The following is a 69,059-nucleotide window of genomic DNA, read 5'->3' as shown; positions in this document are numbered from 1 at the left end:
TCCATCTTTCTGCATCACCCACCAAGTCCAATCCAGTCCCTGAGCAAAGACAGGTGGGTTTGTCTTTGCTCGAGGCAGAATTAATCCCAACAGTCTTTCCTAGCACACCTCTCATGTGCACCACCAGAACTTTGTCCCCACCCGCTGTGCACAGGGCTTCGCATTGGGCATGGCCAGCTTGGTTGGTGGAATCTCTGCTATTAACTAACCATGCAGCCTTTGCCAAATGCAGCTCCCACTGCTTGAGGGTCCCATCCCCCCATTGCCTTCAATATGTTTGTGAAGAGTTCATTGCACTGCTGACCTTTCCTGGCCGCTGGTGCACGGTAGGGAATGTGATATACCCACTCAGTGCCAGGTTCTCTAGCCCAGGTGTTGATCAGGCTGTCCTTGAGATGAGTCCCTTTGTTGGTCTCAATTCTCTCACAGGTACTGTGCCTCCAAAGGACCTGTTTTTCAAGGCCCAGCATGGTGTTCTGGGCAGTGCCATGAGGCACAGGGTAGGTCTCCAACCATCCAGTGGTGGCTTCTACCATTGGGAGCATGTAGCACTTGCCTTGGCGGGCTTGAGGCAGCGTGATGTAGTCAATCTGCCAGGCCTCGCCATATTCTGTTTGAACCATGGCCCCCATACCAGAGGGGCTTCATCTGCTTAGCTTGCTTGATGGCAGCTTACGTCTCACAATCGTGGATAACCCGGGAGATGCTGCCCATGGTTACATCCAGCCCTGGCTCTCGTGCCCACCTAGAGGTGGCATCTCAGCCCCGATGGCCTGAGGCACCATGGGCCCATCGAGCTGGGAACAACTGTCCCTTGTGTTGCCAATCCAAACCTATCTGTAACACCTCGATTTTTGCAGCCTGATGCACCTCTTCATTCTTTCAGTGCTCCTCATTAGCTCAACTCTGGGGCACGTGGGCATCCACATGACAGACTTTCACAGGCAGCTTCTCTACCCGCCTGGCAATGTCTTGCCATTCGTCTGCAGCCCAGATTGCTTTTCCCCTATGCTGCCAATTGGCCTTTTTCCACCTTTCCAGCCAGGAAAGGCCTCCACAGAGCATTGTCTGGCATCCATGAGTCAGTGTAGAGAGACAGTGCTGGCCTCTTCTCTCCCTTAGCAATGTCCAGGGCCAAATGGAAGGCTTTGAGTTCAGCAAGTTGGCTCCATCCACCCTCTCCTTCAGTAGCTTCTGCAACCTGTGCCGTGGGGCTCCATTCAGCCGCTTTGCACTTTCAGTTTGTCCTTCCAATGTGACAGGAACTGTCAGTGAAAAGAGCACAGCGTGTTTCACCTTGTGGCGGTTGGTTCTAAGGTGGAGCTTCCTCAGCACACGACACCTGTTCCTGCCCCTCTTCTTCCAGTAGATCAATGTTGTCACCCTCAGGCCAATTCATAATTATCTCCAAGACCCAACAGCAGTTTGTGTATCCAATACTGGAGTACTGTGTGATGAGGGCAATCCATTTGCACCTGTGCCATGTGTTGCTGTACCTGGACAGCCCACAGGAGTCCCTGTGGCAGGCGGCCATCAGGTTCATCTATGAGCCACGAGCCTGGGCTTCCCCTACCCCAACCTACCCCATCCTGCCCCACCTGGCTCTGCCCCGCCCTGCCCAACCCAACCCCTCCCTGCCGCACCCAGCTCCACCCAACGCTGGCCTGCCACACCAAACCCCACTCCTCCCTTCCCTACCTCACCTTGTCCCACCCCATCCCAGCCCCACTCCGGCCCATCCCAGGCCTGCCCTACCATGCCCCACTCTGCCTCCCCCAGCTGTGCCCTGCCCTGTCAAACCCTGTCCCACCCTGCCCTGCTCCGCCCTGCTCCGCCCAAGCCTGTTCCTCCTCACCCCGCCGCAGCTCGGCCCCGGCCCCGGCCCCGGCTACTGCCCCGGCAGCGCCATCTGTGCCCGGCGCCGTGGAGCCCCGCCTGGCCTCGGCGCACGCTGCCGCCCTCTGGCAGCCGTGCCCTTGGGCGGCAGCGTGCGGCAAGGGCCTGGCCCGAGCCCTGCCGGGGCCAGGAGGCCGTGTGGCCACAGGGCTGGCAGCGCTGCTGGGCTGGCAGGGAGCTGGCGCCCTGACAGGCTCTGTGTTCTCAGGGATGGCCGGGCGGCACCTCAGGGGCTGCAAGCGACAGCTCCGCCACATCTGTCAGGGTGAGTGAGGCCAGCGGGCTGCCAGCCCCGGCTGCCGGGGGCAGCTGCAATCCCTGCCCCGCTGCCCATGGCTCTGCTCCCTGTGCGCAGCAGGGCTGCCGTGGCCACAGCACACGCACCCATTTCAGGCCCAGGTGGGGCAACAGTGTCCGCTAGCTTCGGGCTCATCCCCTTGCTCCCTGCTCCCTCCTGGCCATGGCCAGAGCCGGCTGGCATGGCCCTGCCTCGGGGGTCTCCTCGGCTCCCCAAAGATCCGGGATCTGACCGTGCCTCTGTTCCTCTCTCCCACAGCCCTTGAAGACAAGGCAGAGGACATCAGCCCTGCCACCAGAAGCCTGGCTCTCAAAAGAGCCTTTGTCCTCTGGGCTGTGGAGAGAGCTCCGGGCTCCATCTTGCAGAAGCTGCAAGATCAACTTCGCAGGGCCCGCAAGAAACGGCCTTGTCCCTGGGGCCAGAGCTGGCTGTGCTGCTGGAGCTCTGAGGAGAGCTGATTTGAGAGGCTCTCTGTCTGCTGGGACCTTCTGAGCTGGGGGGATTTTTCTTTTCTTTAAGATTGTTTTATTCCTTCTTTTTCTTTGTTCTTTAGGATATAAATATAGAATGTGTTCTAATAGCCAGACTCCCAGGAGCTCTCTTTGGTGCCCAGAGTCAACAGGGCACGGGGGAAGAGGGGAAAAGGGGTCCTTGTGCCAAGCGAGCAGCTCTGGTGTGTGGAGTGGGGAAGGAGAAATGGCCAGAAGCCCCTTGGCCTTGGGTGGTTCTGCTGAAGCCTTTGTGCTGGTGACAGAGCAGCCAGGCAGGGGCCGGAGCTGCAGGGATCCCTGCTGGACTGGTGCCTGGAGATGGCCACAAGCCCTCCTGCCCAGCCAGGAAGGGCCATGTGTGTCCTCCTGCCCGTGTCTTGCTGGCTGCATTGCTGACGCCTCTGAGGTGCCTCTCGATGCGGCTCCTCTGGAGCTCCCTCGGGCCTGCGCCGCTGCCGGGCAGCTTGGCCGGGCTGAGGGAGATCCTGAGGGGACGATGGGGCACTGGGAGGCCGTGAAGGGATGAGGTGCTGCGGAGGCCCTGACGGGACAAGGAGCTGGGAAGGCACGAGGGCCCTGTGGGAGGGAGTGGCTGGCAGGAGGCTCCAAAGGGACAGGAGGCCCCTGAGGGGCCGGGCTGCTGGGAAGCCCTGAGGAATTGGGTGTCAGCCTTGTTCCTGACAGCCGGGCGCTTCCCCAGAGAGGCTCCCACGCCTGGGGCAGAAGCCCTGGTGGCTGGGCCTCAGCAGGAGGGTGGGGACCCCCCGAGGTGTCCAGACTGGCCTGGCTGGGGACAAGGAGGGCAAGGGGGCCCTGCCGGGGCACGGTCACTGCTTGCTGCCAGGGCAGTGGGCAGAGCAGGGCTGGTGGCCAGCCCAGGCCCCCGCGGCTGCCCAGGCCATGGTGCTGAGGATGAGGCCCTGCTGACACAGAGCTCTGGGCCCGCAGAGCTTCTGCCTCTGTGGCCAGGGCGGCGATGTCTCCTCAAGCAGGGCTGCTGAGTCGCTGCTGCCAAAGCGGCTCTGGACGCCACAGAAACAGCACCAGAGCGCACACAGGAACAGCAGCACCCCCAACGCCGGCACCTGCTCCAGGAAGCGTCTGCACCAGCCGCCATTCCAAAGGGGCCATATTCTGGGCGCTATTGCATGTGATTTAGCAAAAGGCTTCAGCGCACTTGGCCACAATGGCTTTCTCTTGGCTTGCCAGCCTCACGGCAATGCTTGGCAGCTGCCGCTGCAGCCTGTGCCCCTGACTGACTACAGGTACTGTGCTTGAGGGCAGACTCGCCTTCCACAGGCAGGCGTCCCAAGGCAGCGGCATTGATGCCATCATGAGAGGGAAATGAGGCTGCACAGAAGCTGCCGTCCCTCTCCTTTTTGCAGGCACCTTAAAAACACCCGCATGAACTTCTAGAGCAAATCCTGGACTGGTTTGGAACAAAGGAAGCAGCAGCAGGCGCTGAAGAAAGGCAGGCACTTGTGGCCAACATTCAGGTCTGAAGGGAAAAACTTTGGTGTCTGCTGACGACATGGCTCGTTTCACAAGCTCAGGCTTTGCTGCTGGAAGATCCTGCTTTGCTCTTGCTGGAGCCCGTTCCCTACCAATGCAGGGGCTTCCATCGTTCCCGGATCAAGTCTGGTGGACCTGTGGGCAACAAGTCTGTCCCGTGTGCATCTGAGAGCAGAAAAGAGCAGGACATGGCTGCTTCCAGCACTTGTCTTAGCCGTCCTTCAGGGGGCTGGCAGCATCATCAAAGACACAGAACAGCTTCTCCTGCCAGAGTTATCCCTATCCTCTGCACTTCCCCAGGTGTCTGTCTTGATGTTCACCGGGGACCTCCCTGTTTGTGGCCGTCCTTTGCCATGCTCAGCAGGCAGCCAGTTGTGTTTGCACATGAGCTGCCACAGGAAGACACACAGTAAGTGGAGTGTTGAATAGCAGAGGCTGGGCCAATTCTTTCTCTTTCCGAGTGCAAGAAGGACAGAAAAGCACAAGGAAACATGACAGTGTTTTGGTGGAGTCTCTTTCTCCTGTGAAATTCTGTAGCTACTGGTCTTTCTGTGCTACTGCTAATCCCTTCCTTGAAAAGATCATTCCAGGACGGAGCAACATCATCTGACACGTACCAAGTGTTGCCACCAGTTGCTCCAGGTGCTCCTACCAAGAGCCCCTGTAGGATGGAGCCCAGGCCCCAGTGCACAAAGTCGGCTTTGGCTGCCCTCTGGCAGAGAAGCCCTCTGGAGGCACAGGTCCCTGGGGCAGGAGATGGGCACCAGCGCTGCCAGGGCCTCAGGGGGACTCTGCTTTGGCGGGGACTCTGCCACACCTGCTGATATCAGGGCTCCCTGGGCCCCAGGGCTCAGAGCAGCATTTGTGTCCTGGCTCACACATTCCTTGTCTCTGTCACACGGTCACACTTATCACCAGTGTCACTGAGTCCTGTTCAGACGATGTCTTTGCCTTTCAGAGTCACTTTGCATTGGCATGTGGGGCACTGATATGTAATACATTGTTTCCAAAATTTCTGCCGGACCCCTGTGGAACCAAACCCCCACCCCTCTGTTCACCTATCAGGGGTGCAGATATGGGTGCTGTTGGGGAAAGTATTGTTATAAATACATATTATAATATTGGCTTTTTGCAAATATTAAGATGGATTCTATATGTATATTAGAGTAACTTTGCTATAAAAATATAGGAGTTTTTCTGTTCTTAACTAAACCTTGACATAGTAGAGAAATAGGTGATATAGGATGCTTGTGTTAAACTGCCTGCTTGGTTGGGATAACATTCAATGAACATATGATGGAGACCCCTGCTGCTGACATGCCAATTATCAGCACCCTCTGTCTATAGAAAAATGGACCAAAGGCCAAACAGGAGGTGATAATAGGGGGGGACTAAAACCACAGCCATGAAATGCACATGCTCTGAAAAGGTGGATCCGAGGAGGAGCCATGCTAAACAATTCTTGGAACATGTAAACTAGTTTGGGGAAAAGTTTAAATATGCATGATTGGTTATGACTCTGCAGTAGACTGATGCAATCGAAAGGGTATGGAAAGGACATCTCTGAAATAGCAGGTGTGCTCTGGGCTGAATGCCAAGCATCTGGATGAAAAAACTTGGCTATAGTCTCTTTGTCTCTTATTGTCCTTTATTCAACTTTTAAATTTTTACTGGAGACTGAACCTCATTTTTCACAGTGGGGATGTGTAAAATGGGGCTTGGGGTGCTCAAATGCCTCAAGAAAGCACCAAAAAAACCCAAACACCACACTCCCCTCATGCCTGGGCTGCTGGTCCAGCAGCTCAAGTAGAAGAGTCCTCCAGGAGCTCAGGGAAGCAGCAGCCCTCGTGCTGAGGCACAGCCTGTGGAGAAAGGGGTCAGTGGCCCAAATGTGTGCTCTGGAAATCAGAGCTGGATTCCTAAATCCTATTGGAAGTGTCTGTAATAGACCTGTGGTGGCTGAGGGATGTACGTGGGAAGGGTTTGGCAGCCTGGAAGTGGACTTGTTGGTGCTCTGAGCTCTGTTGTGTCTGGGAGCCTGTTCCTTTGCCCTTGCCCAAGGGCAGAGTGTTGGTGAGGGCTGGAGTTGGAGGCTGTGTCTGCCCCGAGAGCCGGTACCGTGGGGCTGCAGGTGCTCCTGCCAGCGTGGGCTTGTCTGAGCCGGGCCTTGTGCCTCTTTCAGGAGCTTGGATGGGAGTTGAGCCAGGGAGGGCCTCTCCAACAGCCCCTGGAATGCTGGGCTTTGGGCCCCGGCAGCCATCACAAAGGCCGTGGAACGTTGTGGGTATGACCCTGGCAAGTGTCACAAAGGCCATGGAATGCTGGGGGTTGGATCCTGGCAACAATCAACAGCTCCTGGCTATTGGGGTTTGGACCCTGGAGCTGTCAACAGCTCGTGAACTTTGGGGCTTGGACCTTGCAAAGGCCAACGGCACTTTGATTGGGTGCTAGTGACCCTGCAAAGGCCAAGAACCTTTGGAAATTGGTGTTTGCATCCTGCAAAGGCCAAGGGCCTTTGGATATCTGGGTGTAGACCCTGCAAAGGCCAAGGGCCTTTGGTCGCTGCTGTTTCCTCACTGCTGGTGCCAAGGGGCAGATGGAGACCCGGAGGGTGAGTGACAAAGCCACTGCTCTCCTTGTGCCAAGCCCAGCAGCGACCTGGGTGGGCCTGGGCTGTGCCTCGGGGAACAGTTCCCTTTGGGATCTGCAAGGGATTAACTGTTGGCTGTTCCAGAGCTGGCAGCAGCTGTGGTGCTTGCCCTGGGAACAGGCCTGGGAGGGAATGGGGGGCTCCTGGCTATCCCAGAGCGCAGCCACATCTCCTCCACTCTCCTTGTCCCACTGGAGGCCGTGGGCACAAACAAGGGAGCAGCTTTTCATTGCCTTCCCCTCACCCAAATTACAGCGCAGCCTCAGCGCTTCCCAGAGTCAAGAATGAGTTTCTCCCTGACATCTCCAAAATGATCCCCAGTAGCCCAGAGGAGGTCACAAGGATGATAGGAAGATGCTGCAAGGGCTGGAGCACCTGTGCCAAGGGAAAAGGATGCAAGAGTTGGGGTTGTCCTGGCTAGAGAAGGTTCCAGGGTGACCTTAGAGTCCCTTCCAATGCATGAAAGGGCTGCAAGAGAGCTGGAGAGGGACTTAAGCCTGGGGCCTGCAGGGACAAGACAAGGCTTCCCAGCCAGACATGGCAAGGATGGATGGGATATTGGGAGGGGATTCTGCCCTCTGAGGGTGCTGAGGCCGTGGCACAGGTTGCCCAGAGAATCATTGGCTGCCCCTGGATCCCTGGGAGTGTTCATGGCCGGGTTGGAATGGGCTCTGGGCAGCTCCCCTTCTGGTGTTCTTAGAAGTGATCAGACACCTTGCAGCATGTTGGTTTGTGGTGCTGTCAAACTCCTGGGCTGAAAATATTGCCAAGAAGCAGAGGAGGAGCTCAGCTGGAAGTGCTGTGCTCTGGGACAGGCTGGGAAGCACTTAGAGGCAACTGCCTCAGGGGCAGCCATGCAGTCTGAGTGTGCTCTTGCCTGTGCACTTGCAGGGAGCTCGAGGGCTTTCTCACCAGGGACGTTCCTCCAGAGCCCCTCAGGTGAGTAAACTGTGCTGAGCTGGCTGGCCTTTTGAAACTGGTTCTCCATGAATGGACACTGGTTCTTGTGGGATCAGAGGAGGCATCTCAGTGCTACTTTGGAACAGGAACAGAATACCTGACTAACAGCTGGATGTGGCCTTTCAGGTGCTGGTAGACGGCGGTGACAGCATGGCCAATTCCATCATCTGCACCGACAATCCTGGGAACATCCTCTCAACTCTGACATCCACTGATGAACAGCATCCCTTTGACTTGGCTCGGGAAGCTACAGAGAATTGTGAGCGCATGTGGCAACAGTTTGATCAAGTAGAGGAGAGAACCCAGAGGATCAGAAGCCAATACCAGCTCATAGACTCTCTGTTAGCAGAAATCAGAAGGTGAGCATTTCCTCCTCCTCCTCCTCCTCCTGCATTCCAGAGGCAATCTGCTTCCAGGTCTGGGAGGTCAGAGGTGTCCTGGGTGAAGAAATCACCTGCCTACCATGTGTAGGCCTCAGTGTGGCTCTCGAGCATTGTCCTGTCTGGGTTTTTCATGCTCTACTGGGACTCCCAAGGCTGTCTGCGAGATGCAGAGACATGTTGGAATAGAATATTCCTTCTTCTCACCGTGCTGCTTCCTTGAATTCTGTTCTTTGCGTGCCCCTGCCCAGCCACTGCTTGTCACTGAAGGAAGGCAAAATCCTGCCTTCCTTTCCCTTTGCCTCTGGAGGTTTCCTTGGGAGGGAAAGAGCAAGGTCTTCCTTAGCCCACTGCCCCCAGCTCCATCCTGGAGTGCTGAAAATGGCATTGCTGACTCTACAGGCCTCTTGCTTCTTCTGACTGGGCCTTGTCTCCGCAGTGACTGTGCAAAGTTTGAGAAGTCCAAGGAAATGCTGCTGCAATGCACTGGAATCCCGGAGACAGCAGCCTTTTGTCTGCAGCAGCAGAACACCAAGCAGCAGAAGGAAGCGTCAGCCCAGGCAGAAGAGGCAGAGCAGCAGGACTGGATGGAGGTTGGTTTTGGAAATGAGATGGTTTTCCCTTGAAAACTCGTCTTGCCCCTTCTTGTACAGTGGAGGACTTGGCTGCACTCGAGGGAGAAGGGCCATCCTTGCAGAGGCAGCTGGAAGTCAAGAGGCAGACTTTGGAGGAATTGCAGCTTCAGAGGGATGTGCTGGAGCAAGGGAGGGATGATGGTAGCAGGGCTCTGAACACCTTATTGCTAGGCAGCACCTGTGGCAGTGGGAGTTGTGGCAGCCAGATCAGCCACATGCTCTTTCTGGCACTAGAAGACAGGCACACTGCTGTGCACACCTGGCTCAAGAGGGCACACGCATTTCTTAGCCAGGGATATGCAAGTTCATCAGCAAAGTGTGGCATGCTTCTGCAAAATGTGTTGCTTTGGGCAGCCACAGAGCCTCTAAAAGAGGGAAGGGAGCTGGGGAAACTTTGAGGCCAGAGCACAGGTGCTCCTTGTCCTCTGGCTGCCTGTGAGGTGGCACTGGCTGGCTCTGCACAGGGTTCCCGAGGAAGGGCTCCAGCTGTACCTTGTCCCACTTGCAGGTTTCCCAGGAGCAAGAGTCATCGAGCTGGTGTCTGGAGCAGCTGAGCCAGGAATCCTCTGGCCAAGGGCATGAAGTGGCCCAGGCGTGGCGAGAGGAGGAGCTGCTGGCCCAGAAGGCTGACCTTGAGGGCCGACTGGCAGCCAGCGAGGGGCTCCGACAAGACCTTGCCAGGCAGCTGGAGGAGACCAGGTAAAGGCAGGGAGTTGAAACTTTTCAGATGATTTTACATTCCATGGACACAAAATGGAAGAGTCTCAAGGAAAAAAAAAAAAAAAGCCACCATGTGAGGGTCATTTTTCTGGCACCAAAACCAGCAAAGCTCTTGTGAGCCTTGGGCTCCTGTTTGTGCCGCCGAGCACACTCCTGTGGGATGTCAAAAGCAATCCAGCCAGCCCTGAACTGAGGAGTAGTTGAACCATGCAGATGCTGATTGAAACCTCAAGTTTCTCTTGCGTTTGGTTCCTCCTTCTGGGCATTGAACATCCCTCGTTCCTTTCCAAGTCACTTGACATGATCCTGACCTTCAGACCAGGAAGCTTCATCTTCATCATTCCAGGCTCTTACCTTGGCACATTGGGAGTAGCACGCTGCCATTCAGGGTGAAGCCAGAGGCTCCTGCTGACCATCTTGAGGCATTTCTGCTTCCAAGCACACTCTTGAGAAGTGTGGGACAGGATGTAGAGCCTGGTTAGAGAGCAGCAGGGAAAGCTCTCTGGAATTCTCAACAGCCTCTGGGCATTCTTGCTGATTGTTGATGGGCACCCAGCTGCCAAACCTGCCAAGGTTCCTTTGGATGGTCCCTCTCACTGTGCAAGGAAGGACAAGTCCCTTGGGCTACTGCCTGCTTGTTCAGCAACACTCAAATAAAGGCAGCAAGTCTACTCCTGGACCTTGCAAGAGTTGAAACTGCAGTCTCTGCATTCAGGTAGTTGCAATTTGGACAAAAGGCTGTTCTGATTATTTACAAGTGCTGCCATGACCATGAGATTTTACTGTATCTGCAAAGTAGTTCTGAAGCCTCGTTAAATACCGGGTGTCTGGAAGATGATGTACCTTTATGTCCATTATCAAGAGCATTAAAACGTCAGGAGTCAGCCAGGACAAGAGTCTGTTCTGTCCCCCTGCAGAGCAGCTTGGAAGTGCTGATGAGAGAAGGGCTGTGAGCAGGGGCTGGGCTTTTGCTTGTTGCTCCAGCCTGTTTGGGCACAGCTACCCAGAGTCATAGGTCAGGAGCAGCAAGTGAAGGTTTGGCTGTTGAGGCCAAGTTGGGCTGGGCTGCCTGTGCTATGGCAGGCCATAAGGAAGGCCTGGGCAGTCCCTCAGAGGCCCTGCTCTGCTCTGGAAATGGCCCAGATGTGCCTTCTCTGGACGAGTTTCCAGCTGACCCATTTTCCATCCTCAGGCGTGGGGATCTTGACCACGTCGTCCTGGAATAACCGGCTGTGGGTGTCTGGAGCAAGCAACTCATGTCTGTCCATCTTTGCAACTTGTAGGTCAGCAAAGGAGAGCCTGCAATCCAGGCTGTTTGCTGCTCAGCAGCAGATATCACAGCTGGAAGTCACCAGGAACCATCTGGAGGCTCAAGTGCTCACAGTCACACAGGCCAAGGAGGTGATAGAAGGTGAGAACCTCGTGTGCTTTGTTTGTGCTGCTGCACCTGACTGGAGAAGCTGAACACCCTGTAAAGGTGTCTCTGTCCACAGAACTTCTGAGGAGTGGTGGGGCTGGAGGCTCTGAAAGGGCCTGAGGTCAGTAAAGTCAGTCAAGAACGTGAATCTTGCTGTTGGTCATGTTTGCAGGAGAAGTGAAGTGCCTGCAAGGTGAGCTGGAAGCAGAGAGAGCTCTCAGGAGGCAGGAACAGGAAGACACAGCTCAACAGCTCTTGCAGGCAGAGCAGCAGCCTCAGGAAAGCCTCAGGCTCCAGGGAACTGCTCAGCAACTGGAAATAAAGAAGCTCCTGCAAGACCTGGTAGGGGACAATATGCTTCTGAATTGTCCAAGCCAGCCCTGTGGGTTGGTGCAGCACAAGCAGAGGCTGAGGGTGTGAAAGGGCAGCAATCCTCTGCCAGAGGCCTCTCGCTGCTGGGCCGGGCAGCAGAGCCAGCAGCTGAGACTTGGAGGAGTGTGAAGGCCCCCAGGATGGTGCTGGGACAGTAAATGCAGCCATGGCTTCAGTGATGGTGTAAGAGGAGTTCCAGAGCAGGTTGGGCAGTGCCCACCCAAAGCGTGGCAGCCCAGGGCAGGATCATCCCCGAGTGCCACCTGCCACAGAGCAGATGCCAGCGTGGAGCAGATGCCAACAGTGCTGCTGGCTGCAAGCGTGGGAACTCGTTTCCTTTCTCCCTGTGCTTCCATGGTGGACAGAGGGATTAGCTTTGGTCCTGAAGCAAATGGAACAGGCCCCTTGTTCCTGGTCCTTCAGTCCTTGTGACTGGGGCATCAGAGAGGGGAAGGTGACACCTCCTCCTCTGAGTGCTTGGACTCGGTGCTTGGGAAGGTCTTTGCCAGCAGAAGAGATTCCACAAGTCTGTGATTCTTGCACCTGCTAAGCCTCCTTTTGAATTCCCTGACAGGACACAGCTTCTGGAGTGCAGAAAGCCAGTGCTGTTGTCTTTTCCAGTTGGGGGTTGTGGGAGGGATGGAGCTTCACATCTTTCAGCCAGGAGCTTGCCTGGGGCTTCATCTTGCAAATTTTTCCTCCCTCCTCAGGCAAGTGAGCGTGAAAGGCACCGTGCAGAGATGGAGGAGACGCTGGAGCAATGGGAAAAAGAGAAGGCAGAGAGAGAGCAGGAGCACAAGAAGGTGCTGTTTGAGATGAGGCAGAAAGTTGCCACCCTGCTGGCCCAACAAGAAGAGCTAAAGAGATTTGAGAATGCCAAGCAAGAGGTAATGATTGTGAGAGGAGAGCTGGTGTGATTTTTTGCAAGGCTGGAGCTGTGGGAGATGGCAGGATATGGGGCTGTGTGGAGCATGCCCTCTGTGTCTCCTGCATTGAATTAGGGGAGGTGAAAGCTGAATGGGGCTGTCTTTGGCCCCAGGAATGAGCCCTCTCATAGGAAGCCAGGCAGAAACATCAGCTGTCAGCTGAGATTTTTGTGCTGCTCTTGTGCTCTGTTGTTCTAAGATGCACCTCAGGGTATCTTCACTGTTCTCCTTCTGCTGCCCTTTTGGTGTGTACTGGTAGATGTTCATGGCCAAGGTGAGTTTGTAGGACTTTTCTTTTGTGGGCATGGGAAGGGTGCAGCAGGAACGCTGACAAGAGAAAAATCTTTTAAAAGGCTTGCCTGGAGTATTTCTGAACAGTAACGCAGAGATGTCTTCTGGGCTGTGTTTTAAGTCACTTCCTGGGAAGCTGTGTCTCCCCCAGGGCAGGCAGTGGCCCAGGGGAGCAGCAGCCAAGTGCTCTGAGAGCACGTGAGCCCATCAGTCTTTGCCCATTGCCACACGCATGCTGCAGGAGGAGCGTGAAGCCCTCTGCTCTTTCCTCCTGTGCAGGTCCTGCTGGAAGAGCAGAAGGAGAAGAATGCTTTATCAGAGGCACTGCTCCAAACTCAGGGAGAGCTCAGCCGAGCCCGCCAGCAGGTGCAGCAGCTCAGGCAGGAGGTGACAGAGCAGCAGGAGAAGGGGCAGGTAAGTGTGAGTAGGCAGGCAACAGAGGGCAGGGCAGTGACAAGGGCACAAAAGGCAGCTCCTGGGACTGAGGAAGCAAGGGCTCCTTCTGGACCTGGGAGCACAGAGCCTGGTAAGCTCCAGAGCTCAGCCCCAGGAAGGAAGGCTTGCAGTAGAAGCAGAGCTGGGTAGAGCAGCCAAAAGAAGCAGCTGAGGGAATGGGATTTCGAGGCAGCAAGTGGAAAAAGCTGAGCCTGAGGGCAGGTCCCAGGAGGTTGCTCTGCATTTTGTTGCCAGACCATCAAGGCAAATCTGCAAGATGAGCTGCAGGGAGCTTGCAGAGAAGCCCAGGCAGCTCAGAGGAGGCACAAGGAAGAGCTACAAGGCCTCAAAGAGGAAAGGAATCTCCTCCTTGAGCAGAGGGAGGCTCTACAAAAGCAGGTGAGTGAAAGGGCAGTGGCACTGCAGTCATGCAGCGAGGGGTCTGTGGCCTTCTTGCTTTTCCATGGCAGAGCAGCAGCTGCTGGGGTGAGCCCTGGGGCTGTCTCGTGCTCTGGGGGCTCCATGGCAGCTGCTCTGAAGGACACTCAGTGCTCTGCTGAATGTCAGCTGCTGCTCTGGACAGCTGGGCTAGTCCTCTGTGCTGCTGGCCAGCAAGCAGCAGCATGGATTCCTGCTGGCCTCTTCTTGCTAGCCTTGCTTTGGCAGGTGCTTTCTCAGGTGCCCTTGCGGGTGGGCCACTTAGAGACTGAAACAAGTTGTCCATATCCTTTGTGAATCTGGTGCTCTCAGGACAGGGAGGAGTGGAAAGTTGTCCTTTACCTTTGCTCACAGCCTGTGCTGTGGCTGAGTGTGAGAAGCTGTGGCTGTAGCCTCTGACTGCTTTGTTCTGTTTGACTGGAGGTGGCAGAGTTGACATCTCAGCTGGCAGCCTCCCGAGAGTGCCAGGAAAGGACTGCACAGAGAGCCCAGCAAGAGGGGAGGGAGACACAGGAAGAGTCCAGACACAAACTGATGGAGATTGAGCAGATCCAGAAGATGCTGGACGAGGCAAAACATCAGAACAAGGAGCTGCAAGTGCATCTGCAGAACTTGGAGAGGGAAAGGAGTCAATGGGAAGAAGTGGCACAGCCAAATTCAGAATTGCAGGCTTCCGTCAATGCCCTAGAGAGGGAAAAGGCCAGGTAAATGAAAGCCTGTGGGACTCTGCATTGTGGTGAATGGATTCCCTCTTTGCCATCTTTGCACCTGCCAGGGGCTCTGGCAGCAGTTCCTAAGTGGCAGATTCTGAACTCTCCATGTAGACAGATCTCACTGTCTGGATGTTGAGTTTCATTTTCTTTTCTTTTAAGCCTTCAGATAGAGTTTTTCTGAAGATAAAGGCTTTGGGGGTAGCCCTTTCCCTCTAGGGGTTATTGTGTTGTTAGGTGGGTGTGTTGACACTGCCCGAGGTGCACTGTAAGGAGCTGCATACATCCATCAGCTCCACCTTGGGGCCTGTAACTTGAAGCCTTTGGGGTCTGGATCAGCCTGGCATCTGATGCTTTTTCTGGGCAGAACCATCTTAAGGCCCTGAGTGCTGCTCTAGGCCAGCTTGGCCTTGGAGGCAGCCCAGAAACAAGAATGTCTCTGTTGCATGGTTCCTCATCAAATGTCCCCTGCTGCCTGCAGGGGGTCAAGCAGGGTCCCTGCCACCCTGCACAGTCGCAGGCATTTCTGACTGTGCAAAGAATGCAAGAAACAGGACCAAGCTATGGGGGGCTCCTGCAGCCAATCAAGTCCTGCCAGGCTTCAGTGCCACAAGATTCTTCCTCCAAGAAGAAGACAAAGCAAAGGCAGGGCACTCCTGCTTGCCTGGAGCCTTCTGCGCCTTCCATGAGATTGTGCTGTAAGCCTCAGTTGCCCCTTTGGCCTTTGTTTCTCCAGCTGAAAGTAGGATGGGTGCTGGTAAATCTTTGGGAACTTGCCAGAGATGCCCTGGCTCTAGGGTGCTGCTCCTCCTACCTGGATGTGTAAGATGGGGGAAGGAAATGTCTCTTCCATGCTGACCAAACCTCCCTGCTTTGGAGCCTGGTTAGTCAGAGGAAAATTGTTCCTCTCCCCTAATGTCTTCATTGCAAGACTTTGTTAGGTTTGTATTCACATTCCCATCTCAAGAAGAAGGTAGGGCATGGAGGCAGGAACTCGCTGTTCTTTCTGAGACAAAAGCAGAGCAGGCACATGCTGGGCTGGGACTGCAGGGGGAACAAACAGCCAAGTTGTTGAGAGAAACCTCATCAGGCAGAGCAGTTTTTCCCTGAGGTGGTGCAAGTCCTAAGAGTTTCTAAAATGTGCTATCCTTTAGTAATGAGTTGCTTGCTTCCCTTCTAGGCTGATTCTGTCTCTGGAGGAAAAGGATGTGTGCCTCAGAACACTGGAAGAACAGAACCTGGCACTGAACAATCAGGTGTCTCAGTGTCAATCTGCTCTTCAGCAGGCCAAACAGCTCTCCTCAAACCGCGCTGGACAACTGCGGGAGCTCAACACACAGGTAAGCTGTGCAGTGGCATCCTCTTCTCCAGGGACACACAACAGCACCTTTGCCTTGGAGGCCCCAACCTCTTGCCCCTGCCAGCAGCATCCACAGCTGCCGTGTTCTGCCCAGGGCTGCTGCTGCACCCTGAGGCTGAGCCTGGATCTGGTGTCTGCTGCAGAAGTTTTCCCGCATCCTCTCCCGGGTCCCAGCAGGAAATGTGGGAGGAGAAGCAGCAGCAGACTCCTCTGGAGCTTCTCTGTCCCTCTGTTGGCAGTGTTGTCGCAGACAGAGTCGGTGCCTGTGCCCGGCACTGAGCAATGTGGGGACACAGAGGTGGCTGTGGCAGGCTGGGCAGGGCACTTCCAGCACAGCCAGTTCAGCCGCTGTTCAGAGCTGCAGCCCAAGGATGCCCATTGCCTCCCTTTCCCTGTTTTCTCTCCATTTGCCTCCATTGCAATCCTTGCTTCTGTGCCTTCCGGTTTTGGCTTGAAGTAATTTCTCCTTCATTGCGCTCCCTGCGGCCCACTCTGCTGCCTCAGGAGCAGCCCTGTCCCTGAGGCTCTGTGCATCCATCTTCCAGATCCGGGCCCTGCAGGACGCAGTGCTGCAGATGGAGGCTTCCCAGGCAACTCAACAGAAGCAGCTGCTGAAGGAGCTGGAGGAGTCTCGAGCAGGAGAACGCTCTTTGAGGGACTCTGTGCACGTGCTGCAGGCTGAGGTGTCTGAGCTGCGTGTGAGGCTCCAGAGCTCTGATGACAAAGCTCTTGCCTTGGCCATACAGTGTGAGGCTGTGGAGCTGGAGCTGAGGAAGACACAAGCTCAGAGAGACAACCTCAGAGCCCGCAACCTGGAGCTGCAGAAGGAGTTGGAGGAAATTGAGCAAGGTACAGCTTCTCCTCTGCCACTCACTGCCCCATGCTGTCTCACCAGCTGAGGAGCTGTCGCTGGATGCCTCAGCTCCATTCCCCCAAACTCCAGGCCCTACCAGAGCCTCCAGACTATTGGCCTCTCTGGAGCAGGGCTGCACAGGCATCCCCTGTGCTTTGTCTCTCTTGAGTTGCTCACTCTGCACAAGGCCAAGAACAAACACACTCTCCTATCCCTCTGAACCTTGCTCCTTTCATTCCTGCCTTTTTCTGTGCCTGGAAGTTTCCTTCATTTCTGTCAGCTTTGGAGCCTTTGTGGGCTTAGGGCCTGGCAACCACAGGCAGGTAGAGAAGACAGTGCTCTTGTTTCTGCAGGATGCACATCAGTTTGCCTTTCCTTTGCTTGCCTCTTTCTCCTTCTCCTTTCCCCTTTCCTGCTGCAGATTGGTGGAAGGAGGAAGTCAAGCACATTTCTCGAGAAACTGCCTTGGAGAAAGAGGCCACCGAAAGGCAGGAAGAGGCTGTGGCTCTTCGACAGGAGGTGGCATCTCTGAGGAGAAAATTGGAAAAGCTGGAGAAGGAAAGGAAGGATGTGCTGGTGAGATTGGCAGATGCCACAAAGGGCCATTTCCTAGCTATGTGTTTGGGCCTTCTGTTAATAGTTCTAAGGAGCAGCTTTTCCCAGTTTAACTTTTCTAATTGCATTCTTCTGAATAAGGCGGAGAAGATGTTGTAGTCATGGCAAAGCCAGTTAATGCTGAGGCTGCTGATTTTCCTCCATGCTGGGCTTCTGTGCCCTAGAAATGTCTTTACTTCTCAAGGTCCTCAGTGTCCCTACTGACATTGCATGGTTTGGGGAATTCCTGGTGTCCAAAGCCATGTTCAGATTTCTAACTATCTGGATCTGGAATGAAGGGGAGAGTCCCAAGTTTGCTGTTAATAGAAAGGTGTTTGGCCTTGGCCATGGGAGAGCAGCCAGTGGGGAGAGAGGAGAGGAAAGCCAAGTGCTGATCCCCAGCAGGACGTGTGCCTGCAAGGGGAGAACTGGTCCTGAGTGGCAGCAGAGAATGACAGACTGATCTGGCCATTGCTGCTCCCAGAGAGGGCAGTGGGGCTCTGGGGCATGGAGCCATGGGAACTCTACACAGGAGAGGTGGAAAAGCACTGCTGTCAGCCCAGCCCCAGGGAATGAAAGGCTGTGGCTGTTTGCTCTTCCCTTCCTCCCTGATGGAGAGCACATCCTCGTGGCACTGCCTGAATCCTGCTTAGCGGGCACTTGAAATCCTGGCTGCAGTTCTGGCAGCTCCTCCCCAAAGGAGCCCTGGAGTGGAGCTGCAGGAGGTCAGGCAAGGGCAGAAGGGAAGCTGGGACTGGCTGAGTGAGCTGGGAAAGATGCAGCATCAAGGAGGGCCCAGCAAAGCTCTGCAGCATCCTGAGAGGCAGAGAGAGGGGCAGCCTGTGCCTGCCCCTGCAGCAGGAGTGCAGATCTGGTTTGAAAAGCAAAGTGAGAGAGGGAATCAGGGAGCCTTTTTCTCCCTGTTTTGGCAGCATGAACAGGAATTGTACCAGCAGCAGATGAGATATCTTGAAAAGAAGAATAAAATGGATGCACTCAACATGCAAAGTCAGCAGGAAAGATTTCAACACTTGGACAGTGAAAAGGAAACCATGCAGGAACATTTGGAGCATGGGGCTGCTGTTTTGAAGGAAGGAAGAGGGAGCACTCTGAGTGCTGCACTGGCCAAGTTGAAAATTGCCAAAGTGGCTCTGCAAAAACGCTTGGCCTCCCTGAAGGGAAAGACTTCTATCCAGTCTTGCACTGGCATTGATCTTCAGTCCACTGCAACATGCCTGAATTATTCCAGAGATGTTTCCCATGAAGAGGTGGGTCTCTATCCCTGTCAGTCCCGTTGGGTAAAGCAGCCTGGGCTGCAGCAGGCAGCCTTGTCTGTCTGCCTGGCTCCAGCCAGACACCATTGACTGCCAGATTGTTTCCTGGTATGCTGGAATGACTGATCCAGCTCTGGAGCTTGCTGTTCAAACCAGCTCCAGACCAAAAGCTGGGCATGGGGAGCTGCTTCTCCTGTGCCCACACATGAAGAGGCAATACATGGGGGTTTGGAATTGCGTATGGGAGGGAATAGAGCAGCTGAGCAGAGTGATGAACTAAACCCTGCTGAGTTTTGTACCGAGAGGGCTGAACAGCAGCTGCACTGCTGGTGCTTCGAGGATGCTTCCTGAGATGGAGATTTCTGAGGGACAGCTTCTGTGGTGTTTGAAATATGGGCATCATCTCCTCTCTGAACACCCAGCAGGCTGTTGGAGCACAAGAGGAGGAGCTGTTAGGTGGCTCAAGGACCAGCCTGGAATCTAAGAAACCACTTGCATCAGCAGAGAAGGAGGAGAGGCCTGAATTATCCACTGTGCCCAGGAGAAGTGGCCAGCAGGTAAACTGGGGTTTCACTGCCTCTGCAGAGCCTCATGCTCCTCTGGAACAGAAGCCTGTGGTGTCAGGAAAGAAGAGTTAGAGGAGTTTCAAGGCCTCAGCATTGCTTGAAGGTTCATTCTTCCCCTGGGCTTGGTTTCCCACATTGTGCTCTGCTCCATGTGGAATGTTATCATGTTTGGGAGAGGGAGAATTTGCTCCCTGACCTTGGGCTGCCTTTGCAGGACCATGCTGATCAAACATCTCCAGGCCAAAGCTGGGCATGGGGAGCTGCTTCTCCTGTGCCCACAAAAGGGGAGGCAACACGTGGGGGTTCGGATTCTGTGTGCAAAGGAATGGAGCAGGTGAGCAGAGTGATGAACTAAACCCCAATGAGTTTTGTACTGAGAGGGCTGAACAGCAGCTGCACTGCTGGTGCTTCGAGGATGCTGCCTGAGACTGAGATTTCTGAGGGACAGCTTCTGTGGTGCTTGAAATATGGGCATCATCTCCTCTCTCAACACCCAGCAGGCTGTTGGAGCACAAGAGGAGGAGCTGTTAGGTGGCTCAAGGACCAGTCTGGAATCTAAGAAACCACTTGCATCAGCAGAGAAGGAGAAGGGAGAGAGGCCTGAATTATCCACCGTGCCCAGAAGTGGTGAGCAGGTAAATTGGGCTTTGGCTGCTTCTGCAGAGCCTCAGGCTCCTCTGGAACTCTGCACCTTAGCTCAGGCAGTACTTTGGAGACCTCTGCTTGTTGCCTTGCCTCTCCCTGTCCCTGCTGTGGCACACCCCTTTGTTTGTTCTCTCTCTTGTGGCAGCCCATGGCTTTCACAAGGGCACCTTCACTGTGCTGCCTCCCTCCCTGGCCCCGTGTCCCTGCACACACACACTGGCCTCTCTTGCACAGCCTCCAGCGAGAGCTTTTTGCCCCCACTGTTGTCTGGTGCACTTCAGGGTCTCAGAGCAGGGATCTCCTTGCCTTGATGTCCAGAGGTCCTTTTGCTCCATGTTTGCTGACAGGTTTCTGTGACCCTCTCTACCATCCAATGTGCAGGTGGACCCTGAAAGAAGAAGAATCAGAACTTTTAGGAGAGTGTTCCCCCCAGACTACTTTACCTTGCCTATCCATGAGTCTGCCGATCGAAATTGGTCGACTTTTGAAATAGAAGAGTCCTCCAGTATCTCAGAGGAGCAGCAGCCCTCATACTGAGGCACGGCCTGTGGAGAAAGGGGTCAGTGGCCCAAATGTGTGCTTTGGAAATCAGAGCTGGGTTCCTAAATCCCATTGGAAGTGTCTGTAATAGACCTGTGGTGGCTGAGGGATGCACGTGGGAAGGGTTTGGCAGCCTGGAAGTGGACTTGTTGGTGCTCTGAGCTCTGTTGTGTCTGGGAGCCTGTTCCTTTGCCCTTGCCCAAGGGCAGAGTGTTGGTGAGGGCTGGAGTTGGAGGCTGTGTCTGCCCCGAGAGCCGGTACCGTGGGGCTGCAGGTGCTCCTGCCAGCGTGGGCTTGTCTGAGCCGGGCCTTGTGCCTCTTTCAGGTGTCCTTGCTGCAGTCACAGCTGGCCCAAGAGCGACAGCACCACCTGGAGAGCTGTGCAGGGAGCAGGCAGGAGACACAAGGTGCAGAAGGGACCTCCTTGCTTCCTGAACGTCTCAGAGAGGAGCCAGGCTGCAGCTGGATGCACTCTTAGACTTAGTCAGTAGTTTATGTTTAAAGGATGGTATAGGTGTAATTGAACCTTTATACAACTGTGTTCCATAGGATAAAGGATATATTTATAGGAAAATAAAGAGTTTATTATGATCATGATTAAACTAAAAGATCTTTATCAGGGTTATTTACTCCCCAGTGCAGAGACTGATAACTTCCAGTATAGTGCATTATATCTGAAGTAGCATTGAAGCAATCCCAGTCCAGCCAGCAAAAACCAAGTCTTAATTAAAGATTGATGCTACTCACCCAAACCAATGACCATAGGCAAACATTTCTCTCAGCCTCAAGGCGTGACCTTGAGGAGCATCCTGACTCCAGGGAGGAATCTGCAGAAGGGAGACATGTGCCATGAACCACTTTGGTGAGGGCAGGAGAAACCTGCCATGTGTGGAGCTTTTTCATTTGTCCTCAGGAAGCTGCAGCCTGTTTGTTCTCAGAGTCACAGAATCTCAGGCTGGGGGAGGCTGGAGGCACCTCTGGAGGTCACCTTGTCCAGGCCCTGCTCCATCAGGGCCACCCAGAGCCGGCTGCCCAGGATGTGTCCAGGTGGCTTTTGAGTCTCTGCAGGGATGGAGACTCCCCCAGCTCCCCGGGCACCTGCGGCAGTGCTCGGCCACCCTCCCAGTGCAGAAGTGTCTCCTGAGCTCGGAGGGCCCCTCCTGTGGGTCACTTTGTGCCCGAGGCCCCCGGGGCTGTCCCTGGCCCTGTCCCCCCCTTCAGCCTCCCCCTGGCTTTTCATCCACAGGGATGAGATGCCCTGAGCCTGCTCTGCTCCAGGCTGGGCAGGGCCAGCTCTCTCAGCCTCTGCTCATGGCAGAGACGCTCCAGTCCCTCCATCAGCTTCATGGCCCTGTGCTGGACTCTGTCCAGTCTGTCCCTGTGTCCCGTCCTGGGCAGCCCAGCTCTGGGCCCAGCACTCCAGGGCTGGCCTCACTGGTGTGGAGCAGAGGGAAAGGATCCCCTCCCTCTGCCAGCTGTGACACAGCTCCCAGTGCAGCCCAGGACGCTGTTCTGCATTGCTGCAGGAGCACATTGCTGGCCCATGGGCATCCTGGTGTTCAGCAGAACCCGCACAAACTTCAGTTTTCCAACTGGGTGGCCCCCAGCAGTCACCGCTGCCTGTGGTTGTTCCCTGCAAAGGACAGGACTCAGCACTTGTCATTGGACCGTCCCCCTTGCTGAACTGTCCCTCTGCATGGCAGCACTTGTCTCTGGCAGATCAGCCACTGCTCCTGGTTTGTGGGAAGGCACAGCCTGGCCCCCTCACCCAGTTTACTGACAAAGGACTCAGGAAGGACTGGGCTCAGCATTGTCCTTCCAGGGTCCACCGCTAGACTCTGTGCCACTGATCACCAGGGATCCAAGAAGGTAGAGTCTGCACAAGGCATCTTGGCTTGTATGTACTTATTCAGAAAGATTTGGCAGGATTTACAACAGAGATTTCTGCTCCATATCTTATGTGGGAAAAAATGGAATGATCCATGCTCCCTTTCAGTGGTGGTGGGTAAAGTGGTCCTTTTGTTGGTGGCAGTGGATGTCACCTGCACGGGAACTGTGCCAGACTGGTGTGACATACTGTGGGAAGGAGCACTCTGAGGCAGGTAAAAGCTGGGCTGTAGAGATCATTCAAAGACTATTCTTCAAGCCGTGGAAGCCCCTGTTTTGTGAAGATCAGGAACAATTCCTTGGCATGGGCTGAAGCTGCATATCTGTGAGTTCCTTTACCTCCTAGGTCAATTTCTCCATTAACGATAGCAGATTGTCCTGGTTGAAAGGACAGATGTCTTCCAAGGAAGCTGGGAATCTTCCTGGAATGGAGAGATAGCCCCCTCCCTCCAAATCATTATAACTTGAAATTGCAGGGCTTCCAGGCAAAGATATGGGAAGAGAAATATCACTTCTTCACTAGAATATACATACATATACATACATATATATATATATATATATATATATATATAGGTGAGGAAGAGAGAAGAAGCAGCAGCGCCCCCAAAGCAATGCCAGACTCTTCCCACCCGTTGAGCAGTTCTGCCTTTGCTGTAGTTCTGACCTCAGCCGGCAGAGGGCGCTGTGAGCTGAGGCCAGGCAGAGTGGCTGCAGTGACTCTGCCCTGGCTCCAGGGGGCGCTGTCGGCCCAGGCGGCTTCAGGGGCCACGGCTGCGAGCCCTGAGCCAGCCCAGGGGTTAACGGCAGCCTCGGGGACACAGGGAAGCTGGGGCTCTGCTTTTCCCAGCTTCTCACCTGGCTCTTGCAGTATCCTGGCCATGCCAGCTCTGCTCTGGTTCCAGCCAAACAGCCCCTGGGGCTCTCTCTCTCCAGAGAGAGAGAGAATAGGTGGGGTGGTCCCGTTTCCCCTCAAGCACCCACGCAGATGGTGAGGATCTTCCTTGGTGATGGCGAGTGTGGAAAAGTCCCCGTCAACCAGCAGCTGCAGCAACCAATGGGCTCACATATGGATGGCAAGGAGAATTCTGAAGCAGTGCTGGGACCAGCACAAGTGCTGCCCAAAGTGCCCTGCTCCTAGCGTGGCCAGCTGGTTCTTCCCTTGGCAAGCCAGTGCCCAACCCTGCCCTCCCTCCCTGGAAGCTTCCAGTGGAATGGGAGAGTCATTTGCCAGTTCTTTTGAATCTTAGTTGCCCCATTGGCATAAACTGCCCTCTCCTCGCCACATATCCCGTTTCAGGTAACTATGGGTATACCCCTCATTGGGCCCTAGGGGCTGCCATGATGAGGGAAAACCTACTTTAAAAGTTCTATGCCAGGATTGAGAGATGCACGGGACTTTTTTTGGTCTTCAGGTTGCTGTTACTTTTATCTGAAACTTGGCATGCTGTCTGCCGCAGACTTAGGACGCCAGAAAGTTCAGCAAAAATGGTCACAAGATGTACTGTTTCAAGGTCTTTTAAAGCTGTTTTAGCCAATTAACTCTTAAAATGTACTTTATTTCTACCTTTCTACCAATAACTCATCCTTTGTCTGTCCACGTAACCTCTGCACTGCGGCTTCCCATGGCAAATCACACCCTCTGCCACCAACACTGCAGAAAATGGAATAGATGAAGAAGAAGCTCGAGACAACATCCAAAATCCTCCATCTTGCTTCCTATCTACCTCCTTACTAAAATCCCAAAACTCTAAATTTCTCACCCTGTGACAAACTACATTATTCTCTATTCTCTATTTCACACACTTCTGGACTCCAATCCATCCCAAGTCTTGGAAGCCTTCTGCATGGGCAGAGGTTAAAAGCAGTGCTTCCCTGGGGGCCAGGACCCCTCAGGGCAAGCAGAGAAATACTCCCTGTGCCCTGGGTTCCAACAGGTAACGAATGGCAGAAAATTCACAAATTGCCCCCCACAAACAAACAAAAACCCTGAATTTTTCCCCATACCAACATGTTGCATTAAACCTTGACTTTTAAACTATATATATCCATGTATTATCCTACTTATATACATACATACATACATGCAGATATGGATACAGGCACAGTGTCTTGGGCAATTCACCCCAGAAACAAGGTCCCCTGGAGATGTCCATTGTGTTGATCCATCTTTCTGCATCACCCACCAAGTCCAATCCAGTCCCTGAGCAAAGACAACCCCACAGGTGGGTTTGTCTTTGCTCGAGGCAGAATTAATCCCAACAGTCTTTCCTAGCACACCTCTCATGTGCACCACCAGAACTTTGTCCCCACCCGCTGTGCACAGGGCTTCGCATTGGGCATGGCCAGCTTGGTTGGTGGAATCTCTGCTATTAACTAACCATGCAGCCTTTGCCAAATGCAGCTCCCACTGCCTGAGGGTCCCACCCCCCATTGCCTTCAATGTGTTTGTGAAGAGTTCATTGCACTGCTGACCTTTCCTGGCCGCTGGTGCACGGTAGGGAATGTGATATACCCACTCAGTGCCAGGTTCTCTAGCCCAGGTGTTGATAAGGATGTCCTTGAAATGAGTCCCTTTGTTGGACTCAATTCTCTCACAGGTACTGTGCCTCCAAAGGACCTGCTTTTCAAGGCCCAGCATGGTGTTCTGGGCAGTGCCATGAGGCACAGGGTAGGTCTCCAACCTTCCAGTGGTGGCTTCTACCATTGGGAGCATGTAGCACTTGCCTTGGCGGGCTTGAGGCAGCGTGATGTAGTCAATCTGCCAGGCCTCGCCATATTCTGTTTGAACCATGGCCCCCATACCAGGGGGGCTTCATCTGCTTAGCTTGCTTGATGGCAGCTCACGTCTCACAATCATGGATAACCTGGGAGATGCTGCCCATGGTTACATCCAGCCCTGGCTCTCGTGCCCACCTAGAGGTGGCATCTCAGCCCCGATGGCCTGAGGCACCATGGGCCCATCGAGCTGGGAACAACTGTCCCTTGTGTTGCCAATCCAAACCTATCTGTAACACCTCGATTTTTGCAGCCTGATGCACCTCTTCATTCTTTCAGTGCTCCTCATTAGCTCAACTCTGGGGCACGTGGGCATCCACATGACAGACTTTCACAGGCAGCTTCTCTACCCGCCTGGCAATGTCTTGCCATTCGTCTGCAGCCCAGATTGCTTTTCCCCTATGCTGCCAATTGGCCTTTTTCCACCTTTCCAGCCAGGAAAGGCCTCCACAGAGCATTGTCTGGCATCCATGAGTCAGTGTAGAGAGACAGTGCTGGCCTCTTCTCTCCCTCAGCAATGTCCAGGGCCAAATGGAAGGCTTTGAGTTCAGCAAGTTGGCTCCATCCACCCTCTCCTTCAGTAGCTTCTGCAACCTGTGCCGTGGGGCTCCATTCAGCCGCTTTGCACTTTCAGTTTGTCCTTCCAATGGGACAGGAGCTGTCAGTGAAAAGAGCACAGCGTGTTTCACCTTGTGGCGGTTGGTTCTAAGGTGGAGCTTCCTCAGCACACAACACCTGTTCCTGCCCCTCTTCTTCCAGTAGATCAAAGTTGTCACCTTCAGGCCAATTCATAATTATCTCCAAGACCCAACAGCAGTTTTTGTATCCAATACTGGAGTACTGTGTGATGAGGGCAATCCATTTGCACCTGTGCCATGTGTTGCTGTATCTGGACAGCCCACAGGAGTCCCTGTGGCAGGCGGCCATCAGGTTCATCTATGAGCCACGAGCCTGGGCTTCCCCTACCCCAACCTACCCCATCCTGCCCCACCTGGCTCTGCCCCACCCTGCCCAACCCAACCCCTCCCTGCCGCACCCAGCTCCACCCAACGCTGGCCTGCCACACCAAACCCCACTCCTCCCTTCCCTACCCCACCTTGTCCCACCCCATCCCAGCCCCACTCCGGCCCATCCCAGGCCTGCCCTACCATGCCCCGCTCTGCCTCCCCCAGCCGTGCCCTGCCCTGTCAAACCCTGTCCCACCCTGCCCTGCTCCGCCCTGCTCCGCCCAAGCCTGTTCCTCCTCACCCCGCCGCAGCTCGGCCCCCGCCCCGGCCCCGGCTGCTGCCCCGGCAGCGCCATCCGTGTCCGGCGCCGTGGAGCCCCGCCTGGCCTCGGCGCTGCTGCCGCCCTCTGGCAGCCGTGCCCTTGGGCGGCAGCGTGCGGCAAGGGCCCGGCCCGAGCCCTGCCGGGGCCAGGAGGCCGTGTGGCCACAGGGCTGGCAGCGCTGCTGGGCTGGCAGGGAGCTGTGCCGCTGGCGCCCTGACAGGCTCTGTGTTCTCAGGGATGGCCGGGCGGCACCTCAGGGGCTGCAAGCGACAGCTCCGCCACATCTGTCAGGGTGAGTGAGGCCAGCGGGCTGCCAGCCCCGGCTGCCGGGGGCAGCTGCAATCCCTGCCCCGCTGCCCATGGCTCTGCTCCCTGTGCGCAGCAGGGCTGCCGTGGCTACAGCACACGCTCCCATTTCAGGCCCACGTGGGGCAATAGTGTCCGCTAGCTTCGGGCTCATCCCCTTGCTCCCTGCTCCCTCCTGGCCATGGCCAGAGCCGGCTGGCATGGCCCTGCCTCGGGGGTCTCCTCGGCTCCCCAAAGATCCGGGATCTGACCGTGCCTCTGTTCCTCTCTCTCACAGCCCTTGAAGACAAGGCAGAGGATATCAGCCCTGCCACCAGAAGCCTGGCTCTCAAAACAGCCTTTGTCCTCTGGGCTGTGGAGAGAGCTCCGGGCTCCATCTTGCAGAAGCTGCAAGATCAACGTCACAGGGCCCGCAAGAAACGGCCTTGTCCCTGGGGCCAGAGCTGGCTGTGCTGCTGGAGCTCTGAGGAGAGCTGATTTGAGAGGCTCTCTGTCTGCTGGGGCCTTCTGAGCTGGGGGGATTTTTCTTTTCTTTAAGATTGTTTTATTCCTTCTTTTTCTTTGTTCTTTAGGATATAAATATAGAATGTGTTCTAATAGCCAGACTCCCAGGAGCTCTCTTTGGTGCCCAGGGTCCACAGGGCACAGGGGAAGAGGGGAAAAGGGGTCCTTGTGCCAAGCGAGCAGCCCTGGTTTGTGGAGTGGGGAAGGAGAAATGGCCAGAAGCCCCTTGGCCTTGGGTGGTTCTGCTGAAGCCTTTGTGCTGGTGACAGAGCGGCCGGGCAGGGGCCGGAGCTGCAGGGATCCCTGCTGGACCGGTGCCTGGAGATGGCCACAAGCCCTCCTGCCCAGCCAGGAAGGGCCATGTGTGTCCTCCTGCCCGTGTCTTGCTGGCTGCATTGCTGACGCCTCTGAGGTGCCTCTCAATGCGGCTCCTCTGGAGCTCCCTCGGGCCTGCGCCGCTGCCGGGCAGCTTGGCCGGGCTGGGGGAGATCCTGAGGGGACGATGGGGCACTGGGAGGCTGTGAAGGGATGAGGTGCTGCGGAGGCCCTGACGGGACAAGGAGCTGGGAAGGCACGAGGGCCCTGTGGGAGGGAGTGGCTGGCAGGAGGCTCCAAAGGGACAGGAGGCCCCTGAGGGGCCGGGCTGCTGGGAAGCCCTGAGGAATTGGGTGTCAGCCTTGTTCCTGACAGCCGGGCGCTCCCCCAGAGAGGCTCCCACGCCTCGGGCAGAAGCCCTGGTGGCTGGGCCTCAGCAGGAGGGTGGGGACCCCCCGAGGTGTCCAGACTGGCCTGGCTGGGGACAAGGAGGGCAAGGGGGCCCTGCCGGGGCATGGTCACTGCTTGCTGCCAGGGCAGCGGGCAGAGCAGGGCTGGCGGCCAGCCCAGGCCCCCGCGGCTGCCCAGGCCATGGTGCTGAGGATGAGGCCCTGCTGACACAGAGCTCTGGGCCCACAGAGCTTCTGCCTCTGTGGCCAGGGCGGCGATGTCTCCTCAAGCAGGGCTGCTGAGTCGCTGCTGCCAAAGCGGCTCTGGACGCCACAGAAACAGCACCAGAGCGCGCCCAGGAACAGCAGCACCCCCAACGCCGGCACCTGCTCCAGGAGGCGTCTGCACCAGCTGCCATTCCAAAGGGGCCATACTCTGGGCACTATTGCGTGTGATTTAGCAAAAGGCTTCAATGCACCCGGCCACAATGGATTTCCCTTGGCTTGCCAGCCTCACGGCAATGCTTGGCAGCTGCTGCTGCAGCCTGTGCCCCTGACTACAGTGACTGTGCTTGAGGGCAGACTCGTCTTCCACTGGCAGGCGTCCCAAGGCAGCGGCATTGATGCCATCATGAGAGGGAAATGAGGCTGCACAGAAGCTGCCGTCCCTCTCCTTTTTGCAGGCACCTTAAAAACACCCGCATGAACTTCTAGAGCAAATCCTGGACTGGTCTGGAACAAAGGAAGCAGCAGCAGGCGCTGAAGAAAGGCAGGCACTTGTGGCCAACATTCAGGTCTGAAGGGAAAAACTTTGGTGTCTGCTGAGGACATGGCTCGCTTCACAAGCTCAGGCTTTGCTGCTGGAAGATCCTGCTTTGCTCTTGCTGGAGCCCGTTCCCTACCAATGCAGGGGCTTCCATCGTTCCCGGATCAAGTCTGGTGGACCTGTGGGCAACAAGTCTGTCCCGAGTGCATCTGACAGCAGAAAAGAGCAGGACATGGCTGCTTCCAGCACTTGTCTTGGCCGTCCTTCAGGGGGCTGGCAGCATCATCAGAGACACAGAACAGCTTCTCCGCCCAGAGTTATCCCTATCCTCTGCACTTCCCCAGGTGTCTGTCTTGATGTTCACCAGGGACCTCCCTGTTTGTGGCCGTCCTTTGCCATGCTCAGCAGGCAGCCAGTTGTGTTTGCATGTGAGCTGCCACAGGAAGACACACAGTAAGTGGAGCATTGAATAGCAGAGGCTGGGCCAATTCTTTCTCTTTCTGAGTGCAAGAAAGACAGAAAAGCACACGGAAACATGACAGTGTTTTGGTGGAGTCTCTTTCTCCTGTGAAATTCTGTAGCTACTGGTCTTTCTGTGTACTGCTAATCCCTTCCTTGAAAAGATCATTCCAGGATGGAGCAACATCATCTGACACGTACCAAGTGTTGCCACCAGTTGCTCCAGGTGCTCCTACCAAGAGCCCCTGTAGGGTGGAGCCCAGGCCCCAGTGCACAAAGTCGGCTTTGGCTGCCCTCTGGCAGAGAAGCCCTCTGGAGGCACAGGTCCCTGGGGCAGGAGATGGGCACCAGCGCTGCCAGGGGCTCAGGGGGACTCTGCTTTGGCAGGGACTCTGCCACACCTGCTGATATCAGGGCTCCCTGGGCCCCAAGGCTCAGAGCAGCATTTGTGTCCTGGCTCACACATTCCTTGTCTCTGTCACACGGTCACACTTATCACCAGTGTCACTGAGTCCTGTTCAGACGATGTCTTTGCCTTTCAGAGTCACTTTGCATTGGCATGTGGGGCACTGATATGTAATACATTGTTTCCAAAATTTCTGCCGGACCCCTGTGGAACCAAACCCCCACCCCTCTGTTCACCTATCAGGGGTGCAGATGGGGAAAGTATTGTTATAAATACATATTATAATATTGGCTTTTTGCAAATATTAAGATGGATTCTATATGTATATTAGAGTAACTTTGCTATAAAAATATAGGAGTTTTTCTGTACCTTGACATAGTAGAGAAATAGGTGATATAGGATGCTTGTGTTAAACTGCCTGCTTGGTTGGGATAACATTCAATGAACATATGATGGAGACCCCTGCTGCTGACATGCCAATTATCAGCACCCTCTGTCTATAGAAAAATGGACCAAAGGCCAAACAGGAGGTGATAATAGGGGGGGACTAAAACCACAGCCATGAAATGCACATGCTCTGAAAAGGTGGATCCGAGGAGGAGCCATGCTAAACAATTCTTGGAACATGTAAACTAGTTTGGGGAAAAGTTTAAATATGCATGATTGGTTATGACTCTGCAGTAGACTGATGCAATCGAAAGGGTATGGAAAGGACATCTCTGAAATAGCAGGTGTGCTCTGGGCTGAATGCCAAGCATCTGGATGAAAAAACTTGGCTATAGTCTCTTTGTCTCTTATTGTCCTTTATTCAACTTTTAAATTTTTACTGGAGACTGAACCTCATTTTTCACAGTGGGGATGTGTAAAATGGGGCTTGGGGTGCTCAAATGCCTCAAGAAAGCACCAAAAAAACCCAAGCACCACATTCCCCTCATGCCTGGGCTGGCGGTCCAGCAGCTCAAGTAGAAGAGTCCTCCAGGAGCTCAGGGAAGCAGCAGCCCTCGTGCTGAGGCACAGCCTGTGGAGAAAGGGGTCAGTGGCCCAAATGTGTGCTCTGGAAATCAGAGCTGGGTTCCTAAATCCTATTGGAAGTGTCTGTAATAGACCTGTGGTGGCTGAGGGATGTACGTGGGAAGGGTTTGGCAGTCTGGAAGTGGACTTATTGGTGCTCTGAGCTCTGTTGTGTCTGGGAGCCTGTTCCCTTGCCCTTGCCCAAGGGCAGAGTGTTGGTGAGGGCTGGAGTTGGAGGCTGTGTCTGCCCCGAGAGCCGGTACCGTGGGGCTGCAGGTGCTCCTGCCAGCGTGGGCTTGTCTGAGCCGGGCCTTGTGCCTCTTTCAGGAGCTTGGATGGGAGTTGAGCCAGGGAGGGCCTCTCCAACAGCCCCTGGAATGCTGGGCTTTGGGCCCTGGCAGCCATCACAAAGGCCGTGGAACGTTGTGGGTATGACCCTGGCAAGTGTCACAAAGGCCATGGAATGCTGGGGGTTGGATCCTGGCAACAATCAACAGCTCCTGGCTATTGGGGTTTGGACCCTGGAGCTGTCAACAGCTCGTGAACTTTGGGGCTTGGACCTTGCAAAGGCCAACGGCACTTTGATTGTGTGCTATTGACCCTGCAAAGGCCAAGAACCTTTGGAAATTGGTGTTTACATCCTGCAAAGGCCAAGGGCCTTTGGATATCTGGGTGTAGACCCTGCAAAGGCCAAGGGCCTTTGGTCACTGCTGTTTCCTCACTGCTGGTGCCAAGGGGCAGATGGAGACCCGGAGGGTGAGTGACAAAGCCACTGCTCTCCTTGTGCCAAGCCCAGCAGCGACCTGGGTGGGCCTGGGCTGTGCCTCGGGGAACAGTTCCCTTTGGGATCTGCAAGGGATTAACTGTTGGCTGTTCCAGAGCTGGCAGCAGCTGTGGTGCTTGCCCTGGGAACAGGCCTGGGAGGGAATGGGGGGCTCCTGGCTATCCCAGAGCGCAGCCACATCTCCTCCACTCTCCTTGTCCCACTGGAGGCCGTGGGCACAAACAAGGGAGCAGCTTTTCATTGCCTTCCCCTCACCCAAATTACAGCGCAGCCTCAGCGCTTCCCAGAGTCAAGAATGAGTTTCTCCCTGACATCTCCAAAATGATCCCCAGTAGCCCAGAGGAGGTCACAAGGATGATAGGAAGATGCTGCAAGGGCTGGAGCACCTGTGCCAAGGGAAAAGGATGCAAGAGTTGGGGTTGTCCTGGCTAGAGAAGGTTCCAGGGTGACCTTAGAGTCCCTTCCAATGCATGAAAGGGCTGCAAGAGAGCTGGAGAGAGACTTAAGCCAGGGGCCTGCAGGGACAAGACAAGGCTTCCCAGCCAGACATGGCAAGGATGGATGGGATATTGGGAGGGGATTCTGCCCTCTGAGGGTGCTGAGGCCCTGGCACCGGTTGCCCAGAGAAGCTGTGGCTGCCCCTGGATCCCTGGCAATGTTCATGGCCAGGTTGGATTGGGCTCTGGGCAGCTCCCCTTCTGGTGTTCTTAGAAGTGATCAGACACCTTGCAGCATGTTGGTTTGCACTGCTCTCAAACTCCTGGGCTGAAAATATTGCCAAGAAGGGGAGGAGGAGCTCAGCTGGAAGTGCTGTGCTCTGGGACAGGCTGGGAAGCACTTAGAGGCAACTGCCTCAGGGGCAGCCATGCAGTCTGAGTGTGCTCTTGCCTGTGCACTTGCAGGGAGCTCGAGGGCTTTCTCACCAGGGACGTTCCTCCAGAGCCCCTCAGGTGAGTAAACTGTGCTGAGCTGGCTGGCCTTTTGAAACTGGTTCTCCATGAATGGACACCGGTTCTTGTGGGATCAGAGGAGGCATCTCAGTGCTACTTTGGAACAGGAACAGAATACCTGACTAACAGCTGGATGTGGCCTTTCAGGTGCTGGTAGACGGCGGTGACAGCATGGCCAATTCCATCATCTGCACCGACAATCCTGGGAACATCCTCTCAACTCTGACATCCACTGATGAACAGCATCCCTTTGAATTGGCTTGGGAAGCTACAGAGAATTGTGAGCGCATGTGGCAACAGTTTGATCAAGTAGAGGAGAGAACCCAGAGGATCAGAAGCCAATACCAGCTCATAGACTCTCTGTTAGCAGAAATCAGAAGGTGAGCATTTCCTCCTCCTCCTCCTCCTCCTCCTGCATTCCAGAGGCAATCTGCTTCCAGGTCTGGGAGGTCAGAGGTGTCCTGGGTGAAGAAATCACCTGCCTACCATGTGTAGGCCTCAGTGTGGCTCTCGAGCATTGTCCTGTCTGGGTTTTTCATGCTCTACTGGGACTCCCAAGGCTGTCTGCAAGATGCAGAGACATGTTGGAATAGAAGACTCCTTCTTCTCGCCGTGCTGCTTCCTTGAATTCTGTTCTTTGCGTGCCCCTGCCCAGCCACTGCTTGTCACTGAAGGAAGGAAAAATCCTGCCTTCCTTTCCCTTTGCCTCTGGAGGTTTCCTTGGGAGGGAAAGAGCAAGGTCTTCCTTAGCCTACTGCCCCCAGCTCCATCCTGGAGTGCTGAAAATGGCATTGCTGACTCTACAGACCTCTTGCTTCTTCTGACTGGGCCTTGTCTCCGCAGTGACTGTGCAAAGTTTGAGAAGCCCAAGGAAATGCTGCTGCAATGCACTGGAATCCTGGAGACAGGAGCCTTTTGTCTGCAGCAGCAGAACACCAAGCAGCAGAAGGAAGCGTCAGCCCAGGCAGAAGAGGCAGAGCAGCAGGACTGGATGGAGGTTGGTTTTGGAAATGAGATGGTTTTCCCTTGAAAAGTCGTCTTGCCCCTTCTTGTACAGTGGAGGACTTGGCTGCACTCGAGGGAGAAGGGCCATCCTTGCAGAGGCAGCTGGAAGTCAAGAGGCAGACTTTGGAGGAATTGCAGCTTCAGAGGGATGTGCTGGAGCAAGGGAGGGATGATGGTAGCAGGGCTCTGAACACCTTATTGCTAGGCAGCACCTGTGGCAGTGGGAGTTGTGGCAGCCAGATCAGCCACATGCTCTTTCTGGCACTAGAAGACAGGCACACTGCTGTGCACACCTGGCTCAAGAGGGCACACGCATTTCTTAGTCAGGGATATGCATGTTCATCAGCAAAGTGTGGCATGCTTCTGCAAAATGTGTTGCTTTGGGCAGCCACAGAGCCTCTAAAAGAGGGAAGGGAGCTGGGGAAACTTTGAGGCCAGAGCACAGGTGCTCCTTGTCCTCTGGCTGCCTGTGAGGTGGCACTGGCTGGCTCTGCACAGGACTCCTGAGGAAGGGCTCCAGCTGTACCTTGTCCCACTTGCAGGTTTCCCAGGAGCAAGAGTCATCGAGCTGGTGTCTGGAGCAGCTGAGCCAGGAATCCTCTGGCCAAGGGCATGAAGTGGCCCAGGCGTGGCGAGAGGAGGAGCTGCTGGCCCAGAAGGCTGACCTTGAGGGCCGACTGGCAGCCACCGAGTGGCTCCGACAAGACCTTGCCAGGCAGCTGGAGGAGACCAGGTAAAGGCAGGGAGTTGAAACTTTTCAGATGATTTTACATTCCATGGATACAAAATGGAAGAGTCTCAAGGAAAAAAAAAAAAAAAAGCCACCATGTGAGGGTCATTTTTCTGGCACCAAAACCAGCAAAGCTCTCGTGAGCATTGGGCTCCTGTTTGTGCCACCGAGCACACTCCTGTGGGATGTCAAAAGCAATCCAGCCAGCCCTGAACTGAGGAGTAGTTGAACCATGCAGATGCTGAGTGAAACCACAAGTTTCTCTTGGGTTTGCTTCCTCCTTCTGGGCATTGAACATCCCTCCTTCCTTTCCGAGTCACTTGACATGATCCTGACCTTCAGACCAGGAGGCTTCATCTTCAGCATTCCAGGCTCTTACCTTGGCACGTTGGGAATAGCACGCTGCCATTCAGGGTGAAGCCAGAGGCTCCTGCTGACCATCTTGAGGCATTTCTGCTTCCAAGCACACCCTTGAGAAGTGTGGGACAGGATGTAGAGCTGGTCAGAGAGCAGCAGGGAAAGCTCTCTGGAATTCTCAACAGCCTCTGGACATTCTTGCTGATGGTTGATGGGCACCCAGCTGCCAAACCTGCCAAGGTTCCTTTGGATGGTCCCTCTCACTGTGCAAGGAAGGACAAGTCCCTTGGGCTACTGCCTGCTTGTTCAGCAACACTCAAATAAAGGCAGCAAGTCTACTCCTGGACCTTGCAAGAGTTGAAACTGCAGTCTCTGCATTCAGGTAGTTGCAATTTGGACCAAAGGCTGTTCTGATTATTTACAAGTGCTGCCATGACCATGAGATTTTACTGTATCTGCAAAGTAGTTCTGAAGCCTCGTTAAATACCGGGTGTCTGGAAGATGATGTACCTTTATGTCCATTATCAAGAGCATTAAAACGTCAGGAGTCAGCCAGGACAAGAGTCTGTTCTGTCCCCCTGCAGAGCAGCTTGGAAGTGCTGATGAGAGAAGGGCTGTGAGCAGGGGCTGGGCTTTTGCTTGTTGCTCCAGCCTGTTTGGGCACAGCTACCCAGAGTCATAGGTCAGAAACAGCAAGTGAAGGTTTGGCTGTTGAGGCCAAGTTGGGCTGGGCTGCCTGTGCTATGGCAGGCCATAAGGAAGGCCTGGGCAGTCCCTCAGAGGCCCTGCTCTGCTCTGGAAATGGCCCAGATGTGCCTTCTCTGGACGAGTTTCCAGCTGACCCATTTTCCATCCTCAGGCGTGGGGATCTTGAGCCACGTCGTCCTGGAATAACCGGCTGTGGGTGTCTGGAGCAAGCAACTCATGTCTGTCCATCTTTGCAACTTGTAGGTCAGCAAAGGAGAGCCTGCAATCCAGGCTGTTTGCTGCTCAGCTGCAGATGGCTCAGCTGCAGATGACCTGGAAGCGTGTGGAGGCAGAGCTGCAAGGGGAGCTGCAGGGAGCTCGCAGAGAAGCCCAGGCAGCGCAGAGGAGGCACAAGGAAGAGCTACAAGGCCTCAAAGAGGAAATGCATCTCCTCCTTGAGCAGAGGGAGGCTCTACAAAAGCAGGTGAGTGAAAGAGCAGTGGCACTGCAGTCATGCAGCGAGGGGTCTGTGGCCTTCGTGCTTTTCCATGGCAGAGCAGCAGCTGCTGGGGTGAGCCCTGGGGCTGTCTCGTGCTCTGGGGGCTCCATGGCAGCTGCTCTGAAGGACACTCAGTGCTCTGCTGAATGTCAGCTGCTGCTCTGGACAGCTGGGCTAGTCCTCTGTGCTGCTGGCCAGCAAGCAGCAGCATGGATTCCTGCTGGCCTCTTCTTGCTAGCCTTGCTTTGGCAGGTGCTTTCTCAGGTGCCCTTGCGGGTGGGCCACTTAGAGACTGAAACAAGTTGTCCATATCCTTTGTGCATCTGGTGCTCTCAGGACAGGGAGGAGTGGAAAGTTGTCCTTTACCTTTGCTCACAGCCTGTGCTGTGGCTGAGTGTGAGAAGCTGTGGCTGTAGCCTCTGACTGCTTTGTTCTGTTTGACTGGAGGTGGCAGAGTTGACATCTCAGCTGGCAGCCTCCCGAGAGTGCCAGGAAAGGACTGCGCAGAGAGCCCAGCAAGAGGGGATGGAGGCCCAGGAAGAGTCCAGGCAGAAGCTGTTGGAGATTGAGCAGATCCAGAAGATGCTGGAGGAGGCAGAACATCAGAACAAGGAGCTTCAAATGCATCTGGACTATCTGGAGAGGGGATGGATTCAATGTGAAGAAATGGCAGAGCAAAATTCAGACTTGCAGGCTTCCATCAATGCCCTAGAGAGGGAAAAGGCCAGGTAAATGAAAGCCTGTGAGACTCTGCATTGTGGTGAATGGATTCCCTCTTTGCCATCATTGCACCTGCCAGGGGCTCTGGCAGCAGTTCCTAAGTGGCAGATTCTGAACTCTCCATGTAGACACTTCTCATTGTCTGGATGTTGAGTTTCATTTTCTTTCCTTTAAAGCCTTCCGATAGAGTTTTTCTGAAGATAAAGGCTTTGGGGGTAGCCCTTTCCCTCTAGGGGTCATTGTGTTGTTAGGTGGATGTGTTGACACTGCCCGAGGTGCACTGTAAGGAAGGAGCTGCATACATCCATCAGCTCCACCTTGGGGCCTGTAACTTGAAGCCTTTGGGGTCTGGATCAGCCTGGCATCTGATGCTTTTTCTGGGCAGAACCATCTTAAGGCCCTGAGTGCTGCTCTAGGCCAGCTTGGCCTTGGAGGCAGCCCAGAAACAAGAATGTCTCTGTTGCATGGTTCCTCATCAAATGTGCCCCGCTGCCTGCAGGGGGTCAAGCAGGGTCCCTGCCACCCTGCACAGTCACAGGCATTTCTGACTGTGCAAAGAATGCAAGAAACAGGACCAAGCTATGGGGGGCTCCTGAAGCCAATCAAGTCCTGCCAGGCTTCAGTGCCACAGGATTCTTCCTCCAAGAAGAAGACAAAGCAAAGGCAGGGCACTCCTGCTCTCCTGGAGCCTTCTGCATCTTCCATCAGGTTGTGCTCCAAGCCTCAGTTGCCCCTTTGGCCTTTGTTTCTCCAGCTGAAAGTAGGATGGGTGCTGGTAAATCTTTGGGAACTTGCCAGAGATGCCCTGGCTCTAGGGTGCTGCTCCTCCTCCTACCTGGATGTGTAAGATGGGGGAAGGAAATGTCTCTTCCATGCTGACCAAACCTCCCTGCTTTGGAGCCTGGTTAGTCAGAAGAAAATTGTTCCTCTCCCCTAATGTCTTCATTGCAAGACTTTGTTAGGTTTGTATTCACATTCCCATCTCAAGAAGAAGGTAGGGCATGGAGGCAGGAACTCGCTGTTCCTTCTGGGACAAAAGCAGAGCAGGCACATGCTGGGCTGGGACTGCAGAGGGAACAAACAGCCAAGTTGTTGAGAGAAACCTCATCAGGCAGAGCAGTTTTTCCCTGAGGTGGTGCAAGTCCTGAGAGTTGCTAAAATGTGCTATCCTTTAGTAATGAGTTGCTTGCTTCCCTTCTAGGCTGATTCTGTCTCTGGAGGAAAAGAATGTGTGCCTCAGAATGCTGGAAGAACAGAACCTGGCACTGAACAATCAGGTGTCTCAGTGTCAATCTGCTCTTCAGCAGGCCAAACAGATCTCCTCAAACCGCGCTGGACAACTGCGGGAGCTCAACACACAGGTAAGCTGTGCAGTGGCATCCTCTTCTCCAGGGACACACAACAGCACCTTTGCCTTGCAGGCCCCAGCCTCTTTCCCCTGCCAGCAGCATCCACAGCTGCCGTGTTCTGCCCAGGGCTGCTGCTGCACCCTGAGGCTGAGCCTGGATCTGGTGTCTGCTGCAGAAGTTTTCCCCCCCCATCCTCTCCCGGGTCCCAGCAGGCAATTTGGGAGGAGAAGCAGCAGCAGACTCCTCTGGAGCTTCTCTGTCCCTCTGTTGGCAGTGTTGTCGCAGACAGAGTTGGTGCCTGTGGCAGGCACTGAGCAATGTGGGGACACAGAGGTGGCTGTGGCAGGCTGGGCAGGGCACTTCCAGCACAGCCAGTTCAGCCGCTGTTCAGAGCTGCAGCCCAAGGATGCCCATTGCCTCCCTTTCCCTGTTTTCTCTCCATTTGCCTCCATTGCAATCTTTCCTGCTGTGCCTTCTGGTTTTGGCTTGAAGTAATTTCTTCTTTGTGGCTCTCCCTGCGGCCCACTCTGCTGCCTCAGGAGCAGCCCTGTCCCTGAGGCTCTGTGCATCCATCTTCCAGATCCGGGCCCTGCAGGACGCAGTGCTGCAGATGGAGGCTTCCCAGGCAACTCAACAGAAGCAGCTGCTGAAGGAGCTGGAGGAGTCTCGAGCAGGAGAACGCTCTGTGAGGGACTCTGTGCACGTGCTGCAGGCTGAGGTGTCTGAGCTGCGTGTGAGGCTCCAGAGCTCTGATGACAAAGCTCTTGCCTTGGCCATACAGTGTGAGGCTGTGGAGCTGGAGCTGAGGAAGGCACAGGCTCAGAGAGACAACCTCAGAGCCCGCAACCTGGAGCTGCAGAAGGAGTGGGAGGAAATTGAGCAAGGTACAGCTTCTCCTCTGCCACTCACTGCCCCATGCTGTCTCACCAGCTAAGGAGCTGTAGCTGGATGCCTCAGCTCCATTCCCCCAAACTCCAGGCCCTACCAGAGCCTCCAGGCTATTGGCCTCTCTGGAGCAGGGCTGCACAGGCATCCCCTGTGCTTTGTCTCTCTTGAGTTGCTCACTCTGCACAAGGCCAAGAACAAACACACTCTCCTATCCCTCTGAACCCTTGCCCCTTTCATTCCTGCCTTTTTCTGTGCCTGGAAGTTTCCTTCATTTCTGTCAGCTTTGGAGCCTTTGTGGGCTTAGGCCTGGCAACCACAGGCGGGTAGAGAAGACAGTGCTCTTGTCTCTGCAGGATGCACATCAGTTTGCTTTGCTTTTCCCCTTCCCATTTTCCCTTTCCTTTGCCCTCCCCTGCTGCAGATTGCGTGCAGGCAGAAGCCAAGCACATCTGTCACCAAATTGCCCTGGAGAAAGAGGCCACTGAAAGGCAGGAAGAGGCTGTGGCTCTTCGACAGGAGGTGGCATCTCTGAGGAGAAAATTGGAAAAGCTGGAGAAGGAAAGGATTTGCTGGTGAGATTGGCAGTTGGTTCTAAGGTGGAGCTTCCTCAGCACACGACACCTGTTCCTGCCCCTCTTCTTCCAGTAGATCAAAGTTGTCCCCTTCAGGCCAATTCCTAATTATCTCCAAGACCCAACAGCAATTTGTGTATCCAATACTGGAGTACTGTGTGATGAGGGCAATCCATTTGCACCTGTGCCATGTGTTGCTGTACCTGGACAGCCCACAGGAGTCCCTGTGGCTGGCAGCCATCAGGTTCATCTAGGAGCCACGAGCCTGGGCTTCCCCTGCCCCAGCCTGCCCCGCCCTGCCCAACCCAACCCCTCCCTGCCGCACCCAGCTCCACCCAACGCTGGCCTGCCACACCAAACCCCACTCCTCCCTTCCCTACCCCACCTTGTCCCACCCCATCCCAGCCCCACTCCGGCCCATCCCAGGCCTGCCCTACCATGCCCCGCTCTGCCTCCCCCAGCCGTGCCCTGCCCTGTCAAACCCTGTCCCACCCTGCCCTGCTCCGCCCTGCTCCGCCCAAGCCTGTTCCTCCTCACCCCGCCGCAGCTCGGCCCCCGCCCCGGCCCCGGCTGCTGCCCCGGCAGCGCCATCCGTGCCCGGCGCCGTGGAGCCCCGCCTGGCCTCGGCGCTGCTGCCGCCCTCTGGCAGCCGTGCCCTTGGGCGGCAGCGTGCGGCAAGGGCCCGGCCCGAGCCCTGCCGGGGCCAGGAGGCCGTGTGGCCACAGGGCTGGCAGCGCTGCTGGGCTGGCAGGGAGCTGTGCCGCTGGCGCCCTGACAGGCTCTGTGTTCTCAGGGATGGCCGGGCGGCACCTCAGGGGCTGCAAGCGACAGCTCCGCCACATCTGTCAGGGTGAGTGAGGCCAGCGGGCTGCCAGCCCCGGCTGCCGGGGGCAGCTGCAATCCCTGCCCCGCTGCCCATGGCTCTGCTCCCTGTGCGCAGCAGGGCTGCCGTGGCCACAGCACACGCTCCCATTTCAGGCCCACGTGGGGCAATAGTGTCCGCTAGCTTCGGGCTCATCCCCTTGCTCCCTGCTCCCTCCTGGCCATGGCCAGAGCCGGCTGGCATGGCCCTGCCTCGGGGGTCTCCTCGGCTCCCCAAAGATCCGGGATCTGACCGTGCCTCTGTTCCTCTCTCTCACAGCCCTTGAAGACAAGGCAGAGGATATCAGCCCTGCCACCAGAAGCCTGGCTCTCAAAACAGCCTTTGTCCTCTGGGCTGTGGAGAGAGCTCCGGGCTCCATCTTGCAGAAGCTGCAAGATCAACGTCACAGGGCCCGCAAGAAACGGCCTTGTCCCTGGGGCCAGAGCTGGCTGTGCTGCTGGAGCTCTGAGGAGAGCTGATTTGAGAGGCTCTCTGTCTGCTGGGGCCTTCTGAGCTGGGGGGATTTTTCTTTTCTTTAAGATTGTTTTATTCCTTCTTTTTCTTTGTTCTTTAGGATATAAATATAGAATGTGTTCTAATAGCCAGACTCCCAGGAGCTCTCTTTGGTGCCCAGGGTCAACAGGGCACGGGGGAAGAGGGGAAAAGGGGTCCTTGTGCCAAGCGAGCAGCCCTGGTTTGTGGAGTGGGGAAGGAGAAATGGCCAGAAGCCCCTTGGCCTTGGGTGGTTCTGCTGAAGCCTTTGTGCTGGTGACAGAGCGGCCGGGCAGGGGCCGGAGCTGCAGGGGTCCCTGCTGGACCGGTGTCTGGAGATGGCCACAAGCCCTCCTGCCCAGCCAGGAAGGGCCATGTGTGTCCTCCTGCCCGTGTCTTGCTGGCTGCATTGCTGACGCCTCTGAGGTGCCTCTCGATGCGGCTCCTCTGGAGCTCCCTCGGGCCTGCGCCGCTGCCGGGCAGCTTGGCCGGGCTGGGGGAGATCCTGAGGGGACGATGGGGCACTGGGAGGCCGTGAAGGGATGAGGTGCTGCGGAGGCCCTGACGGGACAAGGAGCTGGGAAGGCACGAGGGCCCTGTGGGAGGGAGTGGCTGGCAGGAGGCTCCAAAGGGACAGGAGGCCCCTGAGGGGCCGGGCTGCTGGGAAGCCCTGAGGAATTGGGTGTCAGCCTTGTTCCTGACAGCCGGGCGCTTCCCCAGAGAGGCTCCCACGCCTCGGGCAGAAGCCCTGGTGGCTGGGCCTCAGCAGGAGGGTGGGGACCCCCCGAGGTGTCCAGACTGGCCTGGCTGGGGACAAGGAGGGCAAGGGGGCCCTGCCGGGGCATGGTCACTGCTTGCTGCCAGGGCAGTGGGCAGAGCAGGGCTGGCGGCCAGCCCAGGCCCCCGCGGCTGCCCAGGCCATGGTGCTGAGGATGAGGCCCTGCTGACACAGAGCTCTGGGCCCACAGAGCTTCTGCCTCTGTGGCCAGGGCGGCGATGTCTCCTCAAGCAGGGCTGCTGAGTCGCTGCTGCCAAAGCGGCTCTGGACGCCACAGAAACAGCACCAGAGCGCACACAGGAACAGCAGCAGCCCCAACGCCGGCACCTGCTCCAGGAGGCGTCTGCACCAGCCGCCATTCCAAAGGGGCCATACTCTGGGCACTATTGCATGTGATTTAGCAAAAGGCTTCAACGCACCCGGCCACAATGGATTTCCCTTGGCTTGCCAGCCTCACGGCAATGCTTGGCAGCTGCTGCTGCAGCCTGTGCCCCTGACTACAGTGACTGTGCTTGAGGGCAGACTCGTCTTCCACTGGCAGGCGTCCCAAGGCAGCGGCATTGATGCCATCATGAGAGGGAAATGAGGCTGCACAGAAGCTGCCGTCCCTCTCCTTTTTGCAGGCACCTTAAAAACACCCGCATGAACTTCTAGAGCAAATCCTGGACTGGTCTGGAACAAAGGAAGCAGCAGCAGGCGCTGAAGAAAGGCAGGCACTTGTGGCCAACATTCAGGTCTGAAGGGAAAAACTTTGGTGTCTGCTGAGGACATGGCTCGTTTCACAAGCTCAGGCTTTGCTGCTGGAAGATCCTGCTTTGCTCTTGCTGGAGCCCGTTCCCTACCAATGCAGGGGCTTCCATCGTTCCCGGATCAAGTCTGGTGGACCTGTGGGCAACAAGTCTGTCCCGAGTGCATCTGAGAGCAGAAAAGAGCAGGACATGGCTGCTTCCAGCACTTGTCTTGGCCGTCCTTCAGGGGGCTGGCAGCATCATCAGAGACACAGAACAGCTTCTCCGCCCAGAGTTATCCCTATCCTCTGCACTTCCCCAGGTGTCTGTCTTGATGTTCACCAGGGACCTCCCTGTTTGTGGCCGTCCTTTGCCATGCTCAGCAGGCAGCCAGTTGTGTTTGCATGTGAGCTGCCACAGGAAGACACACAGTAAGTGGAGCATTGAATAGCAGAGGCTGGGCCAATTCTTTCTCTTTCTGAGTGCAAGAAAGACAGAAAAGCACACGGAAACATGACAGTGTTTTGGTGGAGTCTCTTTCTCCTGTGAAATTCTGTAGCTACTGGTCTTTCTGTGCTACTGCTAATCCCTTCCTTGAAAAGATCATTCCAGGATGGAGCAACATCATCTGACACGTACCAAGTGTTGCCACCAGTTGCTCCAGGTGCTCCTACCAAGAGCCCCTGTAGGGTGGAGCCCAGGCCCCAGTGCACAAAGTCGGCTTTGGCTGCCCTCTGGCAGAGAAGCCCTCTGGAGGCACAGGTCCCTGGGGCAGGAGATGGGCACCAGCGCTGCCAGGGGCTCAGGGGGACTCTGCTTTGGCAGGGACTCTGCCACACCTGCTGATATCAGGGCTCCCTGGGCCCCAAGGCTCAGAGCAGCATTTGTGTCCTGGCACACACATTCCTTGTCTCTGTCACACGGTCACACTTATCACCAGTGTCACTGAGTCCTGTTCAGACGATGTCTTTGCCTTTCAGAGTCACTTTGCATTGGCATGTGGGGCACTGATATGTAATACATTGTTTCCAAAATTTCTGCCGGACCCCTGTGGAACCAAACCCCCACCCCTCTGTTCACCTATCAGGGGTGCAGATGGGAAAAGTATTGTTATAAATACATATTATAATATTGGCTTTTTGCAAATATTAAGATGGATTCTATATGTATATTAGAGTAACTTTGCTATAAAAATATAGGAGTTTTTCTGTACCTTGACATAGTAGAGAAATAGGTGATATAGGATGCTTGTGTTAAACTGCCTGCTTGGTTGGGATAACATTCAATGAACATATGATGGAGACCCCTGCTGCTGACATGCCAATTATCAGCACCCTCTGTCTATAGAAAAATGGACCAAAGGCCAAACAGGAGGTGATAATAGGGGGGGACTAAAACCACAGCCATGAAATGCACATGCTCTGAAAAGGTGGATCCGAGGAGGAGCCATGCTAAACAATTCTTGGAACATGTAAACTAGTTTGGGGAAAAGTTTAAATATGCATGATTGGTTATGACTCTGCAGTAGACTGATGCAATCGAAAGGGTATGGAAAGGACATCTCTGAAATAGCAGGTGTGCTCTGGGCTGAAGGCCAAGCATCTGGATGAAAAAACTTGGCTATAGTCTCTTTGTCTCTTATTGTCCTTTATTCAACTTTTAAATTTTTACTGGAGACTGAACCTCATTTTTCACAGTGGGGATGTGTAAAATGGGGCTTGGAGTGCTCAAATGCCTCAAGAAAGCACCAAAAAAACCCAAGCACCACATTCCCCTCATGCCTGGGCTGGCGGTCCAGCAGCTCAAGTAGAAGAGTCCTCCAGGAGCTCAGGGAAGCAGCAGCCCTCGTGCTGAGGCACAGCCTGTGGAGAAAGGGGTCAGTGGCCCAAATGTGTGCTCTGGAAATCAGAGCTGGGTTCCTAAATCCTATTGGAAGTGTCTGTAATAGACCTGTGGTGGCTGAGGGATGTACGTGGGAAGGGTTTGGCAGTCTGGAAGTGGACTTATTGGTGCTCTGAGCTCTGTTGTGTCTGGGAGCCTGTTCCTTTGCCCTTGCCCAAGGGCAGAGTGTTGGTGAGGGCTGGAGTTGGAGGCTGTGTCTGCCCCGAGAGCCGGTACCGTGGGGCTGCAGGTGCTCCTGCCAGCGTGGGCTTGTCTGAGCCGGGCCTTGTGCCTCTTTCAGGAGCTTGGATGGGAGTTGAGCCAGGGAGGGCCTCTCCAACAGCCCCTGGAATGCTGGGCTTTGGGCCCTGGCAGCCATCACAAAGGCCGTGGAACGTTGTGGGTATGACCCTGGCAAGTGTCACAAAGGCCATGGAATGCTGGGGGTTGGATCCTGGCAACAATCAACAGCTCCTGGCTATTGGGGTTTGGACCCTGGAGCTGTCAACAGCTCGTGAACTTTGGGGCTTGGACCTTGCAAAGGCCAACGGCACTTTGATTGTGTGCTATTGACCCTGCAAAGGCCAAGAACCTTTGGAAATTGGTGTTTACATCCTGCAAAGGCCAAGGGCCTTTGGATATCTGGGTGTAGACCCTGCAAAGGCCAAGGGCCTTTGGTCACTGCTGTTTCCTCACTGCTGGTGCCAAGGGGCAGATGGAGACCCGGAGGGTGAGTGACAAAGCCACTGCTCTCCTTGTGCCAAGCCCAGCAGCGACCTGGGTGGGCCTGGGCTGTGCCTCGGGGAACAGTTCCCTTTGGGATCTGCAAGGGATTAACTGTTGGCTGTTCCAGAGCTGGCAGCAGCTGTGGTGCTTGCCCTGGGAACAGGCCTGGGAGGGAATGGGGGGCTCCTGGCTATCCCAGAGCGCAGCCACATCTCCTCCACTCTCCTTGTCCCACTGGAGGCCGTGGGCACAAACAAGGGAGCAGCTTTTCATTGCCTTCCCCTCACCCAAATTACAGCGCAGCCTCAGCGCTTCCCAGAGTCAAGAATGAGTTTCTCCCTGACATCTCCAAAATGATCCCCAGTAGCCCAGAGGAGGTCACAAGGATGATAGGAAGATGCTGCAAGGGCTGGAGCACCTGTGCCAAGGGAAAAGGATGCAAGAGTTGGGGTTGTCCTGGCTAGAGAAGGTTCCAGGGTGACCTTAGAGTCCCTTCCAATGCATGAAAGGGCTGCAAGAGAGCTGGAGAGAGACTTAAGCCAGGGGCCTGCAGGGACAAGACAAGGCTTCCCAGCCAGACATGGCAAGGATGGATGGGATATTGGGAGGGGATTCTGCCCTCTGAGGGTGCTGAGGCCCTGGCACCGGTTGCCCAGAGAAGCTGTGGCTGCCCCTGGATCCCTGGCAATGTTCATGGCCAGGTTGGATTGGGCTCTGGGCAGCTCCCCTTCTGGTGTTCTTAGAAGTGATCAGACACCTTGCAGCATGTTGGTTTGCACTGCTCTCAAACTCCTGGGCTGAAAATATTGCCAAGAAGGGGAGGAGGAGCTCAGCTGGAAGTGCTGTGCTCTGGGACAGGCTGGGAAGCACTTAGAGGCAACTGCCTCAGGGGCAGCCATGCAGTCTGAGTGTGCTCTTGCCTGTGCACTTGCAGGGAGCTCGAGGGCTTTCTCACCAGGGACGTTCCTCCAGAGCCCCTCAGGTGAGTAAACTGTGCTGAGCTGGCTGGCCTTTTGAAACTGGTTCTCCATGAATGGACACTGGTTCTTGTGGGATCAGAGGAGGCATCTCAGTGCTACTTTGGAACAGGAACAGAATACCTGACTAACAGCTGGATGTGGCCTTTCAGGTGCTGGTAGACGGCGGTGACAGCATGGCCAATTCCATCATCTGCACCGACAATCCTGGGAACATCCTCTCAACTCTGACATCCACTGATGAACAGCATCCCTTTGAATTGGCTTGGGAAGCTACAGAGAATTGTGAGCGCATGTGGCAACAGTTTGATCAAGTAGAGGAGAGAACCCAGAGGATCAGAAGCCAATACCAGCTCATAGACTCTCTGTTAGCAGAAATCAGAAGGTGAGCATTTCCTCCTCCTCCTCCTCCTCCTCCTGCATTCCAGAGGCAATCTGCTTCCAGGTCTGGGAGGTCAGAGGTGTCCTGGGTGAAGAAATCACCTGCCTACCATGTGTAGGCCTCAGTGTGGCTCTCGAGCATTGTCCTGTCTGGGTTTTTCATGCTCTACTGGGACTCCCAAGGCTGTCTGCAAGATGCAGAGACATGTTGGAATAGAAGACTCCTTCTTCTCACCGTGCTGCTTCCTTGAATTCTGTTCTTTGCGTGCCCCTGCCCAGCCACTGCTTGTCACTGAAGGAAGGCAAAATCCTGCCTTCCTTTCCCTTTGCCTCTGGAGGTTTCCTTGGGAGGGAAAGAGCAAGGTCTTCCTTAGCCTACTGCCCCCAGCTCCATCCTGGAGTGCTGAAAATGGCATTGCTGACTCTTCAGGCCTCTTGCTTCTTCTGACTGGGCCTTGTCTCCGCAGTGACTGTGCAAAGTTTGAGAAGCCCAAGGAAATGCTGCTGCAATGCACTGGAATCCTGGAGACAGGAGCCTTTTGTCTGCAGCAGCAGAACACCAAGCAGCAGAAGGAAGCGTCAGCCCAGGCAGAAGAGGCAGAGCAGCAGGACTGGATGGAGGTTGGTTTTGGAAATGAGATGGTTTTCCCTTGAAAAGTCGTCTTGCCCCTTCTTGTACAGTGGAGGACTTGGCTGCACTCGAGGGAGAAGGGCCATCCTTGCAGAGGCAGCTGGAAGTCAAGAGGCAGACTTTGGAGGAATTGCAGCTTCAGAGGGATGTGCTGGAGCAAGGGAGGGATGATGGTAGCAGGGCTCTGAACACCTTATTGCTAGGCAGCACCTGTGGCAGTGGGAGTTGTGGCAGCCAGATCAGCCACATGCTCTTTCTGGCACTAGAAGACAGGCACAGTGCTGTGCACACCTGGCTCAAGAGGGCACACGCATTTCTTAGTCAGGGATATGCATGTTCATCAGCAAAGTGTGGCATGCTTCTGCAAAATGTGTTGCTTTGGGCAGCCACAGAGCCTCTAAAAGAGGGAAGGGAGCTGGGGAAACTTTGAGGCCAGAGCACAGGTGCTCCTTGTCCTCTGGCTGCCTGTGAGGTGGCACTGGCTGGCTCTGCACAGGACTCCTGAGGAAGGGCTCCAGCTGTACCTTGTCCCACTTGCAGGTTTCCCAGGAGCAAGAGTCATCGAGCTGGTGTCTGGAGCAGCTGAGCCAGGAATCCTCTGGCCAAGGGCATGAAGTGGCCCAGGCGTGGCGAGAGGAGGAGCTGCTGGCCCAGAAGGCTGACCTTGAGGGCCGACTGGCAGCCACCGAGTGGCTCCGACAAGACCTTGCCAGGCAGCTGGAGGAGACCAGGTAAAGGCAGGGAGTTGAAACTTTTCAGATGATTTTACATTCCATGGACACAAAATGGAAGAGTCTCAAGGAAAAAAAAAAAAAAGCCACCATGTGAGGGTCATTTTTCTGGCACCAAAACCAGCAAAGCTCTCGTGAGCATTGGGCTCCTGTTTGTGCCGCCGAGCACACTCCTGTGGGATGTCAAAAGCAATCCAGCCAGCCCTGAACTGAGGAGTAGTTAAACCATGCAGATGCTGAGTGAAACCTCAAGTTTCTCTTGGGTTTGCTTCCTCCTTCTGGGCATTGAACATCCCTCCTTCCTTTCCGAGTCACTTGACATGATCCTGACCTTCAGACCAGGAGGCTTCATCTTCAGCATTCCAGGCTCTTACCTTGGCACGTTGGGAATAGCACGCTGCCATTCAGGGTGAAGCCAGAGGCTCCTGCTGACCATCTTGAGGCATTTCTGCTTCCAAGCACACCCTTGAGAAGTGTGGGACAGGATGTAGAGCTGGTCAGAGAGCAGCAGGGAAAGCTCTCTGGAATTCTCAACAGCCTCTGGACATTCTTGCTGATGGTTGATGGGCACCCAGCTGCCAAACCTGCCAAGGTTCCTTTGGATGGTCCCTCTCACTGTGCAAGGAAGGACAAGTCCCTTGGGCTACTGCCTGCTTGTTCAGCAACACTCAAATAAAGGCAGCAAGTCTACTCCTGGACCTTGCAAGAGTTGAAACTGCAGTCTCTGCATTCAGGTAGTTGCAATTTGGACCAAAGGCTGTTCTGATTATTTACAAGTGCTGCCATGACCATGAGATTTTACTGTATCTGCAAAGTAGTTCTGAAGCCTCGTTAAATACCGGGTGTCTGGAAGATGATGTACCTTTATGTCCATTATCAAGAGCATTAAAACGTCAGGAGTCAGCCAGGACAAGAGTCTGTTCTGTCCCCCTGCAGAGCAGCTTGGAAGTGCTGATGAGAGAAGGGCTGTGAGCAGGGGCTGGGCTTTTGCTTGTTGCTCCAGCCTGTTTGGGCACAGCTACCCAGAGTCATAGGTCAGAAACAGCAAGTGAAGGTTTGGCTGTTGAGGCCAAGTTGGGCTGGGCTGCCTGTGCTATGGCAGGCCATAAGGAAGGCCTGGGCAGTCCCTCAGAGGCCCTGCTCTGCTCTGGAAATGGCCCAGATGTGCCTTCTCTGGACGAGTTTCCGGCTGACCCATTTTCCATCCTCAGGCGTGGGGATCTTGAGCCACGTCGTCCTGGAATAACCGGCTGTGGGTGTCTGGAGCAAGCAACTCATGTCTGTCCATCTTTGCAACTTGTAGGTCAGCAAAGGAGAGCCTGCAATCCAGGCTGTTTGCTGCTCAGCTGCAGATGGCTCAGCTGCAGATGACCTGGAAGCGTGTGGAGGCAGAGCTGCAAGGGGAGCTGCAGGGAGCTCGCAGAGAAGCCCAGGCAGCGCAGAGGAGGCACAAGGAAGAGCTACAAGGCCTCAAAGAGGAAAGGAATCTCCTCCTTGAGCAGAGGGAGGCTCTACAAAAGCAGGTGAGTGAAAGAGCAGTGGCACTGCAGTCATGCAGCGAGGGGTCTGTGGCCTTCGTGCTTTTCCATGGCAGAGCAGCAGCTGCTGGGGTGAGCCCTGGGGCTGTCTCGTGCTCTGGGGGCTCCATGGCAGCTGCTCTGAAGGACACTCAGTGCTCTGCTGAATGTCAGCTGCTGCTCTGGACAGCTGGGCTAGTCCTCTGTGCTGCTGGCCAGCAAGCAGCAGCATGGATTCCTGCTGGCCTCTTCTTGCTAGCCTTGCTTTGGCAGGTGCTTTCTCAGGTGCCCTTGCTGGTGGGCCACTTAGAGACTGAAACAAGTTATCCATGTCCTTTGTGCATCTGGTGCTCTCAGGACAGGGAGGAGTGGAAAGTTGTCCTTTACCTTTGCTCACAGCCTGTGCTGTGGCTGAGTGTGAGAAGCTGTGGCTGTAGCCTCTGACTGCTTTGTTCTGTTTGACTGGAGGTGGCAGAGTTGACATCTCAGCTGGCAGCCTCCCGAGAGTGCCAGGAAAGGACTGCGCAGAGAGCCCAGCAAGAGGGGATGGAGGCCCAGGAAGAGTCCAGGCAGAAGCTGTTGGAGATTGAGCAGATCCAGAAGATGCTGGAGGAGGCAGAACATCAGAACAAGGAGCTTCAAATGCATCTGGACTATCTGGAGAGGGGATGGATTCAATGTGAAGAAATGGCAGAGCAAAATTCAGACTTGCAGGCTTCCATCAATGCCCTAGAGAGGGAAAAGGCCAGGTAAATGAAAGCCTGTGAGACTCTGCATTGTGGTGAATGGATTCCCTCTTTGCCATCATTGCACCTGCCAGGGGCTCTGGCAGCAGTTCCTAAGTGGCAGATTCTGAACTCTCCATGTAGACACTTCTCATTGTCTGGATGTTGAGTTTCATTTTCTTTCCTTTAAAGCCTTCCGATAGAGTTTTTCTGAAGATAAAGGCTTTGGGGGCAGCCCTTTCCCTCTAGGGGTCATTGTGTTGTTAGGTGGATGTGTTGACACTGCCCGAGGTGCACTGTAAGGAAGGAGCTGCATACATCCATCAGCTCCACCTTGGGGCCTGTAACTTGAAGCCTTTGGGGTCTGGATCAGCCTGGCATCTGATGCTTTTTCTGGGCAGAACCATCTTAAGGCCCTGAGTGCTGCTCTAGGCCAGCTTGGCCTTGGAGGCAGCCCAGAAACAAGAATGTCTCTGTTGCATGGTTCCTCATCAAATGTCCCCCACTGCCTGCAGGGGGTCAAGCAGGGTCCCTGCCACCCTGCACAGTCACAGGCATTTCTGACTGTGCAAAGAATGCAAGAAACAGGACCAAGCTATGGGGGGCTCCTGAAGCCAATCAAGTCCTGCCAGGCTTCAGTGCCACAGGATTCTTCCTCCAAGAAGAAGACAAAGCAAAGGCAGGGCACTCCTGCTCTCCTGGAGCCTTCTGCATCTTCCATCAGGTTGTGCTGTAAGCCTCAGTTGCCCCTTTGGCCTTTGTTTCTCCAGCTGAAAGTAGGATGGGTGCTGGTAAATCTTTGGGAACTTGCCAGAGATGCCCTGGCTCTAGGGTGCTGCTCCTCCTACCTGGATGTGTAAGATGGGGGAAGGAAATGTCTCTTCCATGCTGACCAAACCTCCCTGCTTTGGAGCCTGGTTAGTCAGAGGAAAATTGTTCCTCTCCCCTAATGTCTTCATTGCAAGACTTTGTTAGGTTTGTATTCACATTCCCATCTCAAGAAGAAGGTAGGGCATGGAGGCAGGAACTCGCTGTTCTTTCTGAGACAAAAGCAGAGCAGGCACATGCTGGGCTGGGACTGCAGGGGGAACAAACAGCCAAGTTGTTGAGAGAAACCTCATCAGGCAGAGCAGTTTTTCCCTGAGGTGGTGCAAGTCCTAAGAGTTTCTAAAATGTGATATCCTTTAGTAATGAGTTGCTTGCTTCCCTTCTAGGCTGATTCTGTCTCTGGAGGAAAAGGATGTGTGCCTCAGAATGCTGGAAGAACAGAACCTGGCACTGAACAATCAGGTGTCTCAGTGTCAATCTGCTCTTCAGCAGGCCAAACAGCTCTCCTCAAACCGCGCTGGACAACTGCGGGAGCTCAACACACAGGTAAGCTGTGCAGTGGCATCCTCTTCTCCAGGGACACACAACAGCACCTTTGCCTTGGAGGCCCCAACCTCTTGCCCCTGCCAGCAGCATCCACAGCTGCCGTGTTCTGCCCAGGGCTGCTGCTGCACCCTGAGGCTGAGCCTGGATCTGGTGTCTGCTGCAGAAGTTTTCCCGCATCCTCTCCCGGGTCCCAGCAGGAAATGTGGGAGGAGAAGCAGCAGCAGACTCCTCTGGAGCTTCTCTGTCCCTCTGTTGGCAGTGTTGTCGCAGACAGAGTCGGTGCCTGTGCCCGGCACTGAGCAATGTGGGGACACAGAGGTGGCTGTGGCAGGCTGGGCAGGGCACTTCCAGCACAGCCAGTTCAGCCGCTGTTCAGAGCTGCAGCCCAAGGATGCCCATTGCCTCCCTTTCCCTGTTTTCTCTCCATTTGCCTCCATTGCAATCCTTGCTTCTGTGCCTTCCGGTTTTGGCTTGAAGTAATTTCTCCTTCATTGCGCTCCCTGCGGCCCACTCTGCTGCCTCAGGAGCAGCCCTGTCCCTGAGGCTCTGTGCATCCATCTTCCAGATCCGGGCCCTGCAGGACGCAGTGCTGCAGATGGAGGCTTCCCAGGCAACTCAACAGAAGCAGCTGCTGAAGGAGCTGGAGGAGTCTCGAGCAGGAGAACGCTCTGTGAGGGACTCTGTGCACGTGCTGCAGGCTGAGGTGTCTGAGCTGCGTGTGAGGCTCCAGAGCTCTGATGACAAAGCTCTTGCCTTGGCCATACAGTGTGAGGCTGTGGAGCTGGAGCTGAGGAAGACACAAGCTCAGAGAGACAACCTCAGAGCCCGCAACCTGGAGCTGCAGAAGGAGTTGGAGGAAATTGAGCAAGGTACAGCTTCTCCTCTGCCACTCACTGCCCCATGCTGTCTCACCAGCTGAGGAGCTGTAGCTGGATGCCTCAGCTCCATTCCCCCAAACTCCAGGCCCTGCCAGAGCCTCCAGACTATTGGCCTCTCTGGAGCAGGGCTGCACAGGCATCCCCTGTGCTTTGTCTCTCTTGAGTTGCTCACTCTGCACAAGGCCAAGAACAAACACACTCTCCTATCCCTCTGAACCCTTGCCCCTTTCATTCCTGCCTTTTTCTGTGCCTGGAAGTTTCCTTCATTTCTGTCAGCTTTGGAGCCTTTGTGGGCTTAGGGCCTGGCAACCACAGGCAGGTAGAGAAGACAGTGCTCTTGTTTCTGCACATCAGGATGCACATCAGTTTGCCTTTCCTTTGCTTGCCTCTTTCTCCTTCTCCTTTCCCCTTTCCTGCTGCAGATTGGTGGAAGGAGGAAGTCAAGCACATTTCTCGAGAAACTGCCTTGGAGAAAGAGGCCACCGAAAGGCAGGAAGAGGCTGTGGCTCTTCGACAGGAGGTGGCATCTCTGAGGAGAAAATTGGAAAAGCTGGAGAAGGAAAGGAAGGATGTGCTGGTGAGATTGGCAGATGCCACAAAGGGCCATTTCCTAGCTATGTGTTTGGGCCTTCTGTTAATAGTTCTAAGGAGCAGCTTTTCCCAGTTTAACTTTTCTAATTGCATTCTTCTGAATAAGGCGGAGAAGATGTTGTAGTCATGGCAAAGCCAGTTAATGCTGAGGCTGCTGATTTTCCTCCATGCTGGGCTTCTGTGCCCTAGAAATGTCTTTACTTCTCAAGGTCCTCAGTGTCCCTACTGACATTGCATGGTTTGGGGAATTCCTGGTGTCCAAAGCCATGTTCAGATTTCTAACTATCTGGATCTGGAAGGACAGGGGAGAGTCCCAAGTTTGCTGTTAATAGAAAGGTGTTTGGCCTTGGCCATGGGAGAGCAGCCAGTGGGGAGAGAGGAGAGGAAAGCCAAGGTCTGATCCCCAGCAGGACGTGTGCCTGCAAGGGGAGAACTGGTCCTGAGTGGCAGCAGAGAATGACAGACTGATCTGGCCATTGCTGCTCCCAGAGAGGGCAGTGGGGCTCTGGGGCATGGAGCCATGGGAACTCTACACAGGAGAGGTGGAAAAGCACTGCTGTCAGCCCAGCCCCAGGGAATGAAAGGCTGCGGCTGTTTGCTCTTCCCTTCCTCCCTGATGGAGAGCACATCCTCGTGGCACTGCCTGAATCCTGCTTAGCGGGCACTTGAAATCCTGGCTGCAGTTCTGGCAGCTCCTCCCCAAAGGAGCCCTGGAGTGGTGGAGCTGCAGGAGGTCAGGCAAGGGCAGAAGGGAAGCTGGGATGGGCTGAGTGAGCTGGGAAAGATGCAGCATCAAGGAGGGCCCAGCAAAGCTCTGCAGCATCCTGAGAGGCAGAGAGAGGGGCAGCCTGTGCCTGCCCCTGCAGCAGGAGTGCAGATCTGGTTTGAAAAGCAAAGTGAGAGAGGGAATCAGGGAGCCTTTTTCTCCCTGTTTTGGCAGCATGAACAGGAATTGTACCAGCAGCAGATGAGATATCTTGAAAAGAAGAATAAAATGGATGCACTCAACATGCAAAGTCAGCAGGAAAGATTTCAACACTTGGACAGTGAAAAGGAAACCATGCAGGAACATTTGGAGCATGGGGCTGCTGTTTTGAAGGAAGGAAGAGGGAGCACTCTGAGTGCTGCACTGGCCAAGTTGAAAATTGCCAAAGTGGCTCTGCAAAAACGCTTGGCCTCCCTGAAGGGAAAGACTTCTATCCAGTCTTGCACTGGCATTGATCTTCAGTCCACTGCAACATGCCTGAATTATTCCAGAGATGTTTCCCATGAAGAGGTGGGTCTCTATCCCTGTCAGTCCCGTTGGGTAAAGCAGCCTGGGCTGCAGCAGGCAGCCTTGTCTGTCTGCCTGGCTCCAGCCAGACACCATTGACTGCCAGATTGTTTCCTGGTATGCTGGAATGACTGATCCAGCTCTGGAGCTTGCTGTTCAAACCAGCTCCAGACCAAAAGCTGGGCATGGGGAGCTGCTTCTCCTGTGCCCACACATGAAGAGGCAATACATGGGGGTTTGGAATTGCGTATGGGAGGGAATAGAGCAGCTGAGCAGAGTGATGAACTAAACCCTGCTGAGTTTTGTACCGAGAGGGCTGAACAGCAGCTGCACTGCTGGTGCTTCGAGGATGCTTCCTGAGATGGAGATTTCTGAGGGACAGCTTCTGTGGTGTTTGAAATATGGGCATCATCTCCTCTCTGAACACCCAGCAGGCTGTTGGAGCACAAGAGGAGGAGCTGTTAGGTGGCTCAAGGACCAGCCTGGAATCTAAGGAACCACTTGCATCAGCAGAGAAGGAGGAGAGGCCTGAATTATCCACTGTGCCCAGGAGAAGTGGCCAGCAGGTAAACTGGGGTTTCACTGCCTTTGCAGAGCCTCATGCTCCTCTGGAACAGAAGCCTGTGGTGTCAGGAAAGAAGAGTTAGAGGAGTTTCAAGGCCTCAGCATTGCTTGAAGGTTCATTCTTCCCCTGGGCTTGGTTTCCCACATTGTGCTCTGCTCCATGTGGAATGTTATCATGTTTGGGAGAGGGAGAATTTGCTCCCTGACCTTGGGCTGCCTTTGCAGGACCATGCTGATCAAACATCTCCAGGCCAAAGCTGGGCATGGGGAGCTGCTTCTCCTGTGCCCAGAAAAGGGGAGGCAACACGTGGGGGTTCGGATTCTGTGTGCAAAGGAATGGAGCAGGTGAGCAGAGTGATGAACTAAACCCCAATGAGTTTTGTACTGAGAGGGCTGAACAGCAGCTGCACTGCTGGTGCTTCGAGGATGCTGCCTGAGACTGAGATTTCTGAGGGACAGCTTCTGTGGTGCTTGAAATATGGGCATCATCTCCTCTCTCAACACCCAGCAGGCTGTTGGAGCACAAGAGGAGGAGCTGTTAGGTGGCTCAAGGACCAGTCTGGAATCTAAGAAACCACTTGCATCAGCAGAGAAGGAGAAGGGAGAGAGGCCTGAATTATCCACCGTGCCCAGAAGTGGTGAGCAGGTAAATTGGGCTTTGGCTGCTTCTGCAGAGCCTCAGGCTCCTCTGGAACTCTGCACCTTAGCTCAGGCAGTACTTTGGAGACCTCTGCTTGTTGCCTTGCCTCTCCCTGTCCCTGCTGTGGCACACCCCTTTGTTTGTTCTCTCTCTTGTGGCAGCCCATGGCTTTCACAAGGGCACCTTCACTGTGCTGCCTCCCTCCCTGGCCCCGTGTCCCTGCACACACACACTGGCCTCTCTTGCACAGCCTCCAGCGAGAGCTTTTTGCCCCCACTGTTGTCTGGTGCACTTCAGGGTCTCAGAGCAGGGATCTCCTTGCCTTGATGTCCAGAGGTCCTTTTGCTCCATGTTTGCTGACAGGTTTCTGTGACCCTCTCTACCATCCAATGTGCAGGTGGACCCTGAAAGAAGAAGAATCAGAACTTTTAGGAGAGTGTTCCCCCCAGACTACTTTACCTTGCCTATCCATGAGTCTGCCGATCGAAATTGGTCGACTTTTGAAATAGAAGAGTCCTCCAGTATCTCAGAGGAGCAGCAGCCCTCATACTGAGGCACGGCCTGTGGAGAAAGGGGTCAGTGGCCCAAATGTGTGCTTTGGAAATCAGAGCTGGGTTCCTAAATCCCATTGGAAGTGTCTGTAATAGACCTGTGGTGGCTGAGGGATGCACGTGGGAAGGGTTTGGCAGCCTGGAAGTGGACTTGTTGGTGCTCTGAGCTCTGTTGTGTCTGGGAGCCTGTTCCTTTGCCCTTGCCCAAGGGCAGAGTGTTGGTGAGGGCTGGAGTTGGAGGCTGTGTCTGCCCCGAGAGCCGGTACCGTGGGGCTGCAGGTGCTCCTGCCAGCGTGGGCTTGTCTGAGCCGGGCCTTGTGCCTCTTTCAGGTGTCCTTGCTGCAGTCACAGCTGGCCCAAGAGCGACAGCACCACCTGGAGAGCTGTGCAGGGAGCAGGCAGGAGACACAAGGTGCAGAAGGGACCTCCTTGCTTCCTGAACGTCTCAGAGAGGAGCCAGGCTGCAGCTGGATGCACTCTTAGACTTAGTCAGTAGTTTATGTTTAAAGGATGGTATAGGTGTAATTGAACCTTTATACAACTGTGTTCCATAGGATAAAGGATATATTTATAGGAAAATAAAGAGTTTATTATGATCATGATTAAACTAAAAGATCTTTATCAGGGTTATTTACTCCCCAGTGCAGAGACTGATAACTTCCAGTATAGTGCATTATATCTGAAGTAGCATTGAAGCAATCCCAGTCCAGCCAGCAAAAACCAAGTCTTAATTAAAGATTGATGCTACTCACCCAAACCAATGACCATAGGCAAACATTTCTCTCAGCCTCAAGGCGTGACCTTGAGGAGCATCCTGACTCCAGGGAGGAATCTGCAGAAGGGAGACATGTGCCATGAACCACTTTGGTGAGGGCAGGAGAAACCTGCCATGTGTGGAGCTTTTTCATTTGTCCTCAGGAAGCTGCAGCCTGTTTGTTCTCAGAGTCACAGAATCTCAGGCTGGGGGAGGCTGGAGGCACCTCTGGAGGTCACCTTGTCCAGGCCCTGCTCCATCAGGGCCACCCAGAGCCGGCTGCCCAGGATGTGTCCAGGTGGCTTTTGAGTCTCTGCAGGGATGGAGACTCCCCCAGCTCCCCGGGCACCTGCGGCAGTGCTCGGCCACCCTCCCAGTGCAGAAGTGTCTCCTGAGCTCGGAGGGCCCCTCCTGTGGGTCACTTTGTGCCCGAGGCCCCCGGGGCTGTCCCTGGCCCTGTCCCCCCCTTCAGCCTCCCCCTGGCTTTTCATCCACAGGGATGAGATGCCCTGAGCCTGCTCTGCTCCAGGCTGGGCAGGGCCAGCTCTCTCAGCCTCTGCTCATGGCAGAGACGCTCCAGTCCCTCCATCAGCTTCATGGCCCTGTGCTGGACTCTGTCCAGTCTGTCCCTGTGTCCCGTCCTGGGCAGCCCAGCTCTGGGCCCAGCACTCCAGGGCTGGCCTCACTGGTGTGGAGCAGAGGGAAAGGATCCCCTCCCTCTGCCAGCTGTGACACAGCTCCCAGTGCAGCCCAGGACGCTGTTCTGCATTGCTGCAGGAGCACATTGCTGGCCCATGGGCATCCTGGTGTTCAGCAGAACCCGCACAAACTTCAGTTTTCCAACTGGGTGGCCCCCAGCAGTCACCGCTGCCTGTGGTTGTTCCCTGCAAAGGACAGGACTCAGCACTTGTCATTGGACCGTCCCCCTTGCTGAACTGTCCCTCTGCATGGCAGCACTTGTCTCTGGCAGATCAGCCACTGCTCCTGGTTTGTGGGAAGGCACAGCCTGGCCCCCTCACCCAGTTTACTGACAAAGGACTCAGGAAGGACTGGGCTCAGCATTGTCCTTCCAGGGTCCACCGCTAGACTCTGTGCCACTGATCACCAGGGATCCAAGAAGGTAGAGTCTGCACAAGGCATCTTGGCTTGTATGTACTTATTCAGAAAGATTTGGCAGGATTTACAACAGAGATTTCTGCTCCATATCTTATGTGGGAAAAAATGGAATGATCCATGCTCCCTTTCAGTGGTGGTGGGTAAAGTGGTCCTTTTGTTGGTGGCAGTGGATGTCACCTGCACGGGAACTGTGCCAGACTGGTGTGACATACTGTGGGAAGGAGCACTCTGAGGCAGGTAAAAGCTGGGCTGTAGAGATCATTCAAAGACTATTCTTCAAGCCGTGGAAGCCCCTGTTTTGTGAAGATCAGGAACAATTCCTTGGCATGGGCTGAAGCTGCATATCTGTGAGTTCCTTTACCTCCTAGGTCAATTTCTCCATTAACGATAGCAGATTGTCCTGGTTGAAAGGACAGATGTCTTCCAAGGAAGCTGGGAATCTTCCTGGAATGGAGAGATAGCCCCCTCCCTCCAAATCATTATAACTTGAAATTGCAGGGCTTCCAGGCAAAGATATGGGAAGAGAAATATCACTTCTTCACTAGAATATACATATATATATATATATATATATATATATATATATATATATATATATAGGTGAGGAAGAGAGAAGAAGCAGCAGCGCCCCCAAAGCAATGCCAGACTCTTCCCACCCGTTGAGCAGTTCTGCCTTTGCTGTAGTTCTGACCACAGCCGGCAGAGGGCGCTGTGAGCTGAGGCCAGGCAGAGTGGCTGCAGTGACTCTGCCCTGGCTCCAGGGGGCGCTGTCGGCCCAGGCGGCTTCAGGGGCCACGGCTGCGAGCCCTGAGCCAGCCCAGGGGTGAACGGCAGCCTCGGGGACACAGGGAAGCTGGGGCTCTGCTTTTCCCAGCTTCTCACCTGGCTCTTGCAGTATCCTGGCCATGCCAGCTCTGCTCTGGTTCCAGCCAAACAGCCCCTGGGGCTCTCTCTCTCCAGAGAGAGAGAGAATAGGTGGGGTGGTCCCGTTTCCCCTCAAGCACCCACGCAGATGGTGAGGATCTTCCTTGGTGATGGTGAGTGTGGAAAAGTCCCCGTCAACCAGCAGCTGCAGTAACCAATGGGCTCACATATGGATGGCAAGGAGAATTCTGAAGCAGTGCTGGGACCAGCACAAGAGCTGCCCAAAGTGCCCTGCTCCTAGCGTGGCCAGCTGGTTCTTCCCTTGGCAAGCCAGTGCCCAACCCTGCCCTCCCTCCCTGGAAGCTTCCAGTGGAATGGGAGAGTCATTTGCCAGTTCTTTTGAATCTTAGTTGCCCCATTGGCATAAACTGCCCTCTCCTCGCCACATATCCCGTTTCAGGTAACTATGGGTATACCCCTCATTGGGCCCTAGGGGCTGCCATGATGAGGGAAAACCTACTTTAAAAGTTCTATGCCAGGATTGAGAGATGCACGGGACTTTTTTTGGTCTTCAGGTTGCTGTTACTTTTATCTGAAACTTGGCATGCTGTCTGCCGCAGACTTAGGACGCCAGAAAGTTCAGCAAAAATGGTCACAAGATGTACTGTTTCAAGGTCTTTTAAAGCTGTTTTAGCCAATTAACTCTTAAAATGTACTTTATTTCTACCTTTCTACCAATAACTCATCCTTTGTCTGTCCACGTAACCTCTGCACTGCGGCTTCCCATGGCAAATCACACCCTCTGCCACCAACACTACAGAAAATGGAATAGATGAAGAAGAAGCTCGAGACAACATCCAAAATCCTCCATCTTGCTTCCTATCTACCTCCTTACTAAAATCCCAAAACTCTAAATTTCTCACCCTGTGACAAACTACATTATTCTCTATTCTCTATTTCACACACTTCTGGACTCCAATCCATCCCAAGTCTTGGAAGCCTTCTGCATGGGCAGAGGTTAAAAGCAGTGCTTCCCTGGGGGCCAGGACCCCTCAGGGCAAGCAGAGAAATACTCCCTGTGCCCTGGGTTCCAACAGGTAACGAATGGCAGAAAATTCACAAATTGCCCCCCACAAACAAACAAAAACCCTGAATTTTTCCCCATACCAACATGTTGCATTAAACTTTGACTTTTAAACTATATATATCCATGTATTATCCTAATTATATACATACATACATACATGCAGATATGGATACAGGCACAGTGTCTTGGGCAATTCACCCCAGAAACAAGGTCCCCTGGAGATGTCCATTGTGTTGATCCATCTTTCTGCATCACCCACCAAGTCCAATCCAGTCCCTGAGCAAAGACAACCCCACAGGTGGGTTTGTCTTTGCTCGAGGCAGAATTAATCCCAACAGTCTTTCCTAGCACACCTCTCATGTGCACCACCAGAACTTTGTCCCCACCCGCTGTGCACAGGGCTTCGCATTGGGCATGGCCAGCTTGGTTGGTGGAATCTCTGCTATTAACTAACCATGCAGCCTTTGCCAAATGCAGCTCCCACTGCTTGAGGGTCCCATCCCCCCATTGCCTTCAATGTGTTTGTGAAGAGTTCATTGCACTGCTGACCTTTCCTGGCCGCTGGTGCACGGTAGGGAATGTGATATACCCACTCAGTGCCAGGTTCTCTAGCCCAGGTGTTGATCAGGATGTCCTTGAAATGAGTCCCTTTGTTGGACTCAATTCTCTCACAGGTACTGTGCCTCCAAAGGACCTGCTTTTCAAGGCCCAGCATGGTGTTCTGGGCAGTGCCATGAGGCACAGGGTAGGTCTCCAACCTTCCAGTGGTGGCTTCTACCATTGGGAGCATGTAGCACTTGCCTTGGCGGGCTTGAGGCAGCGTGATGTAGTCAATCTGCCAGGCCTCGCCATATTCTGTTTGAACCATGGCCCCCATACCAGGGGGGCTTCATCTGCTTAGCTTGCTTGATGGCAGCTCACGTCTCACAATCATGGATAACCTGGGAGATGCTGCCCATGGTTACATCCAGCCCTGGCTCTCGTGCCCACCTAGAGGCGGCATCTCAGCCCCGATGGCCTGAGGCACCATGGGCCCATCGAGCTGGGAACAACTGTCCCTTGTGTTGCCAATCCAAACCTATCTGTAACACCTCGATTTTTGCAGCCTGATGCACCTCTTCATTCTTTCAGTGCTCCTCATTAGCTCAACTCTGGGGCACGTGGGCATCCACATGACAGACTTTCACAGGCAGCTTCTCTACCCGCCTGGCAATGTCTTGCCATTCGTCTGCAGCCCAGATTGCTTTTCCCCTATGCTGCCAATTGGCCTTTTTCCACCTTTCCAGCCAGGAAAGGCCTCCACAGAGCATTGTCTGGCATCCATGAGTCAGTGTAGAGAGACAGTGCTGGCCTCTTCTCTCCCTCAGCAATGTCCAGGGCCAAATGGAAGGCTTTGAGTTCAGCAAGTTGGCTCCATCCACCCTCTCCTTCAGTAGCTTCTGCAACCTGTGCCGTGGGGCTCCATTCAGCCGCTTTGCACTTTCAGTTTGTCCTTCCAATGGGACAGGAGCTATCAGTGAAAAGAGCACAGCGTGTTTCACCTTGTGGCGGTTGGTTCTAAGGTGGAGCTTCCTCAGCACACGACACCTGTTCCTGCCCCTCTTCTTCCAGTAGATCAAAGTTGTCACCTTCAGGCCAATTCATAATTATCTCCAAGACCCAACAGCAGTTTTTGTATCCAATACTGGAGTACTGTGTGATGAGGGCAATCCATTTGCACCTGTGCCATGTGTTGCTGTACCTGGACAGCCCACAGGAGTCACTGTGGCAGGCGGCCATCAGGTTCATCTATGAGCCACGAGCCTGGGCTTCCCCTACCCCAACCTACCCCATCCTGCCCCACCTGGCTCTGCCCCACCCTGCCCAACCCAACCCCTCCCTGCCGCACCCAGCTCCACCCAACGCTGGCCTGCCACACCAAACCCCACTCCTCCCTTCCCTACCCCACCTTGTCCCACCCCATCCCAGCCCCACTCCGGCCCATCCCAGGCCTGCCCTACCATGCCCCACTCTGCCTCCCCCAGCCGTGCCCTGCCCTGTCAAACCCTGTCCCACCCTGCCCTGCTCCGCCCTGCTCCGCCCAAGCCTGTTCCTCCTCACCCCGCCGCAGCTCGGCCCCGGCCCCGGCCCCGGCTGCTGCCCCGGCAGCGCCATCCGTGCCCGGCGCCGTGGAGCCCCGCCTGGCCTCGGCGCTGCTGCCGCCCTCTGGCAGCCGTGCCCTTGGGCGGCAGCGTGCGGCAAGGGCCCGGCCCGAGCCCTGCCGGGGCCAGGAGGCCGTGTGGCCACAGGGCTGGCAGCGCTGCTGGGCTGGCAGGGAGCTGTGCCGCTGGCGCCCTGACAGGCTCTGTGTTCTCAGGGATGGCCGGGCGGCACCTCAGGGGCTGCAAGCGACAGCTCCGCCACATCTGTCAGGGTGAGTGAGGCCAGCGGGCTGCCAGCCCCGGCTGCCGGGGGCAGCTGCAATCCCTGCCCCGCTGCCCATGGCTCTGCTCCCTGTGCGCAGCAGGGCTGCCGTGGCCACAGCACACGCTCCCATTTCAGGCCCACGTGGGGCAATAGTGTCCGCTAGCTTCGGGCTCATCCCCTTGCTCCCTGCTCCCTCCTGGCCATGGCCAGAGCCGGCTGGCATGGCCCTGCCTCGGGGGTCTCCTCGGCTCCCCAAAGATCCGGGATCTGACCGTGCCTCTGTTCCTCTCTCTCACAGCCCTTGAAGACAAGGCAGAGGACATCAGCCCTGCCACCAGAAGCCTGGCTCTCAAAACAGCCTTTGTCCTCTGGGCTGTGGAGAGAGCTCCGGGCTCCATCTTGCAGAAGCTGCCAGATCAACTTCACAGGGCCCGCAAAAAACGGCCTTGTCCCTGGGGCCAGAGCTGGCTGTGCTGCTGGAGCTCTGAGGAGAGCTGATTTGAGAGGCTCTCTGTCTGCTGGGGCCTTCTGAGCTGGGGGGATTCTTCTTTTCTTTAAGATTGTTTTATTCCTTCTTTTTCGTTGTTCTTTAGGATATAAATATAGAATGTGTTCTAATAGCCAGACTCCCAGGAGCTCTCTTTGGTGCCCAGGGTCCACAGGGCACAGGGGAAGAGGGGAAAAGGGGTCCTTGTGCCAAGCGAGCAGCCCTGGTGTGTGGAGTGGGGAAGGAGAAATGGCCAGAAGCCCCTTGGCCTTGGGTGGTTCTGCTGAAGCCTTTGTGCTGGCGACAGAGCGGCCAGGCAGGGACCGGAGCTGCAGGGATCCCTGCTGGACCGGTGCCTGGAGATGGCCACAAGCCCTCCTGCCCAGCCAGGAAGGGCCATGTGTGTCCTCCTGCCCGTGTCTTGCTGGCTGCATTGCTGACGCCTCTGAGGTGCCTCTCGATGCGGCTCCTCTGGAGCTCCCTCGGGCCTGCGCCGCTGCCGGGCAGCTTGGCCGGGCTGAGGGAGATCCTGAGGGGACGATGGGGCACTGGGAGGCCGTGAAGGGATGAGGTGCTGCGGAGGCCCTGACGGGACAAGGAGCTGGGAAGGCACGAGGGCCCTGTGGGAGGGAGTGGCTGGCAGGAGGCTCCAAAGGGACAGGAGGCCCCTGAGGGGCCGGGCCGCTGGGAAGCCCTGAGGAATTGGGTGTCAGCCTTGTTCCTGACAGCCGGGCGCTTCCCCAGAGAGGCTCCCACGCCTCGGGCAGAAGCCCTGGTGGCTGGGCCTCAGCAGGAGGGTGGGGACCCCCCGAGGTGTCCAGACTGGCCTGGCTGGGGACAAGGAGGGCAAGGGGGCCCTGCCGGGGCACGGTCACTGCTTGCTGCCAGGGCAGTGGGCAGAGCAGGGCTGGTGGCCAGCCCAGGCCCCCGCGGCTGCCCAGGCCATGGTGCTGAGGATGAGGCCCTGCTGACACAGAGCTCTGGGCCCGCAGAGCTTCTGCCTCTGTGGCCAGGGCGGCGATGTCTCCTCAAGCAGGGCTGCTGAGTCGCTGCTGCCAAAGCGGCTCTGGACGCCACAGAAACAGCACCAGAGCGCGCCCAGGAACAGCAGCACCCCCAACGCCGGCACCTGCTCCAGGAGGCGTCTGCACCAGCCGCCATTCCAAAGGGGCCATACTCTGGGCACTATTGCGTGTGATTTAGCAAAAGGCTTCGGCGCACCCTGCCACAATGGATTTCCCTTGGCTTGCCAGCCTCACGGCAATGCTTGGCAGCTGCTGCTGCAGCCTGTGCCCCTGACTGACTACAGTGACTGTGCTTGAGGGCAGACTCGCCTTCCACTGGCAGGCGTCCCAAGGCAGCGGCATTGATGCCATCCTGAGAGGGAAATGAGGCTGCACAGAAGCTGCCCACTCTCTCCTTTTTGCAGGCACCTTAAAAACACCCACATGAGCTTCTAGAGCAAATCCTGGACTGGTCTGGAACAAAGGAAGCAGCAGCAGGCGCTGAAGAAAGGCAGGCACTTGTGGCCAACATTCAGGTCTGAAGGGAAAAACTTTGGTGTCTGCTGAGGACATGGCTCGCTTCACAAGCTCAGGCTTTGCTGCTGGAAGATCCTGCTTTGCTCTTGCTGGAGCCCATTCCCTACCAATGCAGGGGCTTCCATCGTTCCCGGATCAAGTCTGGTGGACCTGTGGGCAACAAGTCTGTCCCGTGTGCATCTGAGAGCAGAAAAGAGCAGGACATGGCTGCTTCCAGCACTTGTCTTGGCCGTCCTTCAGGGGGCTGGCAGCATCATCAGAGACACAAAAAAGCTTCTCCTGCCAGAGTTATCCCTATCCTCTGCACTTCCCCAGGTGTCTGTCTTGATGTTCACCAGGGACCTCCCTGTTTGTGGCCGTCCTTTGCCATGCTCAGCAGGCAGCCAGTTGTGTTTGCACGTGAGCTGCCACAGGAAGACACACAGTAAGTGGAGCGTTGAATAGCAGAGGCTGGGCCAATTCTTTCTCTTTCCGAGTGCAAGAAAGACAGAAAAGCACACGGAAACATGACAGTGTTTTGGTGGAGTCTCTTTCTCCTGTGAAATTCTGTAGCTACTGGTCTTTCTGTGCTACTGCTAATCCCTTCCTTGAAAAGATCATTCCAGGACGGAGCAACATCATCTGACACGTACCAAGTGTTGCCACCAGTTGCTCCAGGTGCTCCTACCAAGAGCCCCTGTAGGATGGAGCCCAGGCCCCAGTGCACAAAGTCGGCTTTGGCTGCCCTCTGGCAGAGAAGCCCTCTGGAGGCACAGGTCCCTGGGGCAGGAGATGGGCACCAGCGCTGCCAGGGGCTCAGGGGGACTCTGCTTTAGCGGGGACTCTGCCACACCTGCTGATATCAGGGCTCCCTGGGCCCCAGGGCTCAGAGCAGCATTTGTGTCCTGGCACACACATTCCTTGTCTCTGTCACACGGTCACACTTATCACCAGTGTCACTGAGTCCTGTTCAGACGATGTCTTTGCCTTTCAGAGTCACTTTGCATTGGCATGTGGGGCACTGATATGTAATACATTGTTTCCAAAATTTCTGCTGGACCCCTGTGGAACCAAACCCCCACCCCTCTGTTCACCTATCAGGGGTGCAGATATAGGTGCTGTTGGGGAAAGTATTGTTATAAATACATATTATAATATTGGCTTTTTGCAAATATTAAGATGGATTCTATATGTATATTAGAGTAACTTTGCTATAAAAATATAGGAGTTTTTCTGTACCTTGACATAGTAGAGAAATAGGTGATATAGGATGCTTGTGTTAAACTGCCTGCTTGGTTGGGATAACATTCAATGAACATATGATGGAGACCCCTGCTGCTGACATGCCAATTATCAGCACCCTCTGTCTATAGAAAAATGGACCAAAGGCCAAACAGGAGGTGATAATAGGGGGGGACTAAAACCACAGCCATGAAATGCACATGCTCTGAAAAGGTGGATCCGAGGAGGAGCCATGCTAAACAATTCTTGGAACATGTAAACTAGTTTGGGGAAAAGTTTAAATATGCATGATTGGTTATGACTCTGCAGTAGACTGATGCAATCGAAAGGGTATGGAAAGGACATCTCTGAAATAGCAGGTGTGCTCTGGGCTGAAGGCCAAGCATCTGGATGAAAAAACTTGGCTATAGTCTCTTTGTCTCTTATTGTCCTTTATTCAACTTTTAAATTTTTACTGGAGACTGAACCTCATTTTTCACAGTGGGGATGTGTAAAATGGGGCTTGGGGTGCTCAAATGCCTCAAGAAAGCACCAAAAAAACCCAAGCACCACACTCCCCTCATGCCTGGGCTGGCGGTCCAGCAGCTCAAGTAGAAGAGTCCTCCAGGAGCTCAGGGAAGCAGCAGCCCTCGTGCTGAGGCACAGCCTGTGGAGAAAGGGGTCAGTGGCCCAAATGTGTGCTCTGGAAATCAGAGCTGGGTTCCTAAATCCTATTGGAAGTGTCTGTAATAGACCTGTGGTGGCTGAGGGATGTACGTGGGAAGGGTTTGGCAGTCTGGAAGTGGACTTGTTGGTGCTCTGAGCTCTGTTGTGTCTGGGAGCCTGTTCCTTTGCCCTTGCCCAAGGGCAGAGTGTTGGTGAGGGCTGGAGTTGGAGGCTGTGTCTGCCCCGAGAGCCGGTACCGTGGGGCTGCAGGTGCTCCTGCCAGCGTGGGCTTGTCTGAGCCGGGCCTTGTGCCTCTTTCAGGAGCTTGGATGGGAGTTGAGCCAGGGAGGGCCTCTCCAACAGCCCCTGGAATGCTGGGCTTTGGGCCCTGGCAGCCATCACAAAGGCCGTGGAACGTTGTGGGTATGACCCTGGCAAGTGTCACAAAGGCCATGGAATGCTGGGGGTTGGATCCTGGCAGCAATCAACAGCTCCTGGCTATTGGGGTTTGGACCCTGGAGCTGTCAACAGCTCGTGAACTTTGGGGCTTGGACCTTGCAAAGGCCAACGGCACTTTGATTGTGTGCTATTGACCCTGCAAAGGCCAAGAACCTTTGGAAATTGGTGTTTGCATCCTGCAAAGGCCAAGGGCCTTTGGATATCTGGGTGTAGACCCTGCAAAGGCCAAGGGCCTTTGGTCGCTGCTGTTTCCTCACTGCTGGTGCCAAGGGGCAGATGGAGACCCGGAGGGTGAGTGACAAAGCCACTGCTCTCCTTGTGCCAAGCCCAGCAGCGACCTGGGTGGGCCTGGGCTGTGCCTCGGGGAACAGTTCCCTTTGGGATCTGCAAGGGATTAACTGTTGGCTGTTCCAGAGCTGGCAGCAGCTGTGGTGCTTGCCCTGGGGACAGGCCTGGGAGGGAATGGGGGGCTCCTGGTTATCCCAGAGCGCAGCCACATCTCCTCCACTCTCCTTGTCCCACTGGAGGCCGTGGGCACAAACAAGGGAGCAGCTTTTCATTGCCTTCCCTTCACCCAAATTACAGCGCAGCCTCAGCGCTTCCCAGAGTCAAGAATGAGTTTCTCCCTGACATCTCCAAAATGATCCCCAGTAGCCCAGAGGAGGTCACAAGGATGATAGGAAGATGCTGCAAGGGCTGGAGCACCTGTGCCAAGGGAAAAGGATGCAAGAGTTGGGGTTGTCCTGGCTAGAGAAGGTTCCAGGGTGACCTTAGAGTCCCTTCCAATGCATGAAAGGGCTGCAAGAGAGCTGGAGAGGGACTTAAGCCAGGGGCCTGCAGGGACAAGACAAGGCTTCCCAGTGAGACATGGCAAGGATGGATGGGATATTGGGAGGGGATTCTGCCCTCTGAGGGTGCTGAGGCCGTGGCACAGGTTGCCCAGAGAAGCTGTGGCTGCCCCTGGATCCCTGGGAATTTTCATGGCCAGGTTGGATTGGGCTCTGGGCAGCTCCCCTTCTGGTGTTCTTAGAAGTGATCAGACACCTTGCAGCATGTTGGTTTGCACTGCTGTCAAACTCCTGGGCTGAAAATATTGCCAAGAAGGGGAGGAGGAGCTCAGCTGGAAGTGCTGTGCTCTGGGACAGGCTGGGAAGCACTTAGAGGCAACTGCCTCAGGGGCAGCCATGCAGTCTGAGTGTGCTCTTGCCTGTGCACTTGCAGGGAGCTCGAGGGCTTTCTCACCAGGGACGTTCCTCCAGAGCCCCTCAGGTGAGTAAACTGTGCTGAGCTGGCTGGCCTTTTGAAACTGGTTCTCCATGAATGGACACCGGTTCTTGTGGGATCAGAGGAGGCATCTCAGTGCTACTTTGGAACAGGAACAGAATACCTGACTAACAGCTGGATGTGGCCTTTCAGGTGCTGGTAGACGGCGGTGACAGCATGGCCAATTCCATCATCTGCACCGACAATCCTGGGAACATCCTCTCAACTCTGACATCCACTGATGAACAGCATCCCTTTGAATTGGCTTGGGAAGCTACAGAGAATTGTGAGCGCATGTGGCAACAGTTTGATCAAGTAGAGGAGAGAACCCAGAGGATCAGAAGCCAATACCAGCTCATAGACTCTCTGTTAGCAGAAATCAGAAGGTGAGCATTTCCTCCTCCTCCTCCTCCTGCATTCCAGAGGCAATCTGCTTCCAGGTCTGGGAGGTCAGAGGTGTCCTGGGTGAAGAAATCACCTGCCTACCATGTGTAGGCCTCAGTGTGGCTCTCGAGCATTGTCCTGTCTGGGTTTTTCATGCTCTACTGGGACTCCCAAGGCTGTCTGCAAGATGCAGAGACATGTTGGAATAGAAGACTCCTTCTTCTCATTGTGCTGCTTCTCTGAATTCTGTTCTTTGCGTGCCCCTGCCCAGCCACTGCTTGTCACTGAAGGAAGGCAAAATCCTGCCTACCTTTCCCTTTGCCTCTGGAGGTTTCCTTGGGAGGGAAAGAGCAAGGTCTTCCTTAGCCCACTGCCTCCAGCTCCATCCTGGAGTGCTGAAAATGGCATTGCTGACTCTACAGGCCTCTTGCTTCTTCTGACTGGGCCTTGTCTCCGCAGTGACTGTGCAAAGTTTGAGAAGCCCAAGGAAATGCTGCTGCAATGCACTGGAACCCCGGAGACAGCAGCCTTTTGTCTGCAGCAGCAGAACACCAAGCAGCAGAAGGAAGCGTCAGCCCAGGCAGAAGAGGCAGAGCAGCAGGACTGGATGGAGGTTGGTTTTGGAAATGAGATGGTTTTCCCTTGAAAACTCGTCTTGCCCCTTCTTGTACAGTGGAGGACTTGGCTGCACTCGAGGGAGAAGGGCCATCCTTGCAGAGGCAGCTGGAAGTCAAGAGGCAGACTTTGGAGGAATTGCAGCTTCAGAGGGATGTGCTGGAGCAAGGGAGGGATGATGGTAGCAGGGCTCTGAACACCTTATTGCTAGGCAGCACCTGTGGCAGTGGGAGTTGTGGCAGCCAGATCAGCCACATGCTCTTTCTGGCACTAGAAGACAGGCACACTACTGTGCACACCTGGCTCAAGAGGGCACACGCATTTCTTAGCCAGGGATATGCATGTTCATCAGCAAAGTGTAGCATACTTCTGCAAAATGTGTTGCTTTGGGCAGCCACAGAGCCTCTAAAAGAGGGAAGGGAGCTGGGGAAACTTTGAGGCCAGAGCACAGGGGCTCCTTGTCCTCTGGCTGCCTGTGAGGTGGCACTGGCTGGCTCTGCACAGGGCTCCCGAGGAAGGGCTCCAGCTGTACCTTGTCCCACTTGCAGGTTTCCCAGGAGCAAGAGTCATCGAGCTGGTGTCTGGAGCAGCTGAGCCAGGAATCCTCTGGCCAAGGGCATGAAGTGGCCCAGGCGTGGCGAGAGGAGGAGCTGCTGGCCCAGAAGGCTGACCTTGAGGGCCGACTGGCAGCCACCGAGTGGCTCCGACAAGACCTTGCCAGGCAGCTGGAGGAGACCAGGTAAAGGCAGGGAGTTGAAACTTTTCAGATGATTTTACATTCAGTGTACACAATAAGGAAGTCTCAAGGAAAAAAAAAAAAAAAAGCCACCATGTGAGGGTCATTTTTCTGGCACCAAAAGCCAGCAAAGCTCTCGTGAGCATTGGGCTCCTGTTTGTGCCACCGAGCACACTCCTGTGGGATGTCAAAAGCAATCCAGCCAGCCCTGAACTGAGGAGTAGTTGAACCATGCAGATGCTGAGTGAAACCACAAGTTTCTCTTGGGTTTGCTTCCTCCTTCTGGGCATTGAACATCCCTCCTTCCTTTCCGAGTCACTTGACATGATCCTGACCTTCAGACCAGGAGGCTTCATCTTCAGCATTCCAGGCTCTTACCTTGGCACATTGGGAGTAGCACGCTGCCATTCAGGGTGAAGCCAGAGGCTCCTGCTGACCATCTTGAGGCATTTCTGCTTCCAAGCACACCCTTGAGAAGTGTGGGACAGGATGTAGAGCTGGTCAGAGAGCAGCAGGGAAAGCTCTCTGGAATTCTCAAAAGCCTCTGGGCATTCTTGCTGATTGTTGATGGGCACCCAGCTGCCAAA

The 69,059-nt window shown here is 55.0% G+C and overlaps 1 protein-coding gene across 1 annotated transcript; it reads left to right on the top strand.

Moving 5' to 3' along the window:
* The first annotated feature begins 30,794 nt into the window (after positions 1 to 30,794).
* On the top strand, positions 30,795 to 51,990 carry LOC139604304 (centrosome-associated protein CEP250-like). The gene is made up of 20 exons (XM_071455428.1): positions 30,795 to 30,809; positions 31,740 to 31,787; positions 31,935 to 32,167; positions 32,631 to 32,784; positions 33,335 to 33,525; positions 34,831 to 35,050; positions 35,513 to 35,793; positions 36,987 to 37,146; positions 37,715 to 38,018; positions 38,444 to 38,541; positions 44,996 to 45,043; positions 45,191 to 45,423; positions 45,887 to 46,040; positions 46,591 to 46,781; positions 48,085 to 48,304; positions 48,767 to 49,047; positions 50,238 to 50,397; positions 50,963 to 51,266; positions 51,698 to 51,852; positions 51,973 to 51,990. Exons 1-20 carry the CDS (start codon positions 30,795 to 30,797, stop codon positions 51,988 to 51,990), a joined length of 3,468 nt encoding a protein of 1,155 aa, XP_071311529.1.
* Positions 51,991 to 69,059: the final 17,069 nt, after the last annotated feature.

This window comes from Agelaius tricolor, unplaced genomic scaffold (assembly GCF_023055355.1).
Source record: "Agelaius tricolor isolate 1412-34295 unplaced genomic scaffold, bAgeTri1.0.p SCAF_49, whole genome shotgun sequence".
In the NCBI taxonomy this organism is placed as follows: Eukaryota; Metazoa; Chordata; class Aves; order Passeriformes; family Icteridae; genus Agelaius; species Agelaius tricolor.
This window is presented reverse-complemented; position numbering and strand designations above follow the sequence as displayed.

Bases quoted from the DNA above. Each gene is read 5' to 3' on its own strand.
- LOC139604304 (XM_071455428.1), top strand. The intron at 31,788-31,934 runs GTGAGTAAACTG...GTGGCCTTTCAG, and splicing joins GTTCCTCCAGAGCCCCTCAG to GTGCTGGTAGACGGCGGTGA. The intron at 33,526-34,830 runs GTAAAGGCAGGG...TGCAACTTGTAG, and splicing joins AGGCAGCTGGAGGAGACCAG to GTCAGCAAAGGAGAGCCTGC.